Source organism: Sylvia atricapilla, chromosome 1, assembly GCF_009819655.1.
Source record: "Sylvia atricapilla isolate bSylAtr1 chromosome 1, bSylAtr1.pri, whole genome shotgun sequence".
Taxonomy (NCBI): domain Eukaryota; kingdom Metazoa; phylum Chordata; class Aves; order Passeriformes; family Sylviidae; genus Sylvia; species Sylvia atricapilla.
The window spans coordinates 152,188,117-152,254,699 of NC_089140.1; the positions used below are offsets into that span (position 1 = coordinate 152,188,117).

The 66,583-nt window shown below is 50.9% G+C and overlaps 11 protein-coding genes and 7 pseudogenes across 11 annotated transcripts; 9 read left to right on the plus strand and 9 right to left on the minus strand.

Moving 5' to 3' along the window:
• Positions 1 to 9: 9 nt before the first annotated feature.
• Positions 10 to 677, minus strand: LOC136374551 (feather beta keratin-like; annotated as a pseudogene).
• Positions 678 to 4,993: 4,316 nt separating this feature from the next.
• Positions 4,994 to 5,777, minus strand: LOC136374643 (feather beta keratin-like; annotated as a pseudogene).
• A 1,547-nt stretch (positions 5,778 to 7,324) lies between these two features.
• On the plus strand, positions 7,325 to 7,994 carry LOC136374750 (feather beta keratin-like; annotated as a pseudogene).
• Positions 7,995 to 10,518: 2,524 nt separating this feature from the next.
• Positions 10,519 to 11,187, minus strand: LOC136374852 (feather keratin-like). The gene is made up of 2 exons (XM_066340267.1): positions 11,069 to 11,187; positions 10,519 to 10,879 (listed from the first exon to the last, which is right to left on the minus strand). Exons 1-2 carry the CDS (start codon positions 11,185 to 11,187, stop codon positions 10,519 to 10,521), a joined length of 480 nt encoding a protein of 159 aa, XP_066196364.1.
• A 4,442-nt stretch (positions 11,188 to 15,629) lies between these two features.
• On the minus strand, positions 15,630 to 16,025 carry LOC136372517 (feather beta keratin-like). Its single transcript, XM_066337141.1, has one exon. It carries the CDS (start codon positions 16,023 to 16,025, stop codon positions 15,630 to 15,632), a length of 396 nt encoding a protein of 131 aa, XP_066193238.1.
• Positions 16,026 to 17,891: 1,866 nt separating this feature from the next.
• LOC136372511 (feather beta keratin-like) lies at positions 17,892 to 18,560 on the plus strand. Its single transcript, XM_066337130.1, has 2 exons — positions 17,892 to 18,010; positions 18,200 to 18,560. Exons 1-2 carry the CDS (start codon positions 17,892 to 17,894, stop codon positions 18,558 to 18,560), a joined length of 480 nt encoding a protein of 159 aa, XP_066193227.1.
• A 2,505-nt stretch (positions 18,561 to 21,065) lies between these two features.
• LOC136374951 (feather beta keratin-like) lies at positions 21,066 to 21,729 on the minus strand (annotated as a pseudogene).
• A 2,099-nt stretch (positions 21,730 to 23,828) lies between these two features.
• On the plus strand, positions 23,829 to 24,729 carry LOC136375146 (feather beta keratin-like). The gene is made up of 3 exons (XM_066340539.1): positions 23,829 to 23,950; positions 24,141 to 24,425; positions 24,528 to 24,729. The coding sequence occupies exons 1-3, from the start codon at positions 23,829 to 23,831 to the stop codon at positions 24,583 to 24,585; spliced, it is 465 nt and encodes a 154-aa protein (XP_066196636.1). The 3' UTR covers positions 24,586 to 24,729.
• A 3,152-nt stretch (positions 24,730 to 27,881) lies between these two features.
• Positions 27,882 to 28,550, plus strand: LOC136375055 (feather beta keratin-like; annotated as a pseudogene).
• Positions 28,551 to 31,022: 2,472 nt separating this feature from the next.
• Positions 31,023 to 31,624, plus strand: LOC136375179 (feather beta keratin-like; annotated as a pseudogene).
• Positions 31,625 to 34,321: 2,697 nt separating this feature from the next.
• Positions 34,322 to 34,657, minus strand: LOC136361137 (feather beta keratin-like). Its single transcript, XM_066318893.1, has one exon. The coding sequence runs from the start codon at positions 34,655 to 34,657 to the stop codon at positions 34,322 to 34,324; it is 336 nt and encodes a 111-aa protein (XP_066174990.1).
• Positions 34,658 to 38,199: 3,542 nt separating this feature from the next.
• On the plus strand, positions 38,200 to 38,864 carry LOC136375187 (feather beta keratin-like). Its single transcript, XM_066340556.1, has 2 exons — positions 38,200 to 38,309; positions 38,495 to 38,864. The coding sequence occupies exons 1-2, from the start codon at positions 38,200 to 38,202 to the stop codon at positions 38,862 to 38,864; spliced, it is 480 nt and encodes a 159-aa protein (XP_066196653.1).
• Positions 38,865 to 41,657: 2,793 nt separating this feature from the next.
• Positions 41,658 to 42,327, minus strand: LOC136372521 (feather beta keratin-like). Its single transcript, XM_066337155.1, has 2 exons — positions 42,204 to 42,327; positions 41,658 to 42,013 (listed from the first exon to the last, which is right to left on the minus strand). Exons 1-2 carry the CDS (start codon positions 42,325 to 42,327, stop codon positions 41,658 to 41,660), a joined length of 480 nt encoding a protein of 159 aa, XP_066193252.1.
• Positions 42,328 to 44,192: 1,865 nt separating this feature from the next.
• LOC136375197 (feather beta keratin-like) lies at positions 44,193 to 44,859 on the plus strand. Its single transcript, XM_066340566.1, has 2 exons — positions 44,193 to 44,314; positions 44,505 to 44,859. The coding sequence occupies exons 1-2, from the start codon at positions 44,193 to 44,195 to the stop codon at positions 44,857 to 44,859; spliced, it is 477 nt and encodes a 158-aa protein (XP_066196663.1).
• A 5,794-nt stretch (positions 44,860 to 50,653) lies between these two features.
• LOC136375214 (feather beta keratin-like) lies at positions 50,654 to 58,040 on the plus strand. Its single transcript, XM_066340590.1, has 2 exons — positions 50,654 to 50,948; positions 57,982 to 58,040. Exons 1-2 carry the CDS (start codon positions 50,654 to 50,656, stop codon positions 58,038 to 58,040), a joined length of 354 nt encoding a protein of 117 aa, XP_066196687.1.
• LOC136375205 (feather beta keratin-like) lies at positions 54,312 to 54,993 on the minus strand. Its single transcript, XM_066340578.1, has 2 exons — positions 54,879 to 54,993; positions 54,312 to 54,709 (listed from the first exon to the last, which is right to left on the minus strand). Exons 1-2 carry the CDS (start codon positions 54,991 to 54,993, stop codon positions 54,345 to 54,347), a joined length of 480 nt encoding a protein of 159 aa, XP_066196675.1. The 3' UTR covers positions 54,312 to 54,344.
• Positions 58,041 to 60,619: 2,579 nt separating the features above from the next.
• Positions 60,620 to 60,955, minus strand: LOC136375220 (feather beta keratin-like). The gene has a single exon (XM_066340602.1). It carries the CDS (start codon positions 60,953 to 60,955, stop codon positions 60,620 to 60,622), a length of 336 nt encoding a protein of 111 aa, XP_066196699.1.
• Positions 60,956 to 63,673: 2,718 nt separating this feature from the next.
• Positions 63,674 to 64,337, plus strand: LOC136375225 (feather beta keratin-like; annotated as a pseudogene).
• Positions 64,338 to 66,583: the final 2,246 nt, after the last annotated feature.

A 66,583-nucleotide genomic window follows, 5' to 3' on the forward strand; every position in this document is an offset into this window, starting at 1 on the left:
TGAGGGCCCTCAGCAGATGTAGCCGCCCCTTCTGCCGTAGCAGCCCAGGCCTCCCAGGCCGTAGCCAAATCCACGGCCATAGCCAAGGCCGTAGCCAAAGCCACCAAATCCCCCAGAGACAGGCTGTCCCTGGGCACTGAGTTCAGTGCCCACGGCAGCCGAGGAGGTGGATCCGACGACGGTGCTCTGGGGGAAGGAGGTCATGATGGGTCCTGGCAGGGTGACCAGCACAGGGGCAGGGTCGATGATGACACGGGAATCCTGGCATTGCAGGGCACAGGGCTCGTTGCAGCTGTTGGCCAGCGGGGTGGGTCCGCAGGGAGTGCAGAGGTTGTTGCAGGCCATGGGTGTGGTGTGGAGGGTCCCTGGAAGAGAGTGGGTGAGGCATGAGAGGGGACAAGAGGGTCAGAGTGTTAGGGATGCTCGAGAGTGAGGGAATGTGGAGGCTGTTGTGGGTCTGTGAGGAGTTGTGAGGGCTGCAGAAGTTGCCCTAGATCGTGCTGGAAGAGAAGGGCGAGGTGTGCAGGGGATCAGAAGGTTCAGGGGTTTGAGGCTCACCTGGTTGTCAGCAGGAGGAGAAGGTCTGAGGAGAAGTGTGTGAGGGAGAGAGGCTCTGGGCTGGCTTTTATTCTGATCCTGGAGGGGTGGGACAGCCTTGTCTCATGGCCTTGGGGCATTTTGCAAATGAAAATTCCGTGCTAGTTCAGCCTCCTGAGTCATGATGTGGGGAGTGTTTTTCCTCCCACAGCTCTGAAATTCTATGTCTTACTCTTGAGTCTGCATTCATCTGGTCTTGGCATCAGCTTTCGCTTGAGGATTGGTATTTGGGAGCGTTTCATTATAAAATGTGTGTCAGGAAGGAATGAATAAACAAGCGGAGCGCAGCAGAGTTGAAATGTCATCAGTGAGGTCATTTTGTGGCACTCGTGTGCTGTGGTTTATGGTTGCTTTGTGAAGATTAGGCTCCTCTTCTGGGCCACTGGATGTCCATCAGTCCTTGTGTTGCACTCAGGAATGCTGAGGGAGCTGCTGATGTCCTGGGGAGGTCACTGTGTAATAGCTTGGAAGTGTCCCAGTGCCTTGGAGCGTCGGATGCATGAGGGATCTCATGGCTTTGTCTTGAATGCGATGAAGAGATAACATCTGGAAAATGAGAGGCTGTTCAGGCTGAATTTCTCCCACTGTTTTGGCCCTTTTGGAATTCTCAACTGTGCACTATAACTTGCTCTGTCATTTAAATTTTATTTCTTGACCTCATTAAGAAACCATTAAACAAACAGGAAATGGGTACCCAGGCAGGTCTGTGACATCCTTTGTCATATTTCACATCAAGGTCATATGGTTTCAAAGCTTGCATCCTTTAAGGCTTAATATCACGTTCCTGCGAGCAAAACCCAATAATTACTTGTTCTGGCCAACTACATCATCTTACTTTCCTTGTCATGGTGCCATTGTTCATGTCTGGAATTCTGGGATTCCATGTCCTTCTCTTGAGTCTGTGTCCACCTGACCATGGTGGCAGCTTTTAAATGTGGTTATTAGAGGTTAAAAGCTGGTGCTGATGGTGCATGTCAGGTTGAAGTGAAGCCGTTACCAAAGCTTGGGAGAGGTGGGGTGTCATCACTGGTGTCACCCTCTGATACTGGTGTGTTGTTCTTTTTGTATGAGTTGTGAAGTGGGGCCCCATTCCCTCCCAGCCGTGTTGTGAGTTTTTATCTTCTTTTCTGTTAGAGTCAGGATTAAATGCTGGAGAGACAGTATTTCGTGTTTGGGCTCAGATTTTTATGAATGCTTATTTACGTTACAGTTTCGCAAGCTGTGAGTTCTAGCTAACAAAATCAAAAATGGCTGATGATGGAGTGGCTGAGGCACCAATGAGTTGTGTCGCCAGTCAGAGAGACCTGGATGCTGTGGCTTAAAGGAATCTCCTGCATTTCAAGAACAGGAAATGTGAAGTTCTGTATCTGGGCAGGAAGAGCACTTGGCCTTGGCTCAGGCAGTGAGTCTGGAAAGCAGCTTTTTGAGCATGGCTCTGTAGTGCTGGTGGAGAACGAAGAGACCACAAGATTGCAATGAAGTTTAAGTTGGAAAGTTGTCATCAGTGTCCCAGAGAGATTTCCGGCAATTCTTGTCATGGAGTTTGGAGAGGTGTCCCGTGCCCTCTTTAGAGCACTAACGGGGTCCCTTGTGGTGTGGTTTGGGCAGTTCTGGGCTCCCCAGTGGAAGATGCCCATGGACTTAGTGAAACAAAACCTGTTCATGGCTAACAGGATTCCAAAGGGGCTGGGGGAGCTTTCACAGATGAGAGACTGAGAGAGCTTTCTGAGAGAGCTTTATGGAATTCTAATATTCCATGTCCTCTTCTTGACTCTTTTTCCTTCCTACTTTGGCAGCTACTTTTAAGTATGAGAGGGTATTTGGGAGGAATTGCATGGAAGGTTCATGTCAGGGAGGGCAGAATAAACAACCAAAGTGTTCGGGCAGTGCAATGTCATCAGTGAGGCCATTGCCTGACATTCGTGTGCTGTGGTTTGTGGATGTGTTTTGAAGAGGGCCCCACTCCCTCCCAGCCCTGTCAGGCCACTCTGGGATTTGCAGATGTGCTGGAGATGTTGCCCCTTCCTTCACGTTTCATCCCTCCCCATACTGATCCCACCTGCCCAAGCTTGGCACAAGACCTGAACTTTCCTCTTCACTGGGCTCTGTGGGTCTCTTGTTGCTCCTCTGATTTTAAAGTTTTGATATCTGGAGCCTTTTGGATTTTTTCCATGGGCTGTGTGCCAAAACATGGTGCCACTTTTGATTGTCAGAAAGAGGATTTGGAGGCCGCCCAGGATTGTTGGAGGTGAATATTGCATGATCCTCAAAAACAACCCAGGCAAGTCCGGGCTGTGTCAGTGCCCAGCATGATGGCCTGAGAATGGTCTGAGGGGATGGACCTGCAGGCTTGTGGTCAGAACCCCAAAGTCCAGATGGCAGCAAGTCCCCAGGGCTGTAGCCCAGGAATTGGATCCTTTTGGCCAACCTTTAAAACCTGACAGGTGCTGGACATCTGCTGGGGTTCTGTGAAGGGCAGAATGGAGTTCTGCCAAATGTTGTTTGTTGGGCGGAGTCATCCTGGGTAGGAAGGAATGCCTGGGCCCCGTTTGGAACAATTGGTTTTGCCTCTGAAAAAAGCCTTTATTATCAGGTTTTGGTTGAGAAGAAATGGAGCAGGAGGTGTCCCTTTGTGGGAAAGAGGACCTGAAGTATCCAGGCTAGAACTGGGAAATATGTTATGACCAAGCAGGGAGAAGTGCCTTTTGCCATCTGCTCAGCACTGGTGAGGTCCCACGTGAGGTGTTGTGGGCAGCTCTGGGCTCCCCAGTGTGAAAATGAAGAATATTTAGTGAATCCAGACCAGTTGAAGACAATAAGACTCCCAAGAGGATGGAGAACCATAACTAGAGGATAGGCTGAGACAGCTGGGACTGACAGTGGACAAGGATGGATGGGGGCTGTGATCAGTGTATGCAAATCCCTGATGGCAGGGAGTGAAGTGAAGGAGCCTGTCTGTTCACAGCAGTGCTCACGTGCAGGGCAAGAGAGGAAGGGCACAAGTGAAAACGAGTGGAATTCCCTGGGCAAAGAATAAAAGAATCTTTTGTGGGTAAGTTGGCCACAGAGTGGAAGAAGTGTTGGAGTGTCTGTCCTGAGAGACGGAACAGTTAATTGTCCATGGTGCTGGAAATCCTGCCCGCGATGACTGTGTGTGTGCAGGGGAGTTGAAGCATTCGCCCTCCAGATTTCCTGCCCAAGTGGTTGATGCAGTTCCTCAGTTGGCATGAAGGATGAGTGTTGGAATTCAGGAAACTTGGATTGTGATAGTTTTAGTCTATAGGAACACATGTGAGTCAAGATGGAGGATTTGGGGTGTTGTCTAAGTCCATCTTTTTCACATTCTTCTTCCTACTTCTCCACCTTCTTCTTCCTTCTTCATTTAGGTTTAGAAGTTTTTCTGTAATTGGTGGATGGAGTTAGCATTGCAGACCTCAAGAAGTTAGGTATTGGGTGTAAAGTGAAAATAGTTGAAGTGGTGTCACGGTCAACGGGTGAAATGCAGCAATCAATATGACTGATCAGCAGAGTCAGTCTATTTAGACGAGTTTACACAATTTATAGCACACCTAATGAAGTTTATGCATAGTACTAAAGCAAGCTCCCTATTGGTTACATGATAAAGCGTTAACTAATTCCCTCCTCTGCATTCCTGTGGTTAGCTGATCTCCAAACTTCTGCTTCCCCACCCTGTAGCACCGCTACCCTCAAGGACACACTGCCCCGGCCCATATAGGTAAGGGCTGATCACACATCCTGATACTTATGCACCTGCAGGGTCTACGTGACCCCTCGCCGCCAGCCATTCCTCTGCAAGGTGGCATTTCACAATTGGACAGATTGTCCTTGAGGAGACCTTGTAGAGATAGAGAGGTAAGGCATTTTACCTCATTTCTCTTGCTTGCTAGTGAGAGCTCACAACTCCTGAGTTTGTAAATAGATAAGATATAATAATCAACCAAGTCCGAACTCAGCATCTACATTTCCTGTGTATTATTCATCCTGGTCTTGGAAGAGAGTAAGGAATCCAGAACTGTCACAGATCTGCTGCTTGGTGAGAGACTTTGTCTTGTGTGCACTGGGATGGAAACTCTTTAGCAGAGCTGTCCCCAGGAGAGCATTAATGAGTCCAAGGCTTTGGTGCACCAGAGATGTGTGTGACAGATTCTGGAAGATGATCCCTCCTCTGCTTCCTATGCCAGACTCCGTTATTAGTAGTTTTGACACATTTGTAAGGGAAGGTGTTGATGGTCTATTCCATGTAACCTCCATGTCCTGTGGTGCTATCGAATGTATTCGGTGTAGGGTGTGAGAGCATTGGAATTACAAAGGAACAGGAGGCATCTCAGGCTTTGATGCAGGAAAAGTTTATTGAGGTAAAGGAATGAAAAGGCAGGAGAAAAAACTGGAAGGAATTCAGTGCAAGGAGCACACATAACGACCATCAGCTGAGGATATTTTCTTGCAGGAGTTCTTGCAGCATCCGAAGCAGGTGGTGTCAGTGGTGGTGCTGAGGGCCCTCAGCAGATGTAGCCGCCCCTTCTGCCATAGCAGCCCAGGCCTCCCAGGCCGTAGCCAAATCCACGGCCATAGCCAAGGCCATAGCCAAAGCCACCAAATCCCCCAGAGATGGGCTGTCCCTGGACACTGAGTTCAGTGCCCACGGCAGCCGAGGAGGTGGATCCGACGGCGGTGCTCTGGGGGAAGGAGGTCATGATGGGTCCTGGCAGGGTGACCAGCACAGGGGAAGGGTTGATGATGACACGGGAATCCTGGCATTGCAGGGCACAGGGCTCGTTGCAGCTGTTGGCCAGCGGGGTGGGTCCGCAGGGAGTGCAGAGGTTGTTGCAAGCCATGGCTGTGCTGTGGAGGGACCTGGAGGAGAGAGGAGAGAGGCATTGCAGGGGAGAGGGGGGTCTGAGAGGCTGTGATGCTGGAGGGTGAGGAAGTGTGGAGGCTTTGAGGTTCTGAGGGGAGGTGTGAGGGCTGCTGAGGCTGTAGATGAGTGTGCTAGAAGAGAGGGGCAAGGGAACCAGGAGAGGAGAATCAGGGGTTTGAGGCTCACCTGGTTGTCAGCAGGAGGAGGTGTATGGAGAAGTGTGTGAGGGAGAGAGGCTCTGGGCCAGTTTTATGCTTGATGTGGAGCGGTGGGACAGCCTTGTCCCATGGCCTTGGGGCATTTTTTAGGCAGCAGCTCTTGCTTTGCCCAGCCTGGTGAGTCATTGTGTGGGGACTGTTTTCCTTCCTGATATTCTGCAATTCTGTGTCCTTCCTTTGAGTCCATGCCCATTTGACCTTGACAGCAGATTTCAATTGGGAGAAACAGAGGCCAGTACATAGGTACAGGTTTTGTCTTGCATGTAGAACATGCAAACAAAGCTTCCAGGAATTTGGGTGTTGTGTCATGTCTTTATTTCACCCACAGCCTTTCCTTCCGGCCAAAGCTACTTCTCAGCATCCTGGAATATTGTCCTTGTTCTGGGCTGAAATTTCATAGATGGAACATGAGACAGCCGTGTCCCCTTGTCTATTAAAAGCTCCAGCAGTTACCTGGAGAGTATTCAGACAAGAAATGCCAAACAGGCTAAGGGAGTTGACCCTCCTGTTGCACACCACTCTTGGGGCTGCAGAATAGAACAAGGCCATGGATATTATTGACCTTGAGCAGTGCAGGGAGATCATGACACTGATGGCACTGGAGTATCCTTAAGAATAGGAAAAGCTGAGAGAGCTGGGATTTCTTTCAGGAGTATCAAAAAATGCAAATTGGACACGTGTCAATGTGCCATGCAATGACCTCAGTGCTGACACCCCAAATCTCCTACGAATCTTCTACATGTGACAAGAACAAACAACAACAACACCTTGGTCTCTAATCCTTGCAACTTCAACCTACCACCAAGGTCAGATGGAGATGGCCTCAGGGGCAGCACATGAAATTGCACAATTCCAGAGGGGAACAACTGCTCCATGACAAAGAATGAAAGAGGAGCTCGCTGCCTGTCTGTTAGTAATTATTGGGTTTTGCCCACAGGAACAACTCATTAAGAGTTACAAATTACTTGTGGCTTGAACACATGACTTGATGTCACAGACCAGCCTGGGAAAAAAGGGATCAGGCCCCGTTTGTTGTTTATTGGATTTCTGAATGAGGTCAAGGAATACACTTTAAATGACAGAGAATATTGCTGTGTCAATTTCAAAATGCAAGTAGCCAATGACACTGGAACAAGTTCAGCCATGAATTGCCTCTCCTTTCCCGGATGCTCCTTCTTGATGCCATTGAGGACACATAAAGGAGGAACTCGCTTTCCTCTCAAGCACTGGGACTTTTCCAAGCTCTTGTGCAGTGATCTCCCCTGGAACTCAGCAGCGCCCTCAGCATTCTAGGGTGCAACACAAGGACTGATGGACATCCTGGAATAGAAGAGGAGCCCAGTCTTTAAAAAGCACCCACAAACCACAGCACATGTGTGCCATTAAATGACATCACTGACGACATTGCACTTCTTCTGGGCTCAGGTTGTTTATTCACTCCTCCCTGACACACATTTGAGAATCAAATCCAACCAAATGCCCACTCCTGTCTCCAGTTTTAAAGCTGCTGTCAAGGTCATATGGACAGGGACTCAGGAAATTGAGGTGGAATTGCAGAGTTGTTAAAAGAAAAACAGTCTTCGCAACATGACTCATCAGGCTGGGCCAGGCAAGAGCTTTTGCCTGCAAAATGCTCCAAGGCCATGGGACAAGGCTGTCCCGCCCCTTCAGGATCAGCATAAAAGCCAGTCCAGAGCCTCTCTCCCTCACACACTCCTGCACCTGCCTTCTCCTGTTCCTGCGCACAGGAAGGTGAGCCTCATACTGCTGACTCTCCTACACCTGCACCCCTGGCCCCTCTAATGCCACACACTTGGCCCAAACCTCAACAGCCCTCACACATCTCCACAGACCCACAACAGCCTCCACAGTGCCTTGTCCTCTTTCGTAACTTTCCCTCGCCCACCCCTCACCCGTGCCCTGCCTCACCCCCCTCTCTTCCAGGGACCGTCCACACCACAGCCATGGCCTGCAACAACCTCTGCTCTCCCTGCGGACCCACCCCACTGGCCAACAGCTGCAACGAGCCCTGTGCCCTGCAATGCCAGGATTCCCGTGTCATCATCAACCCTTCCCCTGTGCTGGTCACCCTGCCAGGACCCATCATGACCTCCTTCCCCCAGAGCACCGTCGTCGGATCCACCTCCTCGGCTGCCGTGGGCACTGAACTCCGTGCCCAGGGACAGCCCATCTCTGGGGGATTTGGTGGTTTTGGCTACGGCCTTGGCTATGGCCGTGGATTTGGCTATGGCCTGGGAGGCCTGGGCTGCTACGGCAGAAGGGGCGGCTACATCTGCTGAGGGCCCTCAGCACCAGCCTTCACACCATGCTCCCACTGTGGGGCGGGAAGACACTGATGATCTGGCCAAACCTTTTCCATGAAAAAGACCTTGGCTTATTGGCACCCTTCTTGAGCTTCAGCTCCGCTCTCGTCCATTTGCTGCTTATGGCCTTTCAGTCTTCTACCTCAATAAAATTTTCCTGCATCACATCTTAAGTTGAGTCCTTCTTATTTCTGATCGCAAACCTCCTGCAGGCTCACTCTGCACTAAGCCAGGGTTCCAGAGTGCCCCGGGGTGGGTGAAAAAATGCTCCAAGGCGGGGTTTAGGATCTATTTCTCCATTCTACCATAAACTGGCACACCTTCCTCTTCCAGTGCATCTCACAAATCCTTCAGCTACTGAATCACAGACCTGCATACACCAAGGCAGATCTATCCCTGCCACTGGCACAATCCTCTCTGGGTGGTGTGTTCCCTTTTGACAGGACAACAATTGCTCCAGACCCTCATCATCCTCCAGACCCATCTACAGATCTCATGGAGCAGGTCCATGTCTTCTTCATCTTTGGGGGCTCAGAGTTCAACATGGAACTCTGCTCATGGCACAGGAGAGCAGAGGGTGAGATTCCCCCACTCCCTTGTGCTGCCCGCGCTCTGGGGGTGAGCCCAGGATGCAAGGAGGAGTTTCTGGTTGGTGAGTTCACGTGGTCAGGGCACATCCAATTCTTCATCCAACACCCACAACTGTCCTCCTTGGGGCTGCTCTCAATCCCCTCATCACCACCCATCCCGTATCCTGCATGTTTGGGATTGCTCCAATCCAGGTGAAGGAGATTCTGCCTCTCTGCTCTTCTCTGATGATGCTGGAGAACTGTATTTAACTTTGGGTTACTGGGAACAAGGAAGACAAGACTCTCTTGGAGAACATCAAGGGTATGGCCTTAAGGGTGAGCACTGGCTGAAATTTTGGGACAGCCTTGGCCCGTGACATTGGGACATCTTCCAGGCTGAAGCTGGGGCCTGGCACAGCCTGGTGAGTCATGAGGTTGGGACAGTTTTGGATCCAACAGCTCTTAAATTCCATGTTCTGCTCTTGAATTCCATGTTCATCCGACCTTGCTAACAGCTTTAGCGGATTGGTATTGATTCCAGCATGAGTGAATGAGGGAAGGTGGACCAATATCCCGTACCTGGACTTGTCCAAAGCTTTTCTTCCTGTGCCAGACAACATCCTGGTCTCTAAGCTGCAGAGGTGTGGAGTTGATGGCTGGCCCTCTGGCCGCATTGGGAATGGGCAGGATGGTCTCATTCCAATGTTGTGGTCAATGGTTGCCCCTCTGTGGAGAACAGGGATGAGTGGTGACCCACAGAGAGTCATATTGGAACTGTTGTAACTTCCCATCTTTGTCAGGGATCTGGAGAGGGGGTTTGAGTGCCCCCTTGGCAAGACTGGGGATGACACCAAGGTGAGTGGCGTGGTTTATGGTCTGAGGCAGGGGATGGTATCCAGAGGGCTCTGGATGGCTGGTGTGCAGCTGGGGAAGGCCAGCAGGGCCAAGTGTAAGATCCTGAATGTGCCTCAGAGCAATCTCCGTAATGGAGAGTGGATTGGTAATGATTGAGAGCATGACTGAGGAAAAGGACATGGGGTGTTGGAGGTGAAGAACTGGACATTCCCCAGCCATTTGAACGTGCTGACAAGGAACCATCCATGTCCTGGGCTCATCCCCACAGCAGGGCAGAAAGTGAGGGGGGATTCTGCCGCTCTGCTGGTGGAGCAGAGCCGCTCAGCTGGGGAGACTGGAGTTGTGCTTTCAGTTCTGGGACATTAAAATAAGGAGGATATGGATGTATTCGAGCAGATGTAGCGGTAGTGATGGAAGTTGCTGAGGGGCTGGAGCAACTGCTGTGCAGCCAAAGTGCAGACAGCACCCAGGATGGGCCGGTGTCACAGGCAGGGATAGACCTGCATTAGTGTAGTTGGGCCAGGAATCAAGAAAGGGAAAGGTTTGTGGGATCCACTGGAAGAGCGAATTGTGGTAGTGGGTGGCAGTGAGGGAAGAGAAGACATCTCAATCTGTAATACCAGAGAAATTTATTGAGACACAAAAACAGTGAAAGCTTCATGAGCAGACATGGGAAGGGAGCTGGACAGAGGTACAAGTAGAGAAAAAATCAGCCAAGGTTCTTTGCTTGCAGCGCGTTTGGCCAGAAGACCAAGGCCTTCCTGCCCCACAGGGGGAGCAGCCCATCAGAGGTGCCTGATGGTCTCTGACTTGGGAGAAGGGGTTTGAAACAGAGGAGACTGGACAGAGCCAGTGGGGTGATGCAGAGCAGGGAGTGGGAGAAGAGCAGCAGGAAGATGGGCCATGTTTGCAGGCAGCCCAGGCTGGCCCCTTGGCTGCTGCCTTGCTTGGGGCCCTGAGAGCAGGAGCTGGAAGTGCTGAGCCCCTGGGAGAGCCTTGGCCCAGAGAGGCGTCCTCAATGGCTGAGATGTGTTCCAGGAGTGGGTGGTTGGTGTCAGGGCTGGTGCCGAGGGCCCTCAGCAGATGTAGCCGCCCCTTCTGCCGTAGCAGCCCAGGCCTCCCAGGCCGTAGCCAAATCCACGGCCATAGCCAAGGCCGTAGCCAAAACCACCAAATCCCCCAGAGATGGGCTGTCCCTGGGCACTGAGTTCAGTGCCCACGGCAGCCGAGGAGGTGGATCCGACGACGGTGCTCTGGGGGAAGGAGGTCATGATGGGTCCTGGCAGGGTGACCAGCACAGGGGCAGGGTCGATGATGACACGGGAAGCCTGGCATTGCAGGGCACAGGGCTCGTTGCAGCTGTTGGCCAGCGGGGTGGGTCCGCAGGGAGTGCAGAGGTTGTTGCAGGCCATGGCTGTGGTGTGGACGGTCCCTGGAAGAGCAGAGGGTGAGGCATGAGAGGGGACAAGAGGGTCAGAGTGTTAGGGATGCTCGAGAGTGAGGGAATGTGGAGGCTGTTATTGGTCTGTGAGGAGTTGTGAGGGCTGCAGAAGGTGCCCCAGATCGTGCTGGAAGAGAAGGGCGAGGTGTGGAGGGGATCAGAAGGTTCAGGGGTTTGAGGCTCACCTGGTTGTCAGCAGGAGGAGAAGGTCTGAGGAGATGTGTGTGAGGGAGAGAGGCTCTGTGCCGGCTTTTATTCTGATCCTGGAGGGGTGGGACAGCCTTGTCTCATGGCCTTGGGGCATTTTGCAAATGAAAATTCCGTGCTAGTTCAGCCTCCTGAGTCATGATGTGGGGAGTGTTTTTCCTCCCACAGCTCTGAAATTCTATGTCTTACTCTTGAGTCTGCATTCATCTGGTCTTGGCATCAGCTTTCGCTTGAGGATTGGTATTTGGGAGTGTTTCATTATAAAATGGGTGTCAGGAAGGAATGAATAAACAAGCGGAGCGCAGCAGAGTTGCAATGTCATCAGTGAGGTCATTTTGTGGCACTCGTGTGCTGTGGTTTATGGTTGCTTTGTGAAGATTGGGCTCCTCTTCTGGCTCACTGGATGTCCATCAGTCCTTGTGTTGCACCCAGGAATGCCGAGGGAGCTGCTGATGTCCTGGGGAGGTCACTGTGTAATAGCTTGGAAGTGTCCCAGTGCCTTGGAGCGTCGGATGCATGAAAGGGATCTCATGGCTTTGTCTTGAATGCGATGAAGAGATAACATCTGGAAAATGATCGGCTGTTCAGGCTGAATTTCTCCCACTGTTTTGGCCCTTTTGGAATTCTCAACTGTGCACGATAACTTGCTCTGTCATTTAAATTTTATTTCTTGACCTCATTAGGAAACCATTAAACAAACAGGAAATGGGTACCCAGGCAGGTCTGTGACATCCTTTGTCATATTTCACATCAAGGTCATATGGTTTCAAAGCTTGCATCCTTTAAGGCTTAATATCACGTTCCTGCGAGCAAAACCCAATAATTACTTGCTCTGGCCAACTACATCATCTTACTTTCCTTGTCATGGTGCAGTTGATCGTGTTTGGAATTTTGTGATTCCATGTCCTTCTCTTGAGTGTGTGTCCACCTGACCATGGTGGCAGCTTTTAAATGTGGTTATTAGAGGTTAAAAGCTGGTGCTGATGGTGCATGGCAGGTTGGGGTGAAGCCGTTACCAAAGCTTGGGAGAGGTGTGGTGTCATTACTGGTGTCACCCTCTGATACTGGTGTGCTGTTGGTTTTTTGTATGAGTTGTGAAGTGGGGCCCCATTCCCTCCCAGCCATGCTGTTGGTTTTTATCTTCTTTTCAGTTAGAGTCAGGATTAAATGCTGGAGAGACAGTATTTCGTGTTTGGGCTCAGATGTTTCTGAATGCTTATCTACATTACAGTTTCCCAAGCTGTGAGTTCTAGCTAACAAAATCAAAAATGGCTGATGATGGAGTGGCTGAGGCACCAATTAGTTGTGTCGCCAGTCAGAGAGACCTGGATGCTGTGGCTTAAAGGAATCTCCTGCATTTCAAGAACAGGAAATGTGAAGTTCTGCATCTGGGCAGGAAGAGCACTTGGCCTTGGCTCAGGCAGTGAGTCTGGAAAGCAGCTTTTTGAGCATGGCTCTGTAGTGCTGGTGGAGAAGAAAAAGACCGCAAGATTGCAATGAAGTCTAAGTTAAAAAGTTGTCATCAGTGTCCCAGAGAGATTTCAGGCAATTCTTGTCATGAAGTTTGGAGAGGTGTCCTGTGCTCTCTTTAGAGCACTAACGGGGTCCCTTGTGGTGTGGTTTGGGCAGTTCTGGGCTCCCCAGTGGAAGATGCTCATGGACTTAGTGAAACAAAACCCGTTCATGGCTAACAGGATTCCAAAGGGGCTGGGGGACCTTTCACAGATGAGAGACTGAGAGAGCTTTCTGAGAGAGCTTTATGGAATTCTAATATTCCATGTCCTGTTCTTGACTCTTTTTCCTTCCTAATTTGGCAGCTGCTTTTAAGTATGAGAGGGTATTTGGGAGGAATTGCATGGAAGGTTCATGTCAGGGAGGGCAGAATAAACAACCAAAGTGTTCGGGCAGTGCAATGTCATCAGTGAGGCCATTGCCTGACATTCGTGTGCTGTGGTTTGTGGATGTGTTTTGAAGAGGGCCCCACTCCCTCCCAGCCCTGTCAGGCCACTCTGGGATTTGCAGATGTGCTGGAGATGTTGCCCCTTCCTTCACGTTTCATCCCTCCCCATACTGATCCCACCTGCCCAAGCTTGGCACAAGACCTGAACTTTCCTCTTCACTGGGCTCTGTGGGTCTCTTGTTGCTCCTCTGATTTTAAAGTTTTGATATCTGGAGCCTTTTGGATTTTTTCCATGGGCTGTGTGCCAAAACATGGTGCCACTTTTGATTGTCAGAAAGAAGATTTGGAGGCCGCCAAGGATTGTTGGAGGTGAATATTGCATGATCCCCAAAAACAACCCAGGCAAGTCCGGGCTGTGTCAGTGCCCAGCATGATGGCCTCAGAATGGTCTGAGGGGATGGAACTGGAGGATTGTTGTCAGTGTCCCAAAGTCCAGATGGCAGCAAGTCCCCAGGGCTGTAGCCCAGGAATTGGATCCTTTTGGCCAACCTTTAAAACCGGACAGGTGCTGGACATCTGCTGGGGTTCTGTGAAGGGCAGAATGGAGTTCTGCCAAATGTTGTTTGCTGGGCGGAGTCATCCTGGGTAGGAAGGAATGCCTGGGTACCGGCTGGAACAATTGGATTTGCCTCTGAAAAAAGCCTTTGTTTTGTGGTTTTGGTTGAGAAGAAATGGAGCAGGAGGTGTCCCTTTGTTGGAAAGAGGACATGAAGTATCCCGGTTAGAATTATAAAATATGTTTTGACCAAGCAGGGAGAAGTGCCTTTTGCCTTCTGCTCAGCACTGGTGAGGTCCCACGTGAGGTGTTGTGGGCAGTTCTGGGCTCCCCAGTGTGAAAATGAAGAATATTTAGTGAATCCAGACCAGTTGAAGACAATAAGACTCCCAAGAGGTTGGAGAACCATAACTAGAGGATAGGCTGAGACAGCTGGGACTGACAGTGGACAGGGATGGATGGGTTTTGTGATCAGTGTATGCAAATCCCTGATGGCAGGGAGTGAAGTGAAGGAGCCTGTCTGTTCACAGCAGTGCTCACGTGCAGGGCAAGAGAGGAAGGGCACAAGTGAAAACGAGTGGAATTCCCTGGGCAAAGAATAAAAGAATCTTTTGTGGGTAAGATGGCCACAGAGTGGAAGAAGTGTTGGAGTGTTTGTCCTGAGAGACGGAACACTGAACTGTCCATGGTGCTGGAAATCCTGCCCGCGATGACTGTGTGTGTGCAGGGGAGTTGAAGCATTCGCCCTCCAGATTTCCTGCCCAAGTGGTTGATGCAGTTCCTCAGTTGGCATGAAGGATGAGTGTTGGAATTCAGGAAACTTGGATTGTGATAGTTTTAGTCTATAGGAACACATGTGAGTCAAGATGGAGGATTTGGGACGTTGTCTATGTCCATCTTTTTCACATTTTTCTTCCTACTTCTCCACCTTCTTCTTCCTTCTTCATTTAGGTTTAGATGTTTTTCTGTAATTGGTGGATGGAGTTAGCATTGCAGACCTCAAGAAGTTAGGTATTGGGTGTAAAGTGAAAATAGTTGAGGTGGTGTCACGGTCAACGGGAGAAATGCAGCAATCGATACGACTGATCAGCAGAGTCAGTCTATTTAGACGAGTTTACACAATTTATAGCACACCTAATGAAGTTTATGCATAGTATTAAAGCAATCTCTCTATTGGTTACATGATAAAGCGTTAACTAATTCCTACCTCAGCATTCCTGTGGTTAGCTGATGTCCAAACTTCTGCTTCTCCACCCTGTAGCACCGCTACCCTCAAGGACACACTGCCCCGGCCCATATAGGTAAGGGCTGATCACGCATCCTGATACTTATGCACCTGCAGGGTCTACGTGACCCCTCGCAGCCAGCCATTCCTCTGCAAGGTGGCATTTCACAATTGGACAGATTGTCCTTGAGGAGACCTTGTAGAGATAGAGAGGTAAGGCATTTTACCCCATTTCTCCAGCTTGCTACAGAGACCTCACAACTCATGAGTTTGTAAATAGATAAGATATAATAATCAACCAAGTCCAAACTCAACATCTACATTTCCTGTGTATTATTCATGCTGATCTTGGTAGAGAGAAAAGAAGGCAGAACTGTTACAGATCTGCTGCTGGTGAGAGACTTTGTCTTGTGTGCACTGGGATGGAAACTCTTTAGCAGAGCTGTCCCCAGGAGAGCATTAATGAGTCCAAGGCTTTGGTGCACCAGAGATATGTGTGACAGATTCTGGAAGGTGATCCCTCCTCTGCTTCCTATACCAGACTCCGTTATTAGTAGTTTTGACACATTTGTTAGGGAAGGTGTTGATGGTCTATTCCATGTAACCTCCATGTCCTGTGGACCTGTGGAATGTACTCGGTGAGGGTGTGAGAGCATTGGAATTACAAAGGAACAGGAGGCATCTCAGGCTTTGATGCAGGAAAAGTTTATTGAGGCAAAGTAATTAAGAGGCAGGAGAAAAAACTGGAAGGAATTCAGTGCAAGGAGCACGCATAACGACCATCAGCTGAGGATATGTTCTTCCAGGAGTTCTTGCAGCATCCGAAGGAGGTGGTGTCAGGGCTGGTGCTGAGGGCCCTCAGCAGATGTAGCCGCCCCTTCTGCCATAGCAGCCCAGGCCTCCCAGGCCGTAGCCAAAACCACGGCCATAGCCAAGGCCATAGCCAAATCCACAGCCATAGCCCAGGCCATAGCCAAATCCACGGCCATAGCCAAGGCCGTAGCCAAAGCCACCAAATCCCCCAGAGATGGGCTGTCCCTGGGCACTGAGTTCAGTGCCCACGGCAGCCGAGGAGGTGGATCCGACGGCAGTGCTCTGGGGGAAGGAGGTCATGATGGGTCCTGGCAGGGTGACCAGCACAGGGGAAGGGTCAATGATGACACGGGAATCCTGGCATTGCAGGGCACAGGGCTCGTTGCAGCTGTTGGCCAGCGGGGTGGGTCCGCAGGGAGTGCAGAGGTTGTTGCAGGCCATGGCTGTGCTGTGGAGGGACCTGGAGGAGAGAGGAGAGAGGCGTTGCAGGGGAGAAGGGGGTCTGAGAGGCTGTGATGCTGGAGGGTGAGGGAGTGTGGAGGCTTTGAGGTTCTGAGGGGAGGTGTGAGGGCTGCTGAGGCTGTAGATGAGTGTGCTAGAAGAGAGGGGCAAGGGAACCAGGAGAGGAGAATCAGGGGTTTGAGGCTCACCTGGTTGTCAGCAGGAGCAGGAGGAGGTGTGAGGAGAAGTGTGTGAGGGGGAGAGGCTCTGGGCCAGCTTTTATGCTGGTCGTGGAGGGGTGGGACAGTCTTGTCCCATGGCCTTGGGGCATTTTTTAGGCAGCAGCTCTTGCTTTGCCCAGCCTGGTGAGTCATTTTGTGGGGACTGTTTTCCTTCCTGATATTCTGCAATTCCATGTCCTTCCTTTGAGTCCGTGCCCATTTGACCTTGACAGCAGATTTCAATTGGGAGAAACAGAGGCCAGTACATAGGTACAGGTTTTGTCTTGCATGTAGAACATGCAAACAAAGCTTCCAGGAATTTGGGTGTTGTGTCATGTCTTTATTTCACCCACAGCCTTTCCTTCTGGCCAAAGCTACTTCTCAGCATCCTGGAATATTGTCCTTGTTCTGGGCTGAAATTCCATAGATGGGACATGAGACAGCCGTGTACCCTTGTCTATTAAAAGCTCCAGCAGTTACCTGGAGAGTATTCAGACACGAAATACCAAACAGGCTGAGGGAGTTGACCCTCCTGTTGCACACCACTGTTGGGGCTGCAGAATAGAACAAGGCCATGGACATTATTGACCTTGAGCAGAGCAGGGAGATCATGACACTGATGGCACTGGAGTATCCTTAAGAATAGGAAAAGCTGAGAGAGCAGGGATTTCTTTCAGGAGTATCAAAGAATGCAAATGGGACACGTGTCAATGTGCCATGCAATGACCTCAGTGCTGACACCCCAAATCTCCTACGAATCTTCTACATGTGACAAGAACAAACAACAACACCACCTTGGTCTCTAATCCTTGCAACTTCAGCCTACCACCAAGGTCAGATGGAGATGGCCTCAGGGGCAGCACATGAAATTGCACAATTCCACAGGGGAACAACTGCTGCATGACAAAGAATGAAAGAGGAGCTCGCTGCCTGTCTGTTAGTAATTATTGGGTTTTGCCCACAGGAACAACTCATTAAGAGTTACAAATTACTTGTGGCTTGAACACATGACTTGATGTCACAGACCAGCCTGGGAAAAAAGGGATCGGGCCCCGTTTGTTGTTTATTGGATTTCTGAATGAGGTCAAGGAGTACACTTTAAATGACAGAGAATATTGCTGTGTCAATTTCAAAATGCAAGTAGCCAATGACACAGGAACAAGTTCAGCCATGAATTGCCTCTCCTTTTCCGGATGCTCCTTCTTGATGCCACTGAGAACACATAAAGGAGGAACTCTCTTTCCTCTCAAGCACTGGGACTTTCCCAAGCCCTTGTGCAGTGATCTCCCCTGGAACTCAGCAGCTACCACAGCATTCCTGGGTGCAACACAAGGACTGATGGACATCCTGGCACAGAAGAGGAGCCCAGTCTTTAAAAAGCAGCCACAAACCACAGCACATGTGTGCCATTAAATGACATCACTGATGACGTTGCACTTCTTCTGGGCTCAGGTTGTTTATTCACTCCTCCCTGACATATTTTCAACAATCAAATCCAACCAAATGCCCACTCCTGTCTCCAGTTTTAAAGCAGCTGTCAAGGTCATATGGACAGGGACTCAGGAAATTGAGGTGGAATTGCAGAGTTGTTGGAAGAAAAACAGTCTTTGCAACATGAATCAGCAGGCTGGGCCGGGCAGGAAAAATGCCCCAAGGCCATGGGACAACGCTGTCCTACCCCTCTACAACCAGAATAAAAGCCGGCCCAGAGCCTCTCTCCCTCACACACTTCTCCTCAGACCTTCTCCTCCTGCTGACAACCAGGTAAGCCTCAAAGCCCTGAACCTTCTGATCCCCTGCACACCTCGCCCTTCTCTTCCAGCACGATCTGGGGCAACTTCTGCAGCCCTCACACCTCCTCACAGACCCACAACAGCCTCCACATTCCCTCACTCTCCAGCATCCCTAAAACTCTGACCCTCTTGTCCCCTGTCATGCCTCAACCTCTGCTCTTCCAGGGACCGTCCACACCACAGCCATGGCCTGCAACAACCTCTGCACTCCCTGCGGACCCACCCCACTGGCCAACAGCTGCAACGAGCCCTGTGCCCTGCAATGCCAGGATTCCCGTGTCATCATCAACCCTTCCCCTGTGCTGGTCACCCTGCCAGGACCCATCATGACCTCCTTCCCCCAGAACACCGTCGTCGGATCCACCTCCTCAGCTGCCGTGGGCACTGAACTCAGTGCCCAGGGACAGCCCGTCTCTGGGGGATTTGGTGGCTTTGGCTACGGCCTTGGCTATGGCCGTGGATTTGGCTATGGCCTGGGAGGCCTGGGCTGCTACGGCAGAAGAGGTGGCTACATCTGCTGAGGGATCTCAGCACCAGCCTTCACACCATGCTCCCACTGTGGGGTGGGAAGACACTGCTGATCTGGCCAAACCTCCTCCAAGAAAAGGATCTTGGCTTATTGGCACCCTTCTTGAGCACAGCTCCGCTCCTGTCCATTTGCTGCTTCTGGCCTTTCAGTCTTCTACCTCAATAAAATTTTCCTGCATCACATCTTATGTTGAGTCCTTCTTATTTCTGATCCCAAGACTCTTCCAGGCTCACTCTGCACTAAGCCAGGGTTCCAGAGTGCCCCGGGGTGGGTGAAAAAATGCTCCAAGACTGTGTTTAGGATCTATTTCTCCATTCTACCATCAACTGGCACACCTTCCTCTTCCAGTGCATCTCACAAATCCTTCAGCTACTGAATTACCGACCTGGATACACTAAGGCAGATCTATCGCTGCCTCTGGCACAATCCTCTCTGGGTGGTGTGTTCCCTTTTGGCAGGACAACAATTGCTCCAGACCCTCATCATCCTCCAGACCCATCTACAGATCTCATGGAGCAGGTCCATGTCTTCTTCATCTTTGGGGGCTCAGAGTTCAACATGGAACTCTGCTCATGGCACAGGAGAGCAGAGGGTGAGATTTCCCCACTCCCTTGTGCTGCCCACGCTCTGGGGGTGAGCCCAGGATGCAAGGAGGAGTTTCTGGTTGGTGAGTGCACGTGGTCAGGGCACATCCAATTCTTCATCCAACACCCACAACTGTCCTCCTTGGGGCTGCTCTCAATCCCCTCATCACCACCCAACCTGTATCCTGCATGTTGGGATTGCTCCAATCCAGGTGAATGAGATTCACCCTCTCTGCTCTGCTCTGCTCTGATGATGTTGGAGAACTGTATTTAACTTTGGGTTACTGGGAACAAGGAAGACAAGACTCTGTTGGAGAAGATCAAGGGTATGGCCTTAAGGGTGAGCACTGGCTGAAATTTTGGGATAGCCTTGGCCCGTGACATTGGGACATCTTCCAGGCTGAAGCTGGTGCCTGGCACAGCCTGGTGAGTCATGAGGTTGGGACAGTTTTGGATCCAACAGCTCTTAAATTCCATGTTCTGCTCTTGAATTCCATGTCCATCCGACCTTGCTAACACCTTTAGTGGGTTGGTATTGATTCCAGCATGAGTGAATGAGGGAAGGTGGACCAATACCCTGTACCTGGACTTGTCCAAAGCTTTTCTTCCTGTGCCAGACAACATCCTGGTCTCTAAGCTGCAGAGGTGTGGAGTTGATGGCTGGCCCTCTGGCTGGATTGGGAATGGGCAGGATGGTCTCATTCCAATGTTGTGGTCAATGGTTGTCCCTGTGTGGAGAACAGGGATGAGTGGTGACCCACAGAGACTCGTATTGGAACTGTTGTAACTTCCCATCTTTGTCAGGGATGTGGAGAGGGGGTTTGAGTGCCCCCTTGGCAAGACTGGGGATGACACCAAGGTGAGTGGTGTGGTTTATGGTCTGAGGCAGGGGATGGTATCCAGAGGGCTCTGGATGGCTGGTGTGCAGCTGGGGAAGGCCAGCAGGGCCAAGTGTAAGATCCTGAATGTGCCTCAGAGCAATCTCCGTAATGGAGATTGGATTGGTAACGATTGAGAGCATGACTGAGGAAAAGGACTTGGGGTGTTGGAGGTGAAGAATTGGACATTCCCCAGCCATTTGAACGTGCTGACAAGGAACCATCCATGTTCTGGGCTCATCCCCATGGCAGGGCAGAAAGTGAGGGGGGATTCTGCCGCTCAGCTGGGGAGACTGGAGTTGTGCTTTCAGTTCTGGGACATTAAAATAAGGAGGATATGGATGTATTTGAGCAGATGTACAGGTAGTCATGGAAGTTGCTGAGGGGCTGGAGCAACTGCTGTGCAGCCAAAGTGCAGACAGCACCCAGGATGGGCCGGTGTCACAGGCAGGGATAGTCCTGCATTAGTGTAGTTGGGCCAGGAATCAAGAAAGGGAAAGGTTTGTGGGATCCACTGGAAGAGCGAATTGTGGCAGTGTGTGGCAGTGAGGGAAGAGAAGACATCTCAATCTGTAATACCAGAGAAATTTTTTGAGACACAAAAACAGTGAAAGCTTCATGAGCAGAAATGGGAAGGGAGCTGGACAGAGGTACAAGTACCGAAAACATCAGCCAAGGTTCTTTGCTTGCAGCACGTTTGGCCAGAGCACCAAGGTCTTCCTGTCCCACAGTGGGAGCAGCCCATCAGAGGTGCCTGATGGTCTCTGTCTTGGGAGAAGGGGTTTGAAACAGAGGAGACTGGACAGAGCCAATGGGGTGATGCAGAGCAGGGAATAGGAGAAGAGCAGCAGGAAGATGGGCCATGTTTGCATGCAGCCCAGGCTGGCCCCTTGGCTGCTGCCTTGCTTGGAGCCCTGAGAGCAGGAGCTGGAAGTGCTGAGCCCCTTGGAGAGCCTTGGCCCAGAGAGGCATCCTCAATGGCTGAGATGTGTTCCAGGAGTGGGTGGTTGGTGTCAGGGCTGGTGCTGAGGGCCCTCAGCAGATGTAGCCGCCCCTTCTGCCGTAGCAGCCCAGGCCTCCCAGGCCGTAGCCAAATCCACGGCCATAGCCAAGGCCGTAGCCAAAGCCACCAAATCCCCCAGAGACGGGCTGTCCCTGGGCACTGAGTTCAGTGCCCACGGCAGCCGAGGAGGTGGATCCGACAGCGGTGCTCTGGGGGAAGGAGGTCATGATGGGTCCTGGCAGGGTGACCAGCACAGGGGAAGGGTTGATGGTGACACGGGAATCCTGGCATTGCAGGGCACAGGGCTCGTTGCAGCTGTTGGCCAGCGGGGTGGGTCCGCAGGGAGTGCAGAGGTTGTTGCAGGCCATGGCTGTGGTGTGGGGGGTCCCTGGAAGAGAGGGGGGTGAGGCAGGGCAGGGGTGAGGGGTACAATGGGTGGTGTTTCCAGAGGGCAAGAGAGTGCGGAGGCTGTTGTGGGTCTGTGGGGAGGTGTGAGGGCCGCTGAGGCAGGGTAGGATCATGCTGGCAGAGCGGGGCCAGGGGTACGGGAGCAGCAGGGTCAGGGGTTTGAGGCTCACCTGGTTGTCAGCAGGAGGAGAAGATCTGACTAGACGTGTGTGAGGAGAGAGGCTCTGGCCGGGCTTTTATGCTGGTTGTGGAGGGGTGGGACAGCCTTGTCCCATGGCCTGGGGGCATTTTTTAGGCAGCAGCACTTGCCTGGCCCATCCTTGTGAGTCATTGAGTGTAGAGTGGTTTTCTTCATGGAATTCTGCAGTGTCATCTGCTGCCCTTGAGGCCGTGTCCCTCTGACCTTAGAGGGAGCTTTAGTGTGCACGTTGGTCTGTGGCAGGATTTGCTTGTTTGATACATGTCTGGGAAGTCTGAACACACAAGTCGAGACCAGCAGAGTTGCGATATCAGCAGTGAGGTCATTTTGTGGCAGTCGTGTGCTGTGGTTTGTGGGTGCCTTGTGAAGACTGGGCTCCTATTCTATGCCACTGGACGTCCATCAGTCCTTGTGTTGCACCCAGGAACGCTGAGGGTTCTGCTGATGTCCTGGGGAGGTCACTCTGCCATAACTTGGAAAGGTTCCAGTTCCTGGCAGCTCGTCCTGATGGATGAAAGAGGACTTTGCCCTTGTGTCTTGCATGAGATCAAGATCTTGGAAAGAAGAGTTTCTTCAGGTCAAACAGTTCCTACAGTTCCTGTATTGTACTCCGTTAAGATTTCTGAAATTTACCCAATAAGATGTTCTATAATTTCAAGTGTATTTCTCAAACTCATTTTAGAAATCAAAAAAAAAACCAACAACAAATACAGGCCCATCCCTTTTTTTCCAGCCTGGTGTGTGACGTCAATTCATTTACTCCCTGTTCAACCCAAAGGGTTTCATAACTTATATCCTGTCCGTTGTAATATTGTGTTCCTATTAGCAAAAAGGAGTAATTACTAATGGACAGTAGGTGAGTTGTTCTTTCCCTCTCTGGCACGGTGCTGGCGTTCCTTTGAGGAATTCTGCAATTCCACGTACTTCCCTTCAGGCCGTGTCCATCTGACCTTGGCGGCAGCTTTTGAGTTGTGAGTATTAGAGGTCAAATGCTGTTCTGGATGGTTTATGTCAGAGGGTGGGTAGAAGACGTGACCAAAGCTTTGTGGAGGTGGGGTGTCATCAGTGAGGTCACCCCAAGGCACCGGTGTGCTGTGTTTTGTGTGCGTGTGGTGAAGAGGGACCCCATTCCCTCACAGAGATTTTAGGCTGCTCGGAGCTTTGCAGGTGTTCTGGGCCTGAGCCTCTGTCCCTTTAATCACGTTCTCTACCTCCCTGCCTTGGCTAGAAGTCTCCAGGCTCCTCTGTATTCCTGGCCTTTGCCACTGGAGATGGGAAAGCAATCCACATGGCTTAGGGAGGTGTCCTGGGCTCCTCACAGTGTTGGGTCATGCCAGGCACTGGTGTCAGCTGGGCCCAGCAAGGTCACACTGTGGGGTCACAGCTGGGCTGTCACAGACACAGGGAAAGGAAACCTCATGGAGGATAAGGAGAAGAAGCAGCACGAGGGGAACAATTACTCACAGATTGATTAGTACATCCTGCAAATGCACTGAAGGGTTTGAACTGTGTCTGCATTTCAAAGATAAGGAAGTCCTGTGGGACCATTTTTAGGCCCTGATAGAAGCCCAGGAACATGACACCAGTTACCATTCCCTTGTCAACAACAGCATTCGAGCAGGGAATGACCTGGTGATGCTGACGGAGTTGAAATTGATTGTGAGGTGGCCATGTACCCTCTGATGTAAAAAGCTCCAGGAATTGCCAGGACAGGATTAGGAAACATATAATAGCAAAACTAATACGAGGAGGATGAGGAAGTAAGGTGTCTTGTACCATCTCAGTGGTGGGGCTGCAGAGCGCAACAAGGACATGGACATGGTTGATGAAGAGTAGCACCAGGAGACCATGACACTGACAGGACTGGGGTACCCTAAAAACAAGGAGTTGAGAGAGCTGAGGGCTCTTTCAAGCAGAAGAAGGCAAATGGGAAATGAGGTCACTATGCCATGGCATGTCCTCATCAATGACACAACAAATGTCCCCAGGATGTTTGAATGTTCTACTTGTCCTGAAATGCACCAGCAACTAGATAATGGACATTAATTCTTGTAATTAAAAGCTGTCACCAAGGTCAGAGGGACACAGCCTCAGTATAAGGAGATGTAATTGCAGAATTGCATGAAAGAAAACACTCCTCACATCAGGATTCAGCAGGGTGGGCCAGCCAAGAGCTGCGTCCTGCAAAATGCCCCAAGGCCATGGGACAAGGCTGTCCCGCCCCTCCACGACCAGCATAAAAGCCAGCCCAGAGCCTCTCTCCCTCACACACTTCTCCACCTGCCTTCTCCTCCTGATCCTCCTGACAAGGTGAGCCTCAAACCCCTCGTCCTCCTATACTTTCACCCCTGTCCCCACTTTTCCACCACACTCAGGCCCAGCCTCAGCAGCCCTCACACCTCCCCACAGACCCAAAATAACCTCCACGCACTCTTGTCTTCCTGAGACACCGCCCATTGCACAACTCACCCCTGCCCTGCCTCACTCCCCTCTCTTCCAGGACCCTCCACACCACACCCATGGCCTGCAACAACCTCTGCACTCCCTGCGGACCCACCCCGCTGGCCAACAGCTGCAACGAGCCCTGTGCCCTGCAATGCCAGGATTCCCGTGTCATCATTGACCCTGCCCCTGTGCTGGTCACCCTGCCAGGACCCATCATGACCTCCTTCCCCCAGAGCACCGTCATCGGATCCACCTCCTCGGCTGCCGTGGGCACTGAACTCAGTGCCCAGGGACAGCCCGTCTCTGGGGGATTTGGTGGCTTTGGCTACGGCCTTGGCTATGGCCGTGGATTTGGCTATGGCCTTGGCTATGGCTGTGGATTTGGCTACGGCCTTGGCTATGGCCGTGGGTTTGGCTACGGCCTTGGCTATGGCCGTGGATTTGGCTACGGCCTGGGAGGCCTGGGCTGCTACGGCAGAAGGGGCGGCTACATCTGCTGAGGGCTCTCAGCACCAGCCCTGACACCACCTGCTTCGGATGCTGCAAGAACTCCTGCAAGAAAATATCCTCAGCTGATGGTCGTTATGCGTGCTCCTTGCACTGAATTCCTTCCAGTTTTTTCTCCTGCCTTTTCATTCCTTTGCCTCAATAAACTTCTCCTGCATCAAAGCCTGAGATGCCTCCTGTTCCTTTGTAATTCCAATGCTCTCACACCCTACACCGAGTACATTCCATAGCTCCACAGGACATGGAGGTTACATGGAATAGACCATCAACACCTTCCCTTACAAATGTGTCAAAACTACTAATAACGGAGTCTGGCATAGGAAGCAGAGGAGGGATCACCTTCCAGAATCTGTCACACACATCTCTGGTGCACCAAAACCTTGGACTCGTTAATGCTTTCTGGGGGCAGCTCTGCTAAAGACTTTCCATCCCAGTGCACACAAGACAGTCTCTCACCAGCAGCAGATCTGTGACAGTTCTTGATTCCTTACTCTCTTCCAAGACCAGGATGAATAAAGACACAGGAATTGTAGCTGTTGAGTTCGGCCTTGGTTGTTTAATATATCTTATCTATTTACAGACTCACAAGTTGTGAGCTCTGAATAGCAAGCAAGAGAAATGAGGTAAAATGCCTTACCTCTGTATCTCTACAAGGTCTCCTCAAGGACAATCTGTCCAATTATGAAATGCCACCTTGCAGAGGAATGGCTGGCGGCGAGGGGTCACGTAGACCCTGCAGGTGCATAAGTATCAGGATGCGTGATCAGCCCTTACCTATATGGGCCGGGGCAGTGTGTCCTTGAGGGTAGCGGTGCTACAGGATGGGGAAGCAGAAGTTTGGAGATCAGCTAACCTCAGGAATGCTGAGGTAGGAATTAGTTAACGCTTTATCATGTAACCAATAGAGAGATTGCTTTAGTACTATGCATAAACTTCATTACGTGTGCTATAAATTGTGTAAACTCGTCTAAATAAACTGTGTCTGATGATCAGTCGTATCGATTGCTGCATTTCTCCCGTTGACCGTGACACCACCTCAACTATTTTCACTTTACACCCAATACCTAACTTCTTGAGGTCTGCAATGCTGACTCTGTCAAACAATTACAAAAAAACTTCTAAACCGAAATGAAGAAGAAGGAACAAGAAGGTGAAGAAGAAGGAACAAGAGCGTGAAGAAGAAGGAGTTAGAAAACACCCCAAATCCTCCATCTTGACTCACATGTGTTCCTATAGACTAAAACTATCAATATCCAAGTTTCCAGAATTCCAACACATACCCTTCAATCTAACTGAGGAACTGCATCATCCACTTGGGTAGGAAATGTGGAGGGCGAATGCTTCAACTCCCCTGCACACACACAGTCATCGCGGGCAGGATTTCCAGCACCATGGACAGTTCAGTGTTCCGTCTCTCAGGACAAACACTCCAACACTTCTTCCACTCTGTGGCCATCTTACCCACGAAAGATTCTTTTATTCTTTGCCCAGGGAATTCCACTCATTTTCACTTGTGCCCTTCCTCTCTTGCCCTGCACGTGAGCACTGCTGTGAACAGACAGGCTCCTTCACTTCACTCCCTGCCGTCAGGGATTTGCATACACTGATCACAAACCCCATCCATCCTTGTCCACTGCCAGTCCCAGCTGTCACAGCCTATCCTCTAGTTATGGTTCTCCAACCTCTTGGCAGCCTTATTGTCTTCAACTGGTCTGGATTCACTAAATATTCTTCATTTTCACACTGGAGAGCCCATAACTGCCCACAACACCTCACGTGGGACCTCACCAGTGCTGAGCAGACGGCAAAAGGCACTTCTCCCTGCTTGGTCATAACATATTTCCCAATCCTAACCTGGATACTTCGAGTCCCATTTCCTACAAAGGGACACCTCCTGCTCCATTTCTTCTCAACCAAACCCACAAAACAAAGGCTTTTTTCAGAGACAAAACCAATTGTTCCAACCGGTACCCAGGCATTCCTTCCTACCCAGGATGACTCCACCCAGCAAACAACACTTGGCAGAACTCCATTCTGCCCTTCACAGAACCCCAGAAGATGTCCAGCACCTGTCAGGTTTTAAAGGTTGGCCAAAAGGATCCAATTCCTGGGCTACAGCCCTGGGGACTTGCTGCCATCTGGACTTTGGGGCACTGACCACAACCCTCCAGTTCCATCCCCTCAGACCATTCTGAGGCCATCATGCTGGGCACTGACACAGCCCCGACTTGCCTGGGTTGTTTTTGAGGATCATGCAATATTCACCTCCAACAATCCTGGGTGGCCTCCAAATCCTCTTTCTGACAATCACAGGTGGCCTCATGTTTTGGCACACAGCCCTTGAAAAAAATCTAAAATGCTCCAGGTATCAAAAATTCAAAAGTCAGAGGAGCAACAAGAGACCCACAGAGCCCAGTGAAGAGGAAAGGTCAGGTCTTGTGCCAAGCTTGGGCAGGTGGGATCAGCATGGGGAGGGATGAAACGTGAGGGAAGGGGCAACATCTCCAGCACATCTGCAAATCCCAGAGTGGCCTGACAGGGCCGGGAGGGAGTGGGCCCCTCTTCAAAACACATCTACAAACCACAGCACACAAATGTTAGGCAATGGCCTCACTGATGACATTGCCCTGCCCCAAGGCTTTGGTTGTTTATTCTGCCCTCCCTGACATGAACCTTCCTTGCAATTCCTCCCAAATCCCTCTCACTTAAAAGCAGCGGCCAAACTGAGAAGGAAAAAGAGTCAAGAAGAGGACATGGAATCATAGAATTCCATATAGTAATATCCAAATCATGACAGAGGAGGAAAAAGGAGCTCTCTGAGCATCAGTTACTAACTATTGGGTTTAGCTCACAGGAACAAAATATAAAGATTTACAGTTTATACCTTGTGCTGTGAATGTGGAATAAGTAAAGGCAAGTCAGAGAACAACGTGGGGAAAACAGGAATCAGGCCAGGTGTATTTTTTGTTTTTTTGATTTCTGAATGAGGGCAAGAAATACACTTTAATTTCCTGAGTACGTTGTCATGTGAAGTTCAGAAATCCAAATGCATGATATAAATGGAATAACTACTTGGTGGCACAGGTTGTTTATTCACTCCTCCCTGACACACATTCAACAGTCAAATTGACCCAAATGCCAACTCCTGTCTCTTGTTTTAAAGCTGCTGTCAAGGTCATATGGACAGGGACTCAGGAAATGGACATGGAATTGCAGAGTTGTTGGAAGAATAACACTCCTCGCAACATGACTCATCAGGCTGGGCCAAGCAAGAGCTTTGGCCTGAAAAATGCCCCCAGGCCATGGGACAAGGCTGTCACGCCCCTCCAGGATCAGCATAAAAGCCAGCCCAGTGCCTCTCCCCCTCACACACTTCTCCTCAGACCTTCTCCTGTTCCTGCTGACAACCAGGTGAGCCTCAAAGCCCTGAACCTGCTGCTCCTGCACCTCTGGCCCCTCTCTTCCAGCACACTCAGCCCCAGCCTCAGCAGCCCTCACACCTCCTCACAGACCCTCAACAGCCTCTACAGTCCTTCACTCTATTTCATCACCAATCCTCCCACCCAGAAACTCTTCCCCGTTCCTCACCCCTTCTCTTCCAGGGACCCTCCACACCACAGCCATGGCCTGCAACAACCTCTGCACTCCCTGCGGACCCACCCCGCTGGCCAACAGCTGCAACGAGCCCTGTGCCCTGCAATGCCAGGATTCCCGTGTCATCATCGACCCTGCCCCTGTGCTGGTCACCCTGCCAGGACCCATCATGACCTCCTTCCCCCAGAGCACCGCCGTCGGATCCACCTCCTCGGCTGCCGTGGGCACTGAACTCAGTGCCCAGGGCCAGCCCGTCTCTGGGGGATTTGGTGGCTTTGGCTACGGCCTTGGCTATGGCCGTGGATTTGGCTACGGCCTGGGAGGCCTGGGCTGCTACAGCAGAAGGGGCGGCTACATCTGCTAAGGACCATTGATGTAACAGCTCCGGCCTCTGGCAGCAGCTCCTGCATGCAAAGCACCTTGGCTGATGGTTGCCCTACTTGTAACTCACACCAGATGCCTTGCACTTTTTTCTCCTGTCTCTTCAGTCATTTCCTTCAATAAAGTTTCCCTGCATCCAAGCCTGAAATGTCTCCTGTTTTTTGTGATCTCCAGTGGTCTCACACCCTACACCCAGGACAGTGTGTGGCCTTAACAGGCTGTAGGCACAAGGGAAAAGGGATGGAACACTTTTCTTAGGATGTATGTCCCCACCAGTTATCTTCAGAATTTCACAGGGAGCAGGGTTGAAATGTGGCCTTCCAGAAAATATCACAAGCCCATCAACTGCTACTCCAATGGCTTTGACATGCCACTGCTCTCCTGCTCACGGCTCTGAAAAAGCTGCTACATGCCAGTGGACTCTTGACAAACTCTCTTCCCCAAATGAATTCTCAAATCCTCCCTGTAAACACAAAATCAAATATTTTGGAAGGATCTCTGGAGAGTAAGACCTTCAGTCTCTTCTGCTCAAGTAGAATCAAGACCAGCAATTCCAGGACCATGGATAGTTCCAGTTTTGGCTCTCCCAATGACTGAGACTCTATCACTTCTTCCATTCTGCGACCACCCTCACACCTAAAACTGCTTCTCCTCCTTGCCCAGGGATTACATCTCTTTTCACTTGTGTTGTTGCCCTATTACCCTTCACATGTGTGCTGCTGTTGATGGCTGTGACCCCTCACTGTCACTGCCCTACATCAGGGATTTGCACACACCGATGACATGCCATCCTTGTCTCCTGGGAGTCACAGATCTCTCAGTCTCTCATCTGTGAAAGGTCCCCCAGCCCCTTTGGAATCCTCTTAGCCATGAACGGGTTTTGTTTCACTAAGTCCATGGGCATCTTCCACTGGGGAGCCCAGAACTGCCCAAACCACAACACAAGGGACCCCGTTAGTGCTCTAAAGAGAGCACGGGACACCTCTCCAAACTCCATGACAAGAATTGCCTGAAATCTCTCTGGGACACTGATGACACCTTTCCATCTTAAACTTCATTGCAATCTTGCAGTCTCTTTGTTCTCCACCAGCACTACAGAGCCATGCTCAAAAAGCTGCTTTCCAGACTCAAAGCCTGAGCCAAGGCCAAGTGCTCTTCCTGCCCAGATGCAGAACTTCACATTTCCTGTTCTTGAAATGCAGGAGATTCTTTAAGCCACAGCATCCAGGTCTCTCTGACTGGCGACACAACTAAGCAACACCTCAGCCACTCCATCTTCAGCCATTTTTGATTTTGTTAGCTAGAACTCACAGCTTGTGAAACTGTAATGTAGATAAGAATTGATAAACATCTGAGCCCAAACACGAAATACCGTCTCTCCATCGTTAATCCTGACTCTAACTGAAAAGAAGATAAAAACTAACAACACGGCTGGGAGGGAATGGGGCCCCACTTCACCACAAAATACAGAAACAACAGCACACCAGTATCAGAGGGTGACACCAGTGATGACACCCCACCTCTCCCAAGCTTTGGTAACGTCTTTACCCCAAACTGACATGCACCATCAGCACCAGCTTTTAACCTCTAATAACCACATTTAAAAGCTGCCACAGAGGTCAGGTGGACACAGACTCAAGAGAAGGACATGGAATCACAGAATTCCAAACACGATCAACTGCACCATGACAAGGAAAGGAAGATGATGTGGTAGACCAGAGCAAGTAATTATTGGGTTTTGCTCGCAGGAACGTGATGTTAAGCCTTAAAGGATGCAAGCTTTGAAATCATAGGACCTTGATGTGAAATATGACAAAGGATGTCACAGACTTGCCTGGGTACCGATTTCATTTTCGTTTAATGGTTTCTTAATGAGGTCAAGAAATAAAATTTAAATGACAGAGCAAGTTATAGTGCACAGTTGAGAATTCCAAAAGTACCAAAACAGTGGGAGAAATTTCAGCCTGAACAGCCTCTCATTTTCCAGATGTTATCTCTTCATCTCATTCAAGACAAAGCTATGAGCTCCCTTTCATCCATCCGGTGCTCCAAGGCACTGGGACCTTTCCAAGCTATTACACAGTGACCTCCCCAGGACATCAGCAGCTCCCTCAGCATTCCTGGGTGGAACACAAGGACTGATGGACATCCAGTGGCCCAGAAGAGGAGCCCAGTCTTCACAAAACAACCATAAACCACAGCACACGATTGCCACAAAATGACTTCACTGATGACATTGCAACACTGCTGCGCTCCGCTTGTTTATTCATTCCTTCCTGACACATATTTCGTAATGAAACACTCTGAAATGCCAATCCTCAAGTGAAAGCTGCTGCCAAGGACAGATGGATGCAGACTCGAGAGCAAAACATAAAATTGCAGAGTTGTGGGAGGAAAAACACTTCCCACATCTTGACTCAGGAGGCTAAACCAGCACAGGACTTCGGCTTGCAAAATGCCCCAAGACCATGGGACAAGGCTGTCCCACCCCTCCAGGACGAGAATAAAAGCCAGCCCAGAGCCTCTCTCCCTCACACATTTTGCCTCAGTCCTTCTCCTCCTGCTGACATCCAGGTGAGCCTCAAAGCCCTGATCCTCCTGCTCGTGCACTCCTGGCCCCTCTCATCCAGCACACTCAGCCCCAGCCTCTGCAGCCCTCACACCTCACCCCAGCCCTGCCTCACCCGTTCCCTCAACCCTCATCCAGGGACTCTCCACCGCACAGCCATGGCCTGCAACAGCCTCTGCTCTCCCTGCGGACCCACCCCGCTGGCCAACAGCTGCAACGAGCCCTGTGCCCTGCAATGCCAGGATTCCCGTGTCATCATCCACCCTTCCCCTGTGCTGGTCACCCTGCCAGGACCCATCATGACCTCCTTCCCCCAGAGCACCGCCGTCGGATCCACCTCCTCGGCTGCCGTGGGCACTGAACTCAGTGTCCAGGGACAGCCCATCTCTGGGGGATTTGGTGGCTTTGGCTACGGCCTTGGCTATGGCCGTGGATTTGGCTATGGCCTGGGAGGCTGCTACGGCAGAAGGGGCGGCTACATCTGCTGAGGGCCCTCAGCACCAGCCCTGACACCAACCACCCACTCCTGGAACACATCTCAGCCATTGAGGACGCCTCTCTGGGCCAAGGCTCTCCATGGGGCTCAGCACTTGCAGCTCCTGCTCTCAGGACCTCAAGCAAGGCAGCAGCCAAGGGGCCAGCCTGGGCTGCCTGCAAACATGGCCCATATTCCTGCTGCTCTTCTCCCACTCCCTGCTCTGCATCACCTCTTTGGGCTCTGTCCAGTCTCCTCTGCTGCAAACCTCTTCTCCCAAGCCAGGGGTCATTGGGCAGCTCTGGTGGTCAGCTGCCACAGTGGGTAAGAAGCCCCTGATGCTCTGGCCAAATGTGCTGCAAGCAAGGGGCCTCAGCTAATGGTTGCTCTACTTGTACCTCAGACCAGCTCCCTTCCTCTGGCTGCTCCTGTGTTTTCACTCTTCTACCTCAATAAAGTTTTCCTGCATCATAATCTCAGAAGACTCCTTCTTCTTTCTTCTCCCTAGACTCTTTGAGACCAAGTCAATGTTGTTTAGGCTCTTTGGGTTGTTGAAAAGGTGCTCCAAGATCTCTTTCAGGAATTATTTCTCCAATTCCACTGCCCACTGCTACACTTTGTTCTTCCAGTGCATCACAGCCACTTTTCAGCTGGTTGAACACACACCAGGGCACACTAATGCAGATGTATCTGTGACTCTGACACAAGGACCTTCTGGGTGGTGTGCTCACTTTGGCTGGACGCCAATTCCTCCAGAGCCTGATCATGGTCTCCTAAGGCCATTTACAGATCTGCTCAAGCAGGTCCATGTCTTCCCTTTTTTCTGCATCCTCAGAGTGGAACACACAAGCCCAGTCGCCTCAGAGTGCAGCAGAGGGGCAGAATGTGCTGCCCACACCATGGGGATAACCCCAGGACATGAGGGATTTTTGCTCAGCTCATTCACGTGGCCAGGACACATCCACTTCTTCATCCACCAGTAACCCAACTCCTTCTCCTCAGGGATGCTCTTAATTAACTCATTACCCATCCAACATCCATTACTGAGATTGTTCCAATCCAGGTGCAGGATGTGGAGCCCATCTCCACATCCTCTCCAGAACCCTCTGGATACCTTCCCTTCCCTCCAGACAACCAACCACACCACTCATCTTACTGATATTCATATTTTCTTGCTGAGGGGACACACAACTGCAGTCTCCATGTCCCTGACAAAGATGGGAAGGATAACGGTTGCCACACTAGTCTCTGAGGGTCACCACTCATCTTCGTTCTCCACACACACGTGGAGCCATTGACCATAATTCTTTCAGTGAGACTGTCTCAGTCATTTCCTTCTTAACCAAATGGTCCTACCATCAACTCCACAACTCTCCAGCTAAGAGACAAGGGTGTTGTCTGGCAAAGAAACAAATACTGTGCACAAGTCCAGGTACATGATATTGGTCCCTCTTCTCTCATCCAGCAATTCTGAAACCAACACCAACTAATCAAATCTGCCACCAAGTTCTGATGGACGCGGCCTCAAGGGGACAGGACAATGCAATGTGGGAAGAAAAAACTTCTCACCTTATGATTCACCGGGCTGTGCTAGGCAAAAGCTGCTGCCCGAAAAAATGCCCTCGATCAACTGGCCAAGGCCATCCCAAATCTTCAGCCAGTGATCATCCTCAAGGCTGGGCTCTGGATCTTCTAAACCAGAATCTCGTTGTCTTTCTTACCAGTAACCCACAGATTTAAAGTTCTCCAATATCACTGGAGAGGAGCAGGGGGGCAGAATCTGCTGCACCTGGATTGGAGCAATCCCAAACTCGCAGGATAAAGGCTGGGTGATGAGGGGATTGAGAGCAGTCCCGAGGGGAAGGATTTGGGGGTGTTGGTGGATGAAAAATTGGGCATGCCCCGACCATGGGCACTCGCAGACCAGAACCCCCCTGCTGTCCTGTGCTCATCCCCACAGCGTGGGGAGCAGGTGAGAAGGGGATTCAGCCTCTACCCGTCTCTGGTGACACTGGAATTGAGTGTTCAACTGAAGGACCCCCATGATAAGAGAGACATGGACCTGCTCCAGCTGATCTCTGAATGGGCTGAGGATGCAACGAGGGGCTGGAGCAACTGATGTCCAACCACAGAAAAGACACCACACAGAGGGGCTTGTGCCAGGACCATGCACAGACACACATTAGTGTACCCATCCATGTGCTCTATAAACAGCAGGGTTTACAGTGTGCACTGGAAGACCAAAGCAGGCCAGTGGGTGGTAGGACAGGGGAAATAGATCCCAACAGAGGTCTTGGTATGCTTTTTAACCCAAATGGCCCCAAAACCCCTGGCTTATTGCTGAATAAGACTGGAAAAGTCTTGGGAGAAGAAACAAGCAGGAGTCATCTGAGCCTATGGTGCAGGAGAACTTTATTGAGGTAGAAGAGTGAAAGGTCATCAGCATCCAGCAGAAGGCAGCCAGGCTGAGGGGCAAGTAGGGTGACCATCAGCCAAGGTCCTTTGCTCGCAAAAGGTTTTTCCAGAGCATCAAAGACTTTCTGCCCCAAAGTGGGAGCAGCCGAGCAGAGGTGCCCAATGGTCTATGATTTGGGAGAGGGGGTTTGCAGCAGAGGGAGCTGGATGGACCCAAACAGGTGATGCAGAGCAGGGAGTGGGAGAAGAGGAGGAGGCAGATGGGCCACGTTTACAGGCAGCCCAGGATGGCCGCTTAGCAAATGTAGCCACCTCTTCTGCCGTAGCAGCCCAGGCCTCCCAGGCCGTAGCCAAATCCACGGCCATAGCCAAGGCCGTAGCCAAAGCCACCAAATCCACCAGAGATGGGCTGTCCCTGGACACTGAGTTCAGTGCCCACAGCAGCCGAGGAGGTGGATCCGACGACGGTGCTCTGGGGGAAGGAGGTCATGATGGGTCCTGGCAGGGTGACCAGCACAGGGGAAGGGTTGATGATGACACGGGAATCCTGGCATTGCAGGGCACAGGGCTCGTTGCAGCTGTTGGCCAGCGGGGTGGGTCCGCAGGGAGTGCAGAGGTTGTTGCAGGCCATGGCTGTGGTGGGGAGGGTCCTGGAAGAGAGGGGGTGAGGCAGGGCAGGGGCATGGGGGTGCAAGGGACAGTGTGTCAGGAGATTGAGGGAGTGTGGAGGCTGCTGTGGGTCTGTGGGGAGGCGTGAGGGCTGCTGAGGCAGGGTAGGAGCATGCTGGCAGAGAGGGGCCAGGGGTACAGGAGCAGCAGGGTCAGGGGTTTGAGGCTCACCTGGTTGTCAGCAGGAGGAGAAGTTCTGAAGAGAAGTGTGTGAGGAGAGAGGCTCTGGGCTGGCTTTTATGCTGGTCGTGGAGGGGGGGAACAGCCTTGTCCCATGGCCTTGGGGCATTTAATGTAGCAGCTCTTGCCAGTCCCAGGCTGGTTAGTCATGAGCTGGGGAGTGTTTTCCTTCATGCAATTCTGCAATGTCATATCCTGCTCTTGAAGCCATGTCCGTCTGACCTTGGTAGTCACTTCATTGCCTTTGTGTTTTGGTGGGTTTCTTTGTTAGGTGTGAGTCAGGGAGGGCTGAATAAACAACCATATCCTCACAGAGTTGCGATGTCATCAGCGAGGTCATTTTGTGTGACTCGTGTGCTGTGGTTTGTGGGTGCCTTGTGAAGACTGGGACTATCTTTTGAGCCGCTGGATGTCCATCAGTCCTTGTGTTGCACCCAGGAACGCTGAGGGAGCTGCTGATGTCCTGGGGAGGTCATTGAGCAATATCTTGGCAAGGTCTCAGTGCCTGGGAGCTCTCCTGATGAATTAAAGAGACCCCATGCCCGTGTTTCTTGTGTAGGTTCAAGACAGAGGAAATTAGAGCCTGGTTAGGTTGAACTTGTTCCAGTGCTATGATCCATTTGGATTTCTCAGGCTCCCAGGGAATCGTACTCTGTCATTTAAAGTGTGTTTCTTTACCTCTTTAAGAAATCAAATAAACAAGTGACCAACAACGCTTGATCACGTTTTGCCCAGGCTCATCTGTGACGTGAGTTTCCTTATTCCGCGTTCATGCCATATGGTTTCATAACTTATATCCTGTCAGTCGAAATATTTCGTTCCTGTTAGGAAAAAACACTAATTGCTACTGGATGGTCACTGTGATCCTATTTCCTCCTTTGTCGTGGTGCTGGTGCGTCTTTGTGGAATTCTGTGATTCTGTGTCCTTCTCTAGAGGCTGTGTCCATCTGAACTTTGTGGCAGTTTTTAATTTTCAGGAGTAGAGGCCAAAGGATTGGTATCCTTGTTTTGTGTTCGGCACGTAGAAGATGACAACAAAGCCTACAAGAATTGGGGTGTTATGAGTGAGGTCACGCCGTGGAACACTCACAACATCTCCTTTGTCCATTCTTCCTGTCTCACAAAAATAAACCTTGCACATCTCCCATTTCTAATCACAACAAGGATTCTTCGATCCCCTCACCCTCTTGGAGTGAATCTGTAAACCCCTGCACTGTTTTTGCTTCACTAAGCCCATGTCTTTCTTCCACTGTGGAGCCCAAGACATCACCCCAAATCAGATATCCTTATCTCTGAGGAGACAGAAAGCATCAATCCGCTGGAAACCCTTTTCCAGAAGTTCTTTTGCTGCCAGAATGCATGGCCATTTCATGATCAATTGTCTCTGCCACGACAATAATGACATTCTCACATCTCAAACTGACCCCTAGCCCTTCCTGCTGGCTACACTTCTATCTGTGCAACCCAGGATATGGTTTGTGTTCTGGGCTGAAAATTCACCTTGCTGTTTCCTGTCCAGATTTTGGTCCACCAGAACCCTCCAGTCATTCTCTGTGGAACTGTTCTTAAAAATCTCCTCTCCAAAGCTGTTTTCATTTCTGGGAATGTCCCAACCCAGGTGCAGGAGCTTGAACATGGATTTGTTGAACCAGAAGGGGTTCTTGTTTTATCAACATTCCCAGTATCACTCCTGATGGGATCTCTCATTGTTCTTGTGTCAACCGCACTGCTCAGCTTCCTGGAACCTGCAAACATGCTGAGGGTGGTCTGATCTCACTGCTCATGTCCTTGATAAAGCTATTCAGGATCACCAGTCCAAGGCAGAGGCCTGAAGGCTTCATCATCAGCCTCCACCTTTACACCGAGCCATTGACCATCACTCTCTGGCTGCTCCTCATCCATTTATAAGTCCACCTTTGCAATCCACATGTCTGCAGTTTAGAGACAAAGATCTTCTGTGGGACTGTTAAAGCCCTGACAGAACTTCAGGGTGACACCAGTTGCCCTTCCCTCGGCAACCAAAATGTTCTAGCAGGGAAGGACCTTCTGTTCCTGGTGGAGCATGAGGGGATCTTGAGGTCACCATGTGCCCTTTATGGTGAAAAGCTCAGCAGTTACCAGGACAGGATTAGGAGGAGAAATACCAGCAGGTTGAGGGAGCTGAACAGCCTCTTCCCCAACCAGAGGTGAGGCAGCATGGACATGAACATGGTTGACCAAGAGCAGTGCAGGGCCACCATGACATTGATGGGACTGGAGTATCCTTGAGATGAGGAGAAGCTGAGAGAGCTGGGAGTTCTCCAGGCAGCAGGCGAGAATGAAAAGAGGACATGGTGTTAATACGCCCTGGAATGACCTCAGTGAGAACACCCCAGTCCTTGTAAGCTTTGCCTGAATCTCCTACACGTCCTGGCACGCACCATCAACAACAACACGTTGGTCTCCAATTCCCCCAACATAAACTCTCACCAAGGTCAGGTGGAGATGGCCTCAGGACCAGAACATGAAACTGCACAATTCCACAGAGGAACAACCAAAGCATGGCAAAGAAGGAATGACAGTCTTACTGGCTGTCCATAAAATAATTATTTGGTTTTGCTCACAGGAACAAAAGAGTAATGTATATGATTGCAAGTTATGACGCCTTGTAGCTTGATTGTGGAAAAAGTGAGTTGTCAACAAAAATTGGTTTGGGAAAAATGAGATCAGGCCTGGTTTGTTGTTATTTCTAGGATATCTGAATGGGGCCAAGGAATAAACTTTCTTGACAAGAGGACATGGTCGAGTAAATTTCAGAGATGCAAATGGATTGTAACAATGGAACATGTTCAGCTTAAACAGCCTCTCATTTCCCAAATTTTCCCTCTTGTTCACATATAAGACACAAGGGCATAAACTCTATTTCATAAATAAGGAACTCCTCCCAGGAACTAGGACCTGGCCAAGATATTGCTCAATGACCTCCCCAGGACATCAGCAGCTCCCGCAGCATTCCTGGGTGCAGCACAAGGACTAATGGACATCCAGCAGCTCAAAAAACAGTCCCAGTCTTCACAAGGCACCAACAAACCACAGCACAGGAGTGCCACAAAATGACATCACTGATGACATTGCAGATCCTCAGGGCTCTGGTTGTTTATTCAGCCTTCTCTGACACACTTGTAACAATCAAATCTGCCCAAATGCCACCTAATAAAGCAGCCGCCAAGGTCAGATGGACACGGAATTAAGAGCTGGATATGACATTGCAGAGTTGTGGGGAAGAAAACATTCCACACGTCATGACAAATAAGGTTGGGCCAGGAAAGGGCCGCTGGCTCCAGAATGCCCCAAGGCCATGGGACAAGGCTGTCCCGCCCCTCCACAACCAGCATAAAAGCCGGCCCAGAGCTTCTCTCCCTCACACACTTCTCCTCAGACCTTCTCCTCCTGCTGACAACCAGGTGAGCCTCAAACCCCTGACCCTGCTGCTCCTGTACCCCTGGCCCCTCTCTTCCAGCATGATCCTACCCAACCTCAGCAGCTCTCACACCTCCCCACAGACCCACAACACCCTCCACACTCCCTCAACCTCCAGACACTTTACCCGTGACACTCCCATAGCCCTGCCCTGCCTCACCCTCTCTCTTCCAGGGACCCTCCACACCACACCCATGGCCTGCAACAACCTCTGCACTCCCTGCGGACCCACCCCGCTGGCCAACAGCTGCAACGAGCCCTGTGCCCTGCAATGCCAGGATTCCCGTGTCATCATCAACCCTTCCCCTGTGCTGGTCACCCTGCCAGGACCCATCATGACCTCCTTCCCCCAGAGCACCGCCGTCGGATCCACCTCCTCGGCTGCCGTGGGCACTGAACTCAGTGTCCAGGGACAGCCCGTCTCTGGGGGATTTGGTGGCTTTGGCTACGGCCTTGGCTATGGCCGTGGATTTGGCTACGGCCTGGGAGGCCTGGGCTGCTATGGCAGAAGGGGCGGCTACATCTGCTGAGGGATCTCAGCACCAGCCCTGACACCAACCACCCACTCCTGGAACACATCTCAGCCATTGAGGACGCCTCTCTGGGCCAAGGCTCTCCAAGGGGCTCAGCACTTGCAGCTCCTGCTCTCAGGGCTCCAAGCAAGGCAGCAGCCAAGGGGCCAGCCTGGGCTGCCTGCAAACATGGCCCATCTTCCTGCTGCTCTTCTCCCACTCCCTGCTCTGCATCACCCCATCAGCTCTGCACTGTCTCCTGTGCTGCAAATCCCTTCTCCCAAGCCACAGACCATCGGGTATCTCCAGTGGGCTGCTTCCACTTTGGGGCCAGAAGCCCTTGGTGCTCTGGCCAAACCTCCTGCAAGCAAAGGACCGTGGCTGATGGTTGTCCTACTTGCACCTCAGACTGCTGTCTTCCAATAGTTGGTCATGAGCTTCCACTGTTCTTTTGCCTAAATAAAATTCTTTTACATTGCAGCATTGTGATGTCTCCTTTTCCTTCACTGGCACACGCTGGCACATTTTGCCTTTTCCAGTGTATTCCACAAGCGCTACACTTGCCTGATCCCAGACCTGGATACACTAAGGCCAGTCTATCCCTGCCTCTGATACAAGCCGTGTAAGGGTCTTCTTTTCACTTTGGCTGCAGACCAGGTTCTCCAGACCCTCATCATCATCCCAGTCCATCCACAGCTCTGCTTCAGCAGGTCTGTATCTTCCATATCCTCGGGTGCACAGAGTTGAACACATATCTCCAGTCCCTGAAGGGCAGAGCAAAAGGTCAGAATCACCCCCTCACCTGCTGCCTCAGCTGTGTTGATGAGCCCAGGACACAGAGGGGTTTTGGTCCGCGAGTGCACATGGCCAGGACATGTCCAATTCTTCATCCACCAACACCCCTAGTCCTTCTCCTCGGGCACAGTCTAAGTCAACTCATTACCCATCCAATATCCATTACTGAGATTACCACGTGTCTGAGGGGCCCCACTGCCCAGCTCATTATTCCAGATGTTGAACAGAGTCAGCCCCACAGATCCAACTCCTGGGCTGCAGTACTGGAGATTCAACTCCATTTGCACTTTGGGCCACTGATCAGGAGCCTCTGGCCTCAGCCCCTGAGCCACTCTTAGGCCACTCACTGCACTCTCAGGCAACCTGGACTTGCTCAAGATGATCTTAGAGTGTAGAATGGGAAGGAGCCTCAAACAAAATCTTCACAAAAGGGTGGAGTTCAACCCCAGCCATAGCTCCCTCCTCATGCCTAGGCCAAGTACCAGCAGACACAGAGCTCAGCCAAGCACCATTTCCTCAGGGGAAATCCTCCAAGAGAAGTGGCCTCAGCTCTGGGCACTTGATACAACTCAAAATCCCAAAGGCTCAGCTCATCCCTCCCCTGCTCCTGCTCCCATTGTCATGAAGAGAAAATTCTTCCTAAAGAGTTTGATGGGGTTCCAACACTGGTGAATGAGAGAAGAGCAACTTTGGCTTGTGCAAAGCGTTTCTCCCTGTGGCAGACAAGATCTCTATCTCTGACCTGGAGGGATGTGGAGTTGACAGCTGGAACATCAGCTGTGGAGTGGAAAATGAATGGGATGGTCTCACTCACAGAGCTGAGGTCAATTGCTCCATGTCTGTGAGGAGAACAGGAACAAGTGGTGGCCAACAGAGGCTCGTACTGGGACCGTTATCACTCCCCCCCTCTGTCAGGCACAGGGACGCTGCAACTGAGTGTCCCCTCAGCAAGACTGGGAATGACATTGAGGTGTCATTCTGATTGTCTGGAGGGAAGGGATGGCACCCAGAGAGCTCTTGGCAGGCCAGGGATACGAAGTGGTGTGATTGTAATGAATGTCAAAAAAACCAAGTGCAAGAGCCTAAATCTGAATTGGAGCAATCTCGGTGATGGGTCATGAGTTCATTAAGAGCATCCCCAAGGAGAAGGACGTGGGATGTTGGTGGATGAAGGATTGGACATTTCCTGGCCATGTGAACACACCAAACAAAAACTGCCCATGGCATGGGCTCCCTGTCACAGTGTGGGCAGCAGGTGAGGAGGGAATTCTGACCCTCTGCTCTGCTCTGGTGAGACTGGAGTTCTGTGCTCAGCTCTGGAGCCTCAAGGATAAGGACCTACTCGTGTGGATCTGTATACGGGCTAAAGAGATAAGGAGGGTCTGGAGCAACTGGTGTGCAGCCATAGTGAAAACAAGAGCCTTACACGGATGGTATCGGAGGCAGGGATAGACCTGCATTAGTGGATCCAGGCCTGGGAACAGGCAAGTGAAGGGTTTGTTAAATACACCAGAAAGTCAAAGTATGCCTGTAGAGGCCAGTGAAGGAAAAGGAGACATCACAATGCTGCAATGCAAAAGGATTTTATTTAGGCAAAAGAATAGTGAAAGATTATGAGTGGCAAGAGGAAGGGAACTGTCCTACTGGAAGTAGGACAACCATCAGCCAAGGTCCTTTGCTGGCAGAGGGTTTGGCCAGAGCATCAAGGATTTCCTGCTCCACAGTAGAAGGAACCTGACAGTGAAGGTTCCTGATGGTCTCTCTCTTTGGAGAAGGGGTTTGCAGCAGAGGAGACTGGACAGAGCTCAAAGGGGATGGGAGAAGAGCAGCAGGAAGATGGGCCATGTTTGCAGGCAGCCCAGGCTGGCCCCTTGGCTGCTGCCTTGCTTGGAGCCCTGAGAGCAGGAGCTGGAAGTGCTGAGCCCCTTGGGGAGCCTTGGCCCAGAGAGGCGTCCTCAATGGCTGAGATGTGTTCCAGGAGTGGGTGGTTGGTGTCAGGGCTGGTGCTGAGGGCCCTCAGCAGATGTAGCCGCCCCTTCTGCCGTAGCAGCCCAGGCCTCCCAGGCCGTAGCCAAATCCACGGCCATAGCCAAGGCCGTAGCCAAAGCCACCAAATCCCCCAGAGATGGGCTGTCCCTGGACACTGAGTTCAGTGCCCACGGCAGCCGAGGAGGTGGATCCGACGGCGGTGCTCTGAGGGAAGGAGGTCATGATGGGTCCTGGCAGGGTGACCAGCACAGGGGAAGGGTTGATGATGACACGGGAATCCTGGCATTGCAGGGCACAGGGCTCGTTGCAGCTGTTGGCCAGCGGGGTGGGTCCGCAGGGAGTGCAGAGGTTGTTGCAGGCCATGGGTGTGGTGTGGAGGGTCCCTGGAAGAGAGGGGGTGAGGCAGGACAGGGGTGAGGGGGTGTCAGAGGCAGTGATGCAGGAGGTTGAGGGAGTGTGGAGGCTGCTTTGGGTGTGTGGGGAGGTGTGAGGGCTGCAGAGTTTGGGTCTAAGTGTGCTGGAAGAGAGCGGCCAGGGGTACAGGAGCAGGAGGATCAGAGGTTTGAGACTTACCTGGTTGTGGGTACAGGAGAAGGAGAAGGTCTGAGGAGAAGTGTGTGAGGGAGAGAGGCTCTAGGCTGGCTTTTATTCTGGTCGTGTAGGGGTGGGACAGCCTTGCCCCATGGCCTTGGGGCATTTTTTGGGCAGCAGCTCTTGGCTGGCCCACTCTGGTGAATCATGAGTTGAGGAGTGTTTTCCTTCACAGAATTCTGCAGTGTCATGGCTGGTTCTTGAGTCCGTGTCCATCTGACCTTGCCGGCTGCTTCAAGGTGAGATGTGGTATTTGACCAGATTTGACGGTTCAGTGTGTGTCAGGGAGGAATGGATAAACAACCAGAGCCCTGGAGATTTGCAATGTCATCAGTGAGGTCATTTTGTGGCACTCGTGTGCTGTGGTTTGTGGGTGCCTTTTGAAGGCTGTGGCTCTGTGGCTCTGTGCCGCTGGATGTCCATCTTTGTGTTGCACCCAGGAATGCTGCGGGAGCTGCTGATGTCCTCAGAGGAGGTCACCTTGGCAATGTTTTAGTGTTTAGAAGTGTTCCTTCTAACAGGAAGGAACACTTTTAGTGTTTTAGTGTTTAGAAGTGTTCCTTCTAGCAGAGCTCACTGCTTTGTGTCGTGAATTATATCAAGAGAGAGCATCTGGAAAACTGGAGGCTGGTCTGGTTGAACTTGTTATGATGTCGTGGTCCATTTGGATTTTTCATTTTTACATGACATTGTAGTCTGTCATTTAACGTGTAATTCTTGACCTCATTAAGAAATCCATTAAACAAAGACCCAGCCCAGCCTGATCCCTTTTTTCACAGGCTGGTCTGTGATTTCCATGCCTTTATTCCACATCCAAGCCATAAGGTTTCATATCAGACATCCTTTTATCCTTAATAATGTTTTCCTGCTAGCAAAACCTGGTAATTACTAATGATTGGTCAGGCGTAGTCCTCTTCCCTCCTCTCTAAGTCATTTGTGGAATTCTGCAGCTCAATCTCTTTCTTTTGAGGCCATGTCCATCTGACCTTGGCCGCAGATTTCAAGTGTCTTACTTAGAGGTTAAAGGCAGGTGTGTGTCATGGTGGGATGAAGACACGTCCAAAGCCTTGGAGAGATGGAGTGTCATCAGTGAGGTTACCCCATGGCATTGGTGTGTCATGGGTTTTGTGGTGAAGTGGGGCCCCAAACCATCGCAGTCCTGTCAGGATTGTCTGGCTTTGCAGGAGCTTGTGAGGAACTGCCCTTTCCATGATGTTCTCTCCGTTCCCACCATGCTGCCAACAGTCAGAGCCTGTCTGTATTCCTACCCTTTCCTGCTGGGTATGGGAGAGCGATCCCTGTGATTTAGGGCGGGCTCCCATTCTCCCACAAAGTCATGCCTTGGTTCCTCTATAGCTCTCATCGCAGCTGGGACCAGCAAAGTCACACTGTAGGATCGCAGTGCTGGACTGTGACCGACCAGTGGAAGGGAAAAATGGTGAAGGATAAGGAGAACAAGATGCATGAGGAGCACAATTGCCCATCCATGGATTAATCCACCCTTGGAACTCATGATCCTGAGCTTTAGAAAGGTTGAGGGAAAGGATTGTCCTGGTCCTCACCACTGGTAGGGCTCACCAGTGGAACAATGACATGGTTGACCAAGGGCACGGCAGGGACACCATGACACGGACAGGACTGAGGTATCCTCAAACTGAGGACAAGATGAGAAAACTGGGAGTTCTTTCAGGAGACAAGAATGCAAATGTGAGATGACATCAATATGCCGTGGTATGACCTCATTGACAACACCCCAATTCTCCAAAGATTCGGCTGAGTCTTCTACATGTCTTGACACACACCAAAAACAACAAGATGACGGTCACCAATCATCGCAATTAAAATGTTCTGCCAAGGTCACTTGGACGCAGCCCTAAGGGAAGTACATGGAATTGCAGTGTTGCAGGAAGCAGAACACTTCCCACCTCAGGATTTGCCAGGTAGGCTGAGGCAAGAACTGCTGCCTAAAAAATGCCCCAAGGCCATGGGACAAGGCTGTCCCGCCCCTCCACAACCAGCATAAAAGCCGGCCCAGAGCCTCTCTCCATCACACACTTCTCCTCAGACCTTCTTCTCCTCCTGCTGACAACCAGGTGAGCCTCAAACCCCTGACCCTGCTGCTCCTGTACCCCTGGCCCCTCTCTTCCAGCACAGTCAGCCCCAGCCTCAGCAGCCCTCACACCTCCCCACACACCCACAACAGCCTCCACACTCCCTCAATCTCCTGACACACTGTCCCTTGCACCCCTCACCCCTGTCCTGCCTCACCTCCCTCTCTTCCAGGACCCTCCACACCACACCCATGGCCTGCAACAACCTCTGCACTCCCTGCGGACCCACCCCGCTGGCCAACAGCTGCAACGAGCCCTGTGCCCTGCAATGCCAGGATTCCCGTGTCATCATCAACCCTTCCCCTGTGCTGGTCACCCTGCCAGGACCCATCATGACCTCCTTCCCCCAGAGCACCGCCGTCGGATCCACCTCCTCGGCAGCCGTGGGCACTGAACTCAGTGCCCAGGGACAGCCCATCTCTGGGGGATTTGGCGGCTTTGGCTACGGCCTTGGCTATGGCCGTGGATTTGGCTACGGCCTGGGAGGCCTGGGCTGCTACGGCAGAAGGGGCGGCTACATCTGCTGAGGGCCCTCAGCACCACCACTGACACCACCAGCTTGAAGCTCTGGCAACAGCTCCTCCAAGCGAAGCACCTCAGCTGCTGGTGGCCCTATTTGCCCCTCACACCAGATCTCTTCTCTTTTCTTCTGTCTCCTCATTCTTGTGCCTCAATAAAGTTTTTCTGCATCAGTGACTACAACGTCTCCTGTTCTGTTGTAATTCCAGCAGTACCACATCCTCACCAAACACATTACACGCCTCATCAAGCCATTGGGGTATGTGCAGCAACACCCTCCCTCACTAATATATCAAAACAACTACTAAGAAGGAAAGGAAGCTCAGGAGGGACACCTTCCAGAGCATGATACAAATCCATCACCTGACACACCAGAGCCTTGAACACATCCATCCTCTCCTGGGTACAGCTCTGGTCAAGTCCCCCCCATGTCCGCACACACTTGGCAAATTCTCTTCCCCACCAGGTCTCTTGAGCCCCTTCAGCAAAACGAGTCATAAAATCATCCACTTGGGCAGGAAATCTGGAGTGCGTTGGCTGTAACTCCCCTGCTCAAACAAGAGCAGGGTTTCCAGGACCATGGACAGTTCAATGTTGTCTCTCCCGGGGCTGACAGCCCGACACCTCTTCCACTCTATGGGCACCCTCACAATGAAAGATTCTTGCCTTCTTTAGCAATCGCATTCCATCTCTTTTCCCTTGGGTCTTGCCTTCTTCTCCTGGACATGTGCACTGCTGAGAACAGCCAGGCTCTCTCGACTTCTCTGCCATCAGGGACTTGGACACACTGATGACACCCCCCTGTCCAGCCTTGTCCCCTGGGAGTCCCAGCTCTCTCAGTTTCTCCTCTAGGAATGCTTCACCAGCCCCTTTGGAATCTTGGTGGTCCTGAACTGATCTCGATTCACTAAATTGACTTCATTTTCACGCTGGAGAGTCCAAGGCTGCCCACAACACCTCACATGGGACCTCACCAGCGCTCAGAAGACACCAAGAGTCACCTCCCCCTGCCTCATCACACCACTTCTCCCCCAACCCTGATCTGGAGACTTGGGGTCCCTTTTCCCATAGTTATGCAGGGACACTTCCTGCCGCCATTCCTTCTAACACAGGATCACAAAGGCTTTTTCAGACAAGAAAAAAAAAATTGGTTCAAATATCACCCAGATACTTTTTCCTACCTGGGATGACTCCTCCCAAGAAACAGCACCTGGCAGATGCCCTTGATGAGCTCCAGCAGGTGTCCAGAACCTGTCAAATTTCCAGTGTTGGCCCAAAGGTTCCAACTCCTGGGCTACAGCACTGGGGTCTTGCTGCCATCTGGACTTTGGGACACTGACCACAAGCCTCTGAATCCAGCCCTTCAGGTCTTTCTCAGTCCTCTACTCTGGTCACTGACACAATCTGGAGTTGCCCGTGTTGTTTTTGAGGATCACACAATGCTCGCCTCCAGCAAGGCTGGGTGTTGGGAAAGATGAAAGTTCGACAAGGAAGTTTCACAGATATGTATGCTTGGCAGAAAGCTCTTTGAATGTGGAACCTGAGAGCAGAATAGAGATGGAAGCAAGTTTTGATATAGAAGAATAAAAGATGTCTAAATTACAAATTGCTGAGCCAGTAGGTACTGGACAACTAAGAAAGCAAAGGTTAAGTCGAGCTGGAAGGAGGTTTTATGGCTAGACCAAAGGATATGTTGAGCACAAAGGAAGAAGGTGTTTTTAGCAAGCAGAAACAGGTCTTAGGAAAAGCAGAAGATAGCACAGGCAAACAAACATGCCGATGTGGTAAGCAGAAAAAAGGTCTAAGAATTTTCCACTGCAAGAAAACAGAAGAACAACTTTAAGCTTAAACTGTGACATAATATGGCAACGATAGTAGTTATGATAGGCTACAGGTAAAGGTGCTGTGTATGATGCTGTTTGGTTTTTATGTATTAAGATACTCAGCAAAGAAATATATATAACGTATTGTAACCAGGACTAACTTGCCTGTAAGCTGTATTTGGCAGCTTTAGGCATGGCTTTGACACACCTGTGACCTCTTATGAATGCAATACCTTCTGTAAGAATCCTGCTATAATAAACAGTATTCGGAAAAGCCGCCCATTGTCCCACATCTCTCAGTTCAGGCTCCTATGCATGGGCAACCTCCAAATCCTCATTCAAACAATCACAACTGGGTTCACTCCTTTGTGCCCAGCCCCAGCAAATACCCCAAATATCACTTTGAGACAAGTGTCACCCAAGCAAATAACCCAAATATCACTCTGAGACAAGTGTCACCCAAGCAAAGACACCAAATATCACCTTGAGACAAGTGTCAGCAAAGCAAAGACTTCAAATATCACTCTGAGACAATTGTCACCCAATCAAAGAACCCAAATATCACTTTGAGACTATTGTCACCCAATCAAAGAACCCAAAAATCACTCTGAGACAAATATTACCCAAGCAAACACACCAAATATCACTCTGAGACAAGTGTCACCCAATCAAAGAACCCAAATATCACTTTGAGACAATTGTCACCCAATCAAAGAACCCAAAGATCACTCTGAGACAAGTATCACCCAAGCAAACACACCAAATATCACTTTGAGACAATTGTCACCCAAAGACACCAAATATCACTCTGAGAAGTGTGTCACCCAAGCAACGAGCCCAAATATCACTCTGAGAGAAGTGTCACCCAAGAAAAGACACCAAATATCACTCTGAGACAAGTGTCACTCAAGCACCCATCCAGCACATCCAAACTGAAAGGTGAGGTCTTGTCCTGGTTTAGGGCAAATTTGGGAGGAAACCTGCAAATGGAGTTCCTCTGGAGAGCAAAACCCAAATGGCCCCTCCTCCCAGCTGGTCTGGGAGAAAAGAATTTCCTCAGAGGAAAGTGGAAAAAACTATTTATTTAACAAACAAAATGCCCACAAGCATGAGGAATGAAAAATAATAATAAACAACTCTCACTGCTCCGAAGAGAGATGGCAAAACTGAGGAAGTCCTTGCCAGGAGTTCGCTCAGTTCTTTCAGTCTCTTATCAGTCCCAGTCTCTTTGGTGCTGGAAAATGCCAAGGTCCAGGCCTCAGTGGGCCACAGGTACCAAATCCCAGTCCTTCTCTGGGTTTTCAGTCCAGAGCAGATTTAAACAACCCCAAGAAAAGACTTCTTTCCTTGCTCACCCTCAGAACCAGTCTTAAAGCTACCAAACTGTCCTGGTTTAGAATAAATTAGGGGAGAACCTCTAAAAGGAGTCTCCTAAAAACAAACCTCCACCACCCCTTCCCCTCCAGCCCTGGGTTCGGGAAGGAAAATGCCTTGGAGGAAAAGTGGAAAAAAATTATTTATTGACAAATAAAAATAAAAAACACTCCCCAACACCAAGGAAAAGGGAAAAACAATACTGTGAGGGAGAGGGTGCAAGCTTCTTCCCGCGGGCCCCAGAGATTCTCTGACTTCTCAGGTCAGGTCAGGTCCAGAGCCAGTCCAAAATCTTCGGGGGGGTGGGGGGAAAGGGAAAAGAAAAGGAAGGAAAGGAAAAAAAAAACAAACAGAAGCAGTAAAAGCCAGCGGCAGGAGCGGCAGCAGAAAGGCAAAGAGAGAGTGAGAGAAGCAGCAGCAGCAGCAGCAAGCGAGCAGCTGAGCCAGAGAGCAAGCAGCCAAAAGCGGCAGGCCCTGCCAAAGAGGGAGGGGGCAGCTGCCAGACACAACAATGTAGTCCAAGATATGGGATAGGGGACAGCGTCAACCCAGAACACGGACACAACCTACAGCACACGCAGAACAGATGACTGGGGGTACAGAGGCATCATAGTCACCCCAGGACAGGTCTGCTGTCAGTCTTTGCCCGCTGGGATAAATGCATGGAAGGGTGGAAGGTTCAACACCCCCTCCTTGGCACAGCTGCAAAGCCCAGATCAGCCCATCATGTTAAGATAGGGTTAAGAATTTCTGTGGCCACAAAGCTGGGACTAGAACCTCAGTTTCACTGCAAACCGGATGTGGCTCCCATTGTTCCAACCAAATCAAGTATAACTTTGCCTGGGTAATTGGGGTGGGGGAAGAAGGAAAAGATTGGGATCATTTGTACTTGGAAATAAACCTATCCTTTACTAGGTTGGGTGAAACTGTACCTAATCATCCTAAGATAGATGATATAATTGTAACGATTGTTGGTAGCTGAACGTGATTATTATCTCAAACTAGAATCATAAGAATCACGAGGGAAGATATTTACCAAAATTCATGCTTGGGCATATACAATAGAACAATAGAAGTTAATGTTTAATGTAGAGTTGTGTAACGGAGGGGTATAATATTGGGGCCTTCTTGGACCCTCGTCGGGGTTGGATTTGAGTTTGTACCCCGGCTCCCAGACCTCTTAATAAAGCACCTCATAATCATCCGTGATTCTGTGTTTTCCTTGCTAACAATCAGACCCGTGAGAAATTCGGGGCAATTCTTCAGAAGGCACCCATAAACCACAGCACATGAGGGCAGTGGGGTTACCACGGTGATGACAACCCACCTCTTCAAAGCTTGGGTCACGTCTTCAGCCGTCCCTGACATGAATAATCAACAGAAAAATTTGACCTCTTCGTACTCGCAGTTAAAAGTTGCCACCACAGAGGGACGGGGCCTCAGGAGCAGGATATGGAATTGCACAATTCCACAAAGACATGCACCCACCTTGCCAGGGAATGACACTGAAGCACACTGATTGTCCATTAGTAATTACTGGTTATTTGCTCGCAGGAACACAATGTTAACTATTACATGTTATGACTTGTGAAATTTGTGGCTTGAATGCGGAATTCAGAGAATAGATGTCATAGACAGCCTGAAAAAAATGGATCAAGCCCAATTTGTTGTTTCTTTACTGGATTTCTTAACAACATCAAGAAATACAGTTTAAATGGCAGAGTACATTGTCATGTAAATTTGAGAAATCCAAATGGCCCGTAACACTGGAACAAGTTTAGCCTGAACAGCCTCTCATTTTAAATGTCCTCTCTCTTGATCACACTCAAGACACAAGGCCAAGAACCTTCCTTCATTTTTCCAGAAGAGCTCCCAGGCACTTACCAAGTTATTGCAGAGTGACCTCCCCAGGACATCAGCAGCTCCCTCAGCATCTCTGGGTGCAACACAAGGACTGATGGACGTCCAGTGGCACAGAAGAGGAGCCCAGTCTGCACAAAACAACCATAAACCACAGCACACAAGAGCCACAAAATGACCTTGCTGATGACATCGCACCTCTGCTAGGATATGGTTGCTCATTCAGCACTCCTTGACTGACATCTAGAAAAGAAATCCACCAAAACACCAAATTATTAAAGCTGCCTCCAAGGTCAGATTGACACAGCATCAAGAGCAGGATACGGAATTGCTGAATTGCATGAAGGAAAACACTCCCCACAAAATGACTCACCAGGCTGGGCCAGGCAAGAGCTGCTGCTGCCCAAAAAATGCCCCCAGGCCATGGGACAAGGCTGTCCCGCACCTACTGGACCAGTATAAAAGCCAGCCCAGAGCCTCTCTCCCTCACACACTTCTCCTCAAGCCTCCTTCTCCTGCTCCTGCCCACAGGAAGGTGAGCCTCAAACCCCTGAACCTGCTGCTCCTGTAACCCTGGCCCCTCTCTGCCAGCACACTCAGCCCCAAATTTATCAGTTCTCACACCTCCCCACAGCCCCAGAACACCTGTTCCACTCCCTCACCCTATTTCATGACCTGTCTCCCCACCCAGCACCCTTAACTTTCCTCACTCCCCTCTCTTTCAGGGACCCTCCACACCACAGCCATGGCCTGCAACAACCTCTGCACTCCCTGCGGACCCACCCCGCTGGCCAACAGCTGCAACGAGCCCTGTGCCCTGCAATGCCAGGATTCCCGTGTCATCATCAACCCTTCCCCTGTGCTGGTCACCCTGCCAGGACCCATCATGACCTCCTTCCCCCAGAGCACCGCCGTCGGATCCACCTCCTCGGCTGCCGTGGGCACTGAACTCAGTGCCCAGGGACAGCCCGTCTCTGGGGGATTTGGTGGCTTTGGCTACGGCCTTGGCTATGGCCGTGGATTTGGCTACGGCCTGGGAGGCCTGGGCTGCTACGGCAGAAGGGGCGGCTACATCTGCTGAGGGATCTCAGCACCAGCCCTGACACCACCAATGACCTTGGGGCTCTGGAAATAGCTCCTGCAAGCAAATCACCTCAGCCAATGTTTGCCCTATTTGCATCTCACACTGGATTCCTTCTAGTTCTTTCTCCTGTCTTTTTTTTTTTTTTTTCTCCAAATAAAGTTTTTCCTGCATCAAAGTCTGAGATGCTCCCTCATCTTTTTGAATTCTGATGGTTCCACATCCTCACCCAGCAAAATGCCAGACAGGCCATTGGTGTAGATGGAAAAGAACTCCTCTCCTAGGAATGGTGTCACCAGCAGTAACAACCAAGACAGGCGCTGGGAGCAGGGGAGGAGGGCTCACCTTCCAGAACATGACACAAACCTAGGAATCACTTCCCCAAACATTTAGACACATCCATGCTGTCCTGCGCCTGGCTCTGGCAGAGTTTCTCTGTGCCAGCACACACTTGGAAACTCTCTTTCCAGCAGCACTCTTGAATCCACCCAGCAAACAGGAGAAACAAAATCATCCACTCAGGCAGGAACTCTGGAATACCAGTGCTTCATTTCCCTCTGCTCAAGCACAGTCAGCAAGGGCAGCATTTCCAGGACCAAAGCCAGCTCAGTTTTGGTTCTCCCAGCAGCAAGACTCCACCAGCTTTTCCACTCTTCGACTACTCTCACACTCAAAAATCCTCGACTTCTTTGCCCATGGAATTTCATCTGTTTTCTCTTCTGACCTTGCCCCTTTTCCCTCACATGTGTGCACTGCTGAGGACAGCCAGGCTCCCTAAGTTTCAATTCCTGCCATCAGGGATCTAAGGACGCTGATGACACTCGCATGTCCAGATATGTCTCCTCAGAGTCTCAACTCTCTCTGCACTCTAGGAAAGATTCTCCTGCCCTTTCAGTATCTTGGTCACCCTGATCTGATCTTGTTTCACTGAGCTTTTGTGCTTCTTTCTCCTGAAGGCCCAGAACAGCCCACACCACCCTACACGTGACCCCACCAGTGGGGGAAAGAAAAAGCCACTTCTGACCTCATGGCATGAGCTGTCTGAAATCTATCTTGGACAATGGTGATGCTTCTTTAAGGAAGGAAAGGATTGAGGATTTGTTGTCCACCAGCACTTCAGGGTCATGCTCAGGAAAGCTGCTTTGCAGTCTCAGCCCACAGCACGAGCTGGGGCTCACTGCTGTTCCTGCCCGGATGCAGAACTTCATGTTTGCCTTGCTTGAACTTCAGGAGATCCCTTTAACCCTCATTCTCCAGGTCCCTCTGACTGATGGCACAATCATCTGGTCCCTCAGCCATTCCATCATCTGCCAAATTGCTGAAAGGCCTCATGGATGCAACTTTTCACCTCTTTCCCTTGTGTTGGGAAAGATGGGACAGGAAGGGCTTATGGATATGATTGTCTGGTAAGAAATACTGGAGATGTAAAACCTGTGAGTGAAATAGAAATGAAGGCCAGCTTTGAGATGTAGGCATGGCAGGCAGGAAGACAGTGATTAACTGGAGATAGGTTGAAGGACAGAAAACAAAAGGACCCAAGAAAGCAGTCTGTCTCCTCCCTGCCAAGGCATCAAGGACAAAGTAGGTAAGAAGAGTAGTCTTTAGAGTTTAAAATACAGGATGATATGGAAATTTAGTAGTTCTCGTAGGCTGCATGCAAAGTTTGTAGGTTTTGTATCATGGGCTGGTTGGTCACTGTAAATTAGAATATTCGACACAAAAGGAGATATAATGTGTTGTAAAAAGGACCTTGCTGTCTTTTCTTTTTCCTTTTTCCTCTTGCCTCTTTGCCCCTTCTCTTGCCCCCTCTCTCCCTCTGCTTCTTCTACCTCCCTCTCTCCTCCTGCTCTGAACCTGGCACTCTTCTTACCTCCCTTACCCCACTTAGCTTTTTTACCTCACTCACCTCATACCCCCTCTCTCTCTCCCTCTCTCTTTGGGGCTTCCCTTCAGCCGAGGCTGGTGGCTGAAAGCAGCCCTCTTTACCCATGACCCTTGCAATAAAACCACGTGTTTCTAGAATATCTCATGTCTGCAGAGTTCCTTGTCCCTGCCATCCATGGACGCCCCTACACCCTTGAGACTTGTCCCCATTTGCACTTTGGGGCACTGATCCCCAGCCTCTGGGCACAGCCCAGCAGCCACTCTCGGGCAACTCATTGCCCTCTCAGGCAACCTGGACTTCTTCAGCTGCTCTGGGAGCATGGAATGGGAAGGAGGTACAAAGGCTTCACAAAAGGGTCGAGTTCAGCCCCAGCCACAGCTCCCTCCTCATGCCCAGGCTGAGCCACTGGCACAGAGCAGACACAGAGCTCAGCCACGCACCATTTCCTCAGGGGAAATCCTCCAAGAGAAGTGGCCTCAGCTCCGGGAGCTCAGGACCCCAAAGGCCTGGCTCACCCCTCCTCTGCTGCCGCTCCCCATTGGCCTCTGCCCCTTGTACAGATGCCACCAACACACGTGGAATCCATTTCCATTCCAGCTGGAAAAACCCCTTGACATTGAGTATGACTGTTAATGCAGGAATACAAAGTCCACCCCTAAACAATCACATCTGAGAAATATTTTTGTCGCAAAAGATTTAAAATTTCAGTACAAAGTCTAACCATTCCCTCAGCACTACTGAGGCCACCACTCAGTAGGTCACCCAGTGACACATATACAATGATATTAAATCCCTTCAGGGATGATGGCTCCACCATTACTCTGTGTCGTCTGTGACAGGAATGACGACCATCTCCATGAAGGAAGCTCCCTGAATGTCCAAACTAAACTTGACCTGAAGACTCTTGGACCCTAGATTCTTGATCTCCTGTGTGCAGTGAAACGGAAACAGGATTTACACCTGGTTTATCACACGTCCATTCGAAAAAGAGACATCTCAAATTGTGATGCAAGAAAAATTTTATTGAGGTAAAATCATAAAAAAGCAGGACCAGCCAGTGGAAGGAGGAAGCAAATTTGGCTGAATGCAATTGAGGTGACCATCCACTCAGGCCCTTTGCTTCCAGAGGTTTCACCAGAGCATCAAGGCCTTCCTGCTCCATAGTGGCAACAGGCCACTGGAGACGGCCCGATGGTCTTTGGCTTGGGAGAAGGGATTTGCAGCAGAGGAGACTGGACAGAGCCCAAATGGGTGATGCAGAGCAGGGAGTGGGAGAAGAGCAGCGGAAAGATGGACCATGTTTGCAGGCAGCCCAGGCTGGCCCCTTGGCTGCTGCCTTGCTTGGAGCCCTGAGAGCAGGAGCTGGAAGTGCTGAGCCCCTTGGAGAGCCTTGGCCCAGAGAGGCGTCCTCAATGGCTGAGATGTGTTCCAGGAGTGGGTGGTTGGTGTCAGGGCTGGTGCCGAGGGCCCTCAGCAGATGTAGCCGCCCCTTCTGCCGTAGCAGCCCAGGCCTCCCAGGCCGTAGCCAAATCCACGGCCATAGCCAAGGCCGTAGCCAAAGCCACCAAATCCCCCAGAGATGGGCTGTCCCTGGACACTGAGTTCAGTGCCCACGGCAGCCGAGGAGGTGGATCCGACGGCGGTGCTCTGGGGGAAGGAGGTCATGATGGGTCCTGGCAGGGTGACCAGCACAGGGGAAGGGTTGATGATGACACGGGAATCCTGGCATTGCAGGGCACAGGGCTCGTTGCAGCTGTTGGCCAGCGGGGTGGGTCCGCAGGGAGTGCAGAGGGTGTTGCAGGCCATGGGTGTGCTGTGGAGGGTCCCTGGAAGAAAAGAAGTGAGGCAGGGCAGGGGTGAGGGGATGTGGGGACTGATGCAGTGTGGAGGGTGTTTTGGGTCTGTGGGGAGGTGTGAGGGCTGCTGAGGCTGGTTAGGAGCGTGCTGGAATGGAGGGTACAGGGGGTCAGGAGTAGAAGGTTCAGAGGTTTGAGGCTCACCTGGTTGTCAGCAGGAGGAGAAGGTCTGAGGAGAAGTGTGTGAGGGAGAGAGGCTCTGGGCCGGCTTTTATGCTGGTTGTGGAGGGGCGGGACAGCCTTGTCCCATGGCCTTGGGGCATTTTTTGGGCTGCAGCAGCTCTTGGATGGCCCAGATGGTGAATCACTGAGTGGGGAGTGTTGTCCTTCTTGCAACTCTGCAATTCGATATCCTTTTCATGCGGCCGTGCTCATCTGACCTTGGGAGAACCTCCCGTTTGGACAATTGGTGACTAATGTCATTTGGTTGGTTGGCCTGTGTCAGGACACACAGAAGATTCAGTGACATATTTGGAGAACTGGAAAGTCAACACTGAGGTCGTACCAAGGCACATTAAACACATGTCCCATTTGCTTTCTTGTCTCCTGTCTGATCGAAATTCCAGGTGCCTTCTTGCTTCTCCTTTCAAGCAATTCTGACAGTGTCATGGTCTCCCTGAGTTGCTCTTGATCCACCATGTCCTTATGCTACTGTGCAGCCCCAGCAGTGGAGGGTAAAAGGATGCCCCCAACCCGCTGTATTTCTTTTCCTAATCCAGTTAAGATAGGGATAAGCATTTACGTGGCCACAAAGCTGGGGAATAGAACCTCAGCTTCACTGCAACCAGGATGTGGCTTTCATCCTATTGTTTTAACCAAATCAAGTATAATTTTGCCTGGGTAATCAGGGGAGAGGGAGGATTAGGATGATTTGTATTTAGTCCTCTGTATCTTAGAAATAAAGCTGTTCTCTACTAGGTCGGGTGAAACTGTACCTAATCATCATATGATAGATAATATAATTGTAACGATTGTTGGTAGGTGAACATGATTATTACTGTAAACCAGAATCATGAGAATCATAAGGGAAGATATTTATCAAAATTCATCCTTGGGTGTATATAATAGAACAATGGAGGCTTAAAGATTAACACAGAATTGTATAATGAAGGGGTATAATATTGGGCCCCTCTTGGGCCCTTGTTGGAGTTGGATTTGGGTCTGTACCCCGACTCCCAGAGCTCTCAATAAAGCACCTCATAATCATCTGTGATTTTGTGTTTTCCTCACTAAAAATCCCTTCTTGGTAACTGCTGGAGTTTCTTTTAGCAAAGGGTATATTCATCAAGGTTGAAGAATTGTTCTCCTCACCTGTCTTGTTCTTTTTACCCTTCACCGTTTTTCCTTTCTGTGCATCTTTCTGAGCCCAGCACTGTGACCCCACAGTGTGACCTTGCTGGGCCCAGCTGAGACAAGCAATGCACGAACCAACACAAGATTTAGGGCGTCAGGAGATCCTTTCCAAATGACAGGATCGCTTTCCCATCCACATTGGGAAGGGTCTCGCATATAAAAACACCTGGAGAGAACTCAACATGCTGGGGATGGAAACAACATGACGAAAGGAGCAGACTCTCACGAGCAGCGTGTCTGCAAAGCCCAGACCAGCCTGACGGGGCTGTGATGGTTTGTGCTCCTTCTTCACAATGCACCCACAAATCACAGAATGTGAGTGCCCTGGGGTGACCTCACTGATGACACCCAACCCCTCCACAGCTTTGGTCACGTCTTCAGCTCGCACTGACAAAGCCATCAACACCTTCCTTTAACATCTGATATTTGCATTTAAATATTACCATCAAAGTCAGATGGAAAAGACCTCACGACAATGGCACGGGATTGAAGAATTTTACAAAGGAATGCACGCAGCATGTCATAGGAGGGAGGAGGAGCTCACTGATCACCCATTAGTAGCAATTACTTTTTGCTAACAGGAACAAAATGTTAAGACTTCAAGGTTTTAAATTATGAGACCTTGCGGCTTGAATGCAGAATAAGAGAATTGACGTCACAGACCAGTCTGGGAAAACACGGGCTTGTTGTTTGTTTATAAGAGTCACAAATGAGGTTAAGGAATAAACTTTAAATGACAATGTATGCTGCTGTGTAGATTGTAGAAATCCAAACGGACCCGAAAACATTGGAACAAGTTCAGCCTGAACAGCCTCTACTTTGCAGAATCCTCTCCCTCAATCCCATTCAAACACGAGGCCAGGAGCTCTCTTTCATCTTTAGTGGGTGCTCAAAGTCACCAGGACTTTGTCTACTTATTGCAGAGTGACCTCCCCAGGACATCAGTAGCTCCCTCAGCATTCCTGGGTGCAACACAAGGATTGATGGACATCCAGTGGCACATAAAATAATTCCAGTCATCACAAGGCACCCGCAAACCACAGCACACGAGTGCCACAAAATGACATCACTGATGACATTGCAAATCTCCAGGGCTCTGGTTGTTTATTCATTCCTCCCTGACACACATTGACAAATCACACACTGCCAAATACAAACTCCCACTCTAAAGTGGCCGACAAGGTCAGACGGACATCAAGAGCAAGGAGGTGGAATTGCAGAGCTGTACAAACACAAACACTCCTCACATCATGACTCACCAGGCTGGGCCAGGCAAGAGCTGCCGCCTAAAAAATGCCCCCAGGCCATGGGACAAGGCTGTCCCACCCCTCCACGACCAGCATAAAAGCCGGCCCAGAGTCTCTCTCCCTCACACACTTCTCCTCAGACCTTCTCCTGCTGACAACCAGGTGAGCCTCAAGACCCCTAACCCTGCTGCTTCTCTAACCCTGGCCCCTCTCTGCCAGCATGCTCCTACCCAACCTCAGCAACCCTCACACCTCCCCACAGACCCACAACAGCCTCCACACTCCCTCAAACTCTAGACACTTTACCCATGAGACTCCCATAGCCCTGCCCTGCCTCACCCCCCTCTCTTCCAGGGACCCTCCACAGCACAGCCATGGCCTGCAACAACCTCTGCTCTCCCTGCGGACCCACCCCGCTGGCCAACAGCTGCAACGAGCCCTGTGCCCTGCAATGCCAGGATTCCCGTGTCATCATCAACCCTTCCCCTGTGCTGGTCACCCTGCCAGGACCCATCATGACCTCCTTCCCCCAGAGCACCGCCGTCGGATCCACCTCCTCGGCTGCCGTGGGCACTGAACTCAGTGCCCAGGGACAGCCCATCTCTGGGGGATTTGGTGGCTTTGGCTACGGCCTTGGCTATGGCCGTGGATTTGGCTACGGCCTGGGAGGCCTGGGCTGCTACGGCAGAAGGGGCGGCTACATCTGCTGAGGGCCCTCAGCACCACCCCTGACACCACCAGTTTTGTCAGCAGCTTCTGCAAAAAAAGTGATTTAGCTGATGGTCACCCTGCTCGCACCTTGAAACAGATTATTTCCACTTTTTTCTCTTTCTTTTCATTTTTCCACATCAATAAACCTTTCCTGCATCAAACCTTAGATGCCTCCACATATTTTTTTCTTCCATTGGTCCCATGTTCTCATCCGCCACATTCTAGAGGTGAACGAGCCACTGGGCAACACTCTTATTTTTATATATGTAAAAAACAACTGTTAACAAAATCTGGCACGTGAAGCATAGGAAGGGACATTTTGCAGAGCGTGTCACACACCTGGCAAACTGCTCCACCAAAGGCTTTGACACAACAGTTCTCTCCTCGGCACAAAAATGGAAAAGCCACTCCACTCCAGTGCACGGTTGATAAACTCTCCTCCTCACCAGGACTCCTGAAGCCTTCCAGCACAGAGAGAAACAACACCAACCACTCCGCCAGGAACTCTGCAGTTCCAGTGCTTCAAGTGCCCTGCTCAAGCAAGGCCAGCAGGGGCAGAATTTACAGCACCATGGACAGCTCAGATTTGCATCTCCCAAGGCAGAGACTCCACCACCTCTTCCAACCTCTGATCATCCTCCTCACAATGAAAGGCTCTTGTCTTCCTTGCCCATGGAGTTCCATCTCCTTTCCCCTGTGCCCTTGCTCTCTTGCCCTGCGTGTGTGGATTCATTATATGAACATCATTTTCACACTGGGGTGCCCAGGACTGCTCATAACACCTCACATGGGATGTCACCAGCTTTCGGGTGACAGCAAGAGTCACCTCCTCCTGCCTCATCCCAACACTTTTCCCACTTCTTCCCTGGAACCTTGGCGTCCCTTTTCCCACACAGCGACACCTCCTGCTCCATTTCTTCACAACCACAAATGCTTTTTGAAAAAGAAAACCCTTATTCCAATTGATACCCACATATTCCTTCCTACCTGGGATGACTTCCTCGTTCCTTCCAAGAATCAGCCCTTGGCAGATGCTCATGCTGAGCTCCAGCAGACGTCCAGGACCACTCCAATTCCTGGGCTACAGCCCTGGGGACTTGCTGCCCTCTGGACTTTGGCACACTGACCACAAGCCTCTGGACCCAGCCCTTCAGACCCCTCTCAGGCCACCACGCTGGGCACTGACATAACCTGGAGGCGCCTGGGTTATTGTCAAGGATCATGCAATGCTCGCCTCCAGCAACCCAGGACAACCTCCAAATCCTCTTTCTCACAACCAGACATTGCTCAGTGAAGTGATCTCAGTCCTTAGCCCAAGAAATGACCCAAAACACCCTGGATATCAAAACTGTAAAACGAAGAGGGGCACAAAAACACACACCAAACACAACCAATGGCAAAAAGATGGTTCAATGTCAGCCATTGCCTGCTGGGAGAAAAGGGTGGAGGGAGGGAATTTGATCGAAGGTGCAACAGCTGCAAAATGCAGACCACCCTGATAAAACTGCCAGAGGGTGGGGACAACTCTTCCCCACACACCCACAAGCCACAGCACTGAAGTGCCCTGGGGTGGCTTCAGTGATTACACCACACCTCCCCAAGGAATTTCATGTCTTCAGCTCACCCTGACATAAGCCATAAATACCACAATATATTCTCTAAACCTCAAAAGCTGTCACCAAGGTCAGAGGGACATATCCTCAAGGGAAGGACGTGACACTGTGGATGTGGGGGAAGGCAAGGAGTCCCCAGCTCATGACTTGCCAGATTGGGTCATCCCTGAGAAGGAAGACAAGGACCTGCTCAAGCAGACCTGGAGATGAGGCTGGGAGATGATGAGGGGCTGGAGCCAACAGTGAACTCAGGGACCCTGAGGGGCTTGTGTCAGCAGCAGGCAAACACCTGCACCAGGGTATCCAGCCCTGATTTCAAACAAGTGCAGGGTTTGTACAGAGGAACACAAGACCAAAGTCTGTCAGGAGTAGTTTAACTGGAGCTGTGTTTCTTAAGAATGGCCTCGGTGCACTTTTTCACCCATGACAATTGTCTGAACAAACTTGCCTCAGTGCTGCATGACACTGGAAGAGTCCTGGGAGAAGGAAGAAAAGACCCACATGAGGTTGTGATGCAGTAAAATTTATTGAGGTAGAAGACTTAAAACTCAGGAGTAGCCAGTGAAAAGGAGCTGGTCTGGGTTGCGATCAGGGTGAATATCAGCGCAGAAGCTTTGCTTGAAATTTTGGCCAGAACATCAAGGTCTTCCTGCAAAAAAGTGGAAGCAGCCCACTGGAGAAGCCCGATAGTCTCTAGCTTGGGAGAAGAGCTATGCAGCAGAGGAGACTGGACAGAGCCCAAATGGGTGATGCAGAGCAGGGAGTGGAAGAAGAGCAGCAGGAAGATGGGCCATGTTTGCAGGCAGCCCAGGCTGGCCCCTTGGCTGCTGCCTTGCTTGGAGCCCTGAGAGCAGGAGCTGCAAGTGCTGAGCCCCTTGGAGAGCCTTGGCCCAGAGAGGCGTCCTCAATGGCTGAGATGTGTTCCAGGAGTGGGTGGTTGGTGTCAGGGCTGGTGCTGAGATCCCTCAGCAGATGTAGCTGCCCCTTCTGCCGTAGCAGCCCAGGCCTCCCAGGCCGTAGCCAAATCCACGGCCATAGCCAAGGCCGTAGCCAAAGCCACCAAATCCCCCAGAGACGGGCTGTCCCTGGACACTGAGTTCAGTGCCCACGGCAGCCGAGGAGGTGGATCCGACGGCGGTGCTCTGGGGGAAGGAGGTCATGATGGGTCCTGGCAGGGTGACCAGCACAGGGGCAGGGTCGATGATGACACGGGAATCCTGGCATTGCAGGGCACAGGGCTCGTTGCAGCTGTTGGCCAGCGGGGTGGGTCCGCAGGGAGTGCAGAGGTTGTTGCAGGCCATGGCTGTGGTGTGGAGGGTCCCTGGAAGAGAGGGGGGTGAGGCAGGGCACAGGTGTGGGTGGGTCGTGGGTAAAGTGTCTAGAGGGTGATGGAGTGAGGACGCTGTTGTGGGTCTGTGGGGCAGCATAAGGGCTGCTGAGGCTGGGGCTGAGCGTGCTGGAAGAGAAGGGCCAGGGGTGCAAGGGGAAAGAAGGTCAGGGACTTGAGGCTCACCTGGTTGTCAGCAGGAGGAGAAGGTCTGAGGAGAAGTGTATTCAAGATAGAGGCTCTGGGCTGGCTTTTATGCTGGTTGTGGAGGGGTGGGACAGACTTGTCCCATGGCCTTGGGGCAGTTTTTGGGCTGCAGCAGCTCTTGGACAGTCCAGCTGGTGACTCATTGAGTGGGGAGTGTTGTCCTTCTTGCAACTCTGCAATTCCATATCCTTTTCATGCGGCCGTGCTCATCTGACCTTGGCAGTACCTCCCGTTGGGACAATTGGTGACTAATGTCATTTTGTTGGTTGGCCTGTGTCAGGACACACAGAAGATTCAGTGGCATTTTTGGAGAACTGGAAAGTCAACACTGAGGTCGCAACAAAGCACATTAAATACATGTCCCATTTGCATTCTTGTCTCCTGTCTGATCGAAATTCCAGGTGCCTTGTTGCTTCTCCTTTTAAGCAATTCTGACAGTGTCATGGTCTCCCTGAGTTGCTCTTGATCCACCATGTCCTTATGCCACTGTGCAGCCCCAGCAGGGGAGGGTAAAAGGATGCCCCCAACCCGCTGTATTTCTTTTCCTAATCCAGTTAAGATAGGGGTAAGCATTTCTGTGGCACAAAGCTGGGGAATAGAACCTCAGCTTCACTGCAACCAGGATGTGGCTTTCATGCTATTGTTTTAACCAAATCAAGTATAATTTTGCCTGGGTAATCAGGGGAGAGGGAGGATTAGGACGATTTGTACTTAGACCATTTTATCTTAGAAATAAAGCTGTTCTCTACTAGGTCGGGTGAAACTGTACCTATTCATCATATGATAGATGATATAATTGTAACGATTGTTGGTAGCTGAACGTGATTATTACCTTAAACCAGAATTGTGAGAATCATAAGGGAAGATATTTACCAAAATTCATGCTTGGGTGTATATAATAGAACAATGGGAGGGCTTAATGATTAACACAGAATTGTATAACGAAGGGGTATAATACTGGGCCCCTCTCGGGCCCTTGTTGGAGTTGGATTTGGGTCTGTACCCCGACTCCCAGAGCTCTCAATAAAGCATCTCATAATCATCCGTGATTCTGTGTTTTCCTCGCTAACAATCCCTACATAGTAACTGCTGGAGTTTCTTGTGGCAAAGGGTGGATTCATCAAGGTTGAGGAATTGTTCTCCTCACCTGTCTTGTTCTCCTTACCCTTCACCATTTTCCCTTTCTGTGCATCAGGCAGAGCCCAGCGCTGTGACCCCTCTGTGTGACCTTGCTGGGCCCAGCTGAGACAAGCAATGCACGAACCAACACAAGGTTTCGGGCAGCAGGGGATCCTCCCCAAACAGCAGGATCGCTTTCCCATCCACATTGGGAAGGGTCTCGCATATAAAAACACCTGGAGAGAACTCAACATGCTGGGGATGGAAACAACGTGACGAAAGGAGCAGACTCTCACGAGCAGCGTGTCTGCAAAGCCCAGATCAGCCTGACGGGGCTGTGATGGTTTGTGGCCCCTCTTCACAATGCACACACAAATCACAGAATGTGAGTGCCCTGGGGTGACCTCAATGATGACACTCAACCCCTCCACAGCTTTGGTCACGTCTTCAGCTCGCTCTGACAAAGCCATCAACACCTTCCTTTAACATCTGATACTTGCATTTAAATATTACCATCAAAGTCAGATGGAGAAGACCTCACGACAATGGCACGGAATTGAAGAATTTTACAAAGGAATGCACGCAGCATGTCATAGGAGGGAGGAGGAGCTCACTGATCACCCATTAGTAGCAATTACTTTTTGCTAACAGAAACAAAATGTTAAGACTTCGAGGATTTAAATTACGAAACCTTGCGGCTTGAATGCGGAATAAGAGAATTGACGTCACAGACCAGTCTGGGAAAACACGGGCTTGTTCTTTGTTTATAAGAGTCACAAATGAGGTTAAGGAATATACTTTAATTGAGAGTGTATGCTGCCGTGTAGATTGCAGAAATCCAAACGGAACCAAAAACATTGGAACAAGTTCAGCCTGAACAGCCTCTACTTTGCAGCAGAATCCTCTCCCTTGTTCCCATTCAAACACGGGGCCAGGAGCTCTCTTTCATCTTTAGTGGGTGCTGAAAGTCACCAGGACCTTGCCTACTTATTGCAGAGTGACCTCCCCAGGACATCAGCAGCTCCCTCAGCATTCCTGGGTGCAACACAAGGATTGATGCACATCCAGTGGCACATAAAATAATTCCAGTCATCAATAGGGACCCGCAAACCACAGCACACGAGGACCACAAAATGACATCACTGATGACATTGCAAATCTCCAGGGCTCTGGTTGTTTATTCATTCCTCCCTGACACACGTTGACAAATCACACACTGCCAAATACAAACTCCCACTCTAAAGTGGCCGACAAGGTCAGACGGACATCAAGAGCAAGGAGGTGGAATTGCAGAGCTGTACAAACACAAACACTCCTCACCTCATGACTCACCAGGCTGGGCCAGGCAAGAGCTGCCGCCTAAAAAATGCCCCAAGGCCATGAGACAAGGCTGTACCACCCCTCCACGACCAGCATAAAAGCCGGCCCAGAGTCTCTCTCCCTCACACACTTCTCCTCAGACCTTCTCCTGCTGACAACCAGGTGAGCCTCAAGACCCCTAACCCTGCTGCTCCTGTACCCCTGGCGCCTCTCTTCCAGCATGCTCCAACCCAACCTCAGCTACCCTCACACCTCCCCACAGACCCACAACAGCCTCCACACTCCCTCAAACTCCTGACACTTTACCCATGAGACTCCCATAACCCTGCCCTGCCTCACTCCCCTCTCTTCCAGGGACCCTCCACACCACAGCCATGGCCTGCAACAACCTCTGCTCTCCCTGCGGACCCACCCCGCTGGCCAACAGCTGCAACGAGCCCTGTGCCCTGCAATGCCAGGATTCCCGTGTCATCATCAACCCTTCCCCTGTGCTGGTCACCCTGCCAGGACCCATCATGACCTCCTTCCCCCAGAGCACCGCCGTCGGATCCACCTCCTCGGCTGCCGTGGGCACTGAACTCAGTGCCCAGGGACAGCCCATCTCTGGGGGATTTGGTGGCTTTGGCTACGGCCTTGGCTATGGCCGTGGATTTGGCTACGGCCTGGGAGGCCTGGGCTGCTACGGCAGAAGGGGCGGCTACATCTGCTGAGGGCCCTCGGCACCAGCCCTGACACCAACCACCCACTCCTGGAACACATCTCAGCCATTGAGGACGCCTCTCTGGGCCAAGGCTCTCCAAGGGGCTCAGCACTTGCAGCTCCTGCTCTCAGGGCTCCAAGCAAGGCAGCAGCCAAGGGGCCTGCCTGGGCTGCCTGCAAACATGGCCCATCTTCCTGCTGATCTTCTTCCACTCCCTGCTCTGCATCACCCATTTGAGCTCTGTCCAGTCTCCTCTGCTGCAAACCCCTTCTCCCAAGAGAGAGACCATCGGGCTTCTCCAGTGGGCTGCTTCCACTTTTTTGCAGGAAGACCTTGATGTTCTGGCCAAAATTTCAAGCAAAGCTTCTGGGCTGATATTCACCCTGATCGCAACCCAGACCAGCTCCTTTTCACTGGCTACTCCTGAGTTTTAAGTCTTCTACCTCAATAAATTTTACTGCATCACAACCTCATGTGGGTCTTTTCTTCCTTCTCCCAAGACTCTTCCAGTGTCACTCAGCACTAAGGCAAGTTTGTGCAGACAATTGGCATGGGTGAAAAAGTGCACCGAGGCCATTCTTAAGAAACACAGCTCCAGTTAAACTACCCCTGACAGACTTTGGTCTTCCGTTCATCCACAAAATTCCTTCATTTGTTTGAAATCAGGGCTGGATACCCTGGTGCAGGTCTTTGCCTGCTGCTGACACAAGCCCCTCAGGGTCTCTGAGTTCACTGTTGGCTCCAGCCCCTCATCATCTCCCAGGCTCATCTCCAGGTCTGCTTGAGCAGGTCCTTGTCTTCCTTCTCATGGATGGCTTCTCAACATGGCAAGTCATGAGCTGGGGCCTCCTTGCCTTCCCCCACATCCACAGTGTCACGTCCTGCCCTTGGGGACGTGTCCCTCTGACCTTGGTGACAGCTTTTGAGGTTTAGAGAAGATATTCTGGTATTTATGGCTTGTGTCAGGATGAGTTGAAGACATGAAATTCCTTGGGGAGGTGTGGTGTAATCACCGAAGCCACCCCAGGGCACTTCTGTGCTGTGGCTTGTGGGTGTGTGGGGAAGAGTTGTATCCACCCTCTGGCAGTTTTATCAGGGTGGTCTGCATTTTGCAGCTCTTGCACCTTCGATCAAATTCCCTCCCTCCACCCTTTTCTCCCAGCAGGCAATGGCTGCCATTGAACCATCTTTTTACCATTGGTTGTGTTTGGTGTGTGTTTTTGTGCCCCTCTTCCTTTTACTGTTTTAATATCCAGGGTGTTTTGGGTGGTTTCTCAGGCGAAGGACTGAGATCACTTCTCTGAGCAATGTCTGGTTGTGAGAAAGAGGATTTGGAGGTTGTCCTGGGTTGCTGGAGGAGAGCATTGCATGATCCTTGACAATAACCCAGGCGCCTCCAGGTTATGTCACTGCCCAGCTTGGTGGCCTGAGAGGGGTCTGAAGTGCTGGGTCCAGAAGCTTGTAGTCAGTGTGCCAAAGTCCAGAGGGCAGCAAGTCCCCAGGGCTGTAGCCCAGGAATTGGAGTGGTCCTGCATTTCTGCTGGAGCTCAGCACGGGCATTTGCCAAGGGCTGTTTCATGGAAGGAACAAGTAAGTCATCCCAGTTAGGAAGGAATATGGGGGTATCAATTGGAATAAGGGTTTTGTTTTTCAAAAAGCATTTGTGGTTGTGAAGAAATGGAGCAGGAGGTGTCCTTGTGTGGGAAAAGGGACGCCAATGTTCCAGGGAAGAAGTGGGAAAAGTGTTGGGATGAGGCAGGGGAACATGACTCTTGCTGTCTCCCGAAAGCTGGTGGCATCACATGTGAGGTGTTACGAGCAGTCCTGGTCTCCCCAGTGTGAAAATGAACTCTATTTAATGAATCCACACCATTTTTGTGCCAGAAATGATCTGAAGTGGCTGGAGGAGATTTCCTAGAGGCGAATCTGAGAGAGGCAGGACTTGTCCAGGGGGCAAAGATGGACAGGGGTGTGTCATCAGTGTGTGCAGATCCCTGATGGTGGGGAATGAAGATGAGGGAGCCTGGCTGATCTCACAGTGCACAGGTGCAGGGCAAGAGAGCAAGGGCACAAGGGAAAAGAGATGGAACTCCACGGGCAAGGAAGACAAGAGCCTTTCATTGTGAGGAGGATGATCAGAGGTTGGAAGAGGTGGTGGAGTCTCTGCCTTGGGAGATGCAAATCTGAACTGTCCATGGTGCTGTAAATTCTGCCCCTGCTGGCCTTGCTTGAGCAGGGCACTTGAAGCACTGGAAG

Coding starts and splice junctions, on each gene's coding strand:
- LOC136374852 (XM_066340267.1), bottom strand. CDS start 11,187: ATGCCCCAAGGCCATGAGACAAGGCTGTCCCACCCCTCCAGGATCAGA. Junction 10,880..11,068: donor CTCCTCCTGCTGACAACCAG/GTGAGCCTCAAA, acceptor ACCCTCTGCTCT/TCCAGGGACCGTCCACACCA.
- LOC136372517 (XM_066337141.1), bottom strand. CDS start 16,025: ATGGCCTGCAACAACCTCTGCACTCCCTGCGGACCCACCCCGCTGGCC.
- LOC136372511 (XM_066337130.1), top strand. CDS start 17,892: ATGCCCCAAGGCCATGGGACAACGCTGTCCTACCCCTCTACAACCAGA. Junction 18,011..18,199: donor CTCCTCCTGCTGACAACCAG/GTAAGCCTCAAA, acceptor AACCTCTGCTCT/TCCAGGGACCGTCCACACCA.
- LOC136375146 (XM_066340539.1), top strand. CDS start 23,829: ATGCCCCAAGGCCATGGGACAAGGCTGTCCCGCCCCTCCACGACCAGC. Junction 23,951..24,140: donor CTCCTGATCCTCCTGACAAG/GTGAGCCTCAAA, acceptor CCTCTCTTCCAG/GACCCTCCACACCACACCCA. Junction 24,426..24,527: donor TTTGGCTACGGCCTTGGCTA/TGGCCGTGGATT, acceptor TGGCCGTGGATT/TGGCTACGGCCTGGGAGGCC.
- LOC136361137 (XM_066318893.1), bottom strand. CDS start 34,657: ATGGCCTGCAACAACCTCTGCACTCCCTGCGGACCCACCCCGCTGGCC.
- LOC136375187 (XM_066340556.1), top strand. CDS start 38,200: ATGCCCCAAGGCCATGGGACAAGGCTGTCCCGCCCCTCCACAACCAGC. Junction 38,310..38,494: donor TCAGACCTTCTCCTCCTGCT/GACAACCAGGTG, acceptor GCCCTGCCTCAC/CCTCTCTCTTCCAGGGACCC.
- LOC136372521 (XM_066337155.1), bottom strand. CDS start 42,327: ATGCCCCAAGGCCATGGGGCAAGGCTGTCCCACCCCTACACGACCAGA. Junction 42,014..42,203: donor TCTCCTGTACCCACAACCAG/GTAAGTCTCAAA, acceptor CCTCTCTTCCAG/GGACCCTCCACACCACACCC.
- LOC136375197 (XM_066340566.1), top strand. CDS start 44,193: ATGCCCCAAGGCCATGGGACAAGGCTGTCCCGCCCCTCCACAACCAGC. Junction 44,315..44,504: donor CTCCTCCTGCTGACAACCAG/GTGAGCCTCAAA, acceptor CCTCTCTTCCAG/GACCCTCCACACCACACCCA.
- LOC136375214 (XM_066340590.1), top strand. CDS start 50,654: ATGGCCTGCAACAACCTCTGCACTCCCTGCGGACCCACCCCGCTGGCC. Junction 50,949..57,981: donor ATTTGGCTACGGCCTGGGAG/GCCTGGGCTGCT, acceptor ATGGCCGTGGAT/TTGGCTACGGCCTGGGAGGC.
- LOC136375205 (XM_066340578.1), bottom strand. CDS start 54,993: ATGCCCCAAGGCCATGGGACAAGGCTGTCCCGCCCCTCCACAACCAGC. Junction 54,710..54,878: donor CCTTCTCCTCCTGCTGACAA/CCAGGTGAGCCT, acceptor GCCTCACTTCTT/TTCTTCCAGGGACCCTCCAC.
- LOC136375220 (XM_066340602.1), bottom strand. CDS start 60,955: ATGGCCTGCAACAACCTCTGCACTCCCTGCGGACCCACCCCGCTGGCC.